The 72089-nt window shown below is 39.7% G+C and overlaps 1 protein-coding gene and 1 long non-coding RNA gene across 2 annotated transcripts; one reads left to right on the plus strand and one right to left on the minus strand.

Moving 5' to 3' along the window:
• The first annotated feature begins 11181 nt into the window (after nucleotides 1-11181).
• LOC122134906 lies at nucleotides 11182-44587 on the plus strand. The gene is made up of 4 exons (XR_006153203.1): nucleotides 11182-11484; nucleotides 14291-14532; nucleotides 14691-14795; nucleotides 44157-44587. It is a non-coding gene; the product is annotated as an uncharacterized LOC122134906 (long non-coding RNA).
• Nucleotides 39477-41098, minus strand: LOC122134902 (CD276 antigen homolog). Its single transcript, XM_042712005.1, has 4 exons — nucleotides 40944-41098; nucleotides 40110-40150; nucleotides 39695-40021; nucleotides 39477-39582 (listed from the first exon to the last, which is right to left on the minus strand). The coding sequence occupies exons 1-4, from the start codon at nucleotides 40952-40954 to the stop codon at nucleotides 39509-39511; spliced, it is 453 nt and encodes a 150-aa protein (XP_042567939.1). The 5' UTR covers nucleotides 40955-41098; the 3' UTR covers nucleotides 39477-39508.
• Nucleotides 44588-72089: the final 27502 nt, after the last annotated feature.

Below are 72089 nucleotides of genomic sequence, written 5' to 3' on the forward strand. Positions count from 1 at the left end.
ACCGCTGAACTTGGGGGGACGCCAGGTGAACTGAATCGCATAGTATCGCGTATGGTCCACAGGAGCCAGCGAGACGGGCTGGGTAGCGCTGACCAGGCGCTTAGAAGCCGTACAAGCGGGACCAGCGGAACCACAGCTATTAGGTGTAGGCCGCAGCGAGGTGGAACACAGGGACCCAACTCGGGCGGCTTGTGAGCAGGCCTGAGTGTGGTGCGAGTGTGGGGTGCAGAGCTCACCTGGTTCCACGGGTTGGCAGAGGGTGCGTGAGTAGGGCCTTTGTTGACGCTCTCGAACTGCCTGCTGCTGCCATCTGGCGAAGGAGGAGGATGAGTGAGGTCCCGGTGTTTGGCCGTCCGCAACTCTACGTGCCCTCCTGGGACCCAGAGACAGAGAGAAAACCGCTCTCTCGTCGAGATTTCCAGATTCCCTCCCCTGGCCCTCCTCCAGGGGGGAGGGAGAGGTGCGTTCACCATCCCCCAGAAAGTGGCTACCTCTCTCTGGGCCACCTGTCCCGGGGCCTCTTGCTCTTTCCGCTCACCGCCAGGTTTGACGGGGGCCAGGACGGGTGGGGCCTGTGCCTACGCCCAGCTCTACGGCGCCACTTGCTGGAGGCTGCTGCGGATGCGGTGCGGGAGCGGGTGGACGCACCGCCCTCGGCGACGAGCAGGCTGGGGCGTTGCAACCGGCGGACGGGTGGAGCAGCAGCTGCCCGCCAGGCAGAAGGTTGGACCGCCTCAGTCTGCTCCCGTGCAGCCGAGAACTGCTTGGCCAGGTTCTCGACCACGTCACCGAAGAGGCCGGTCTGGGACACAGGCATTAAGGAACTGATCTTTGTCGGTGTACCTCATTTCAACCAGACTCAGCCAGAGATGGTGCTCCTGGACCACACGACCCTGAGAATGCACGGTGACCTTCGTCGCTCGGAGCGCAAGGCCAGTGGCGGTTTCTGAGTTCTTTCAGAAGTTCTGGATCGTGACCACCCTCATGCAGGTCCTTCCAGTGCCTTGGCCTGGTGCACCTGCAGTAACGCCACAGCATGTAAGGCAGAAGCAGCTACCCCCGCAAGCCATATAGGCACCGCCGGTTAGACCAGACGAATGCCTATAGGCCCGGGAAGGAGCAGCGGGTCCGGGTCTCCACGCCAGCAGGAGGCAGACTTAGGACACACTTGCATCGCTACCGTCCGCTCCACTGGGGGAAATCACCGAATACCCCTTCGCTGCACTGCCATCGAGGGTGGTGAGGGAGGAGGAGCCCACCAGCCAGTTTCTGGCAGTAAAAGGTGCCATCCACGACCTGGTGAGCTCGTCATGCACTTCCGGGAAGAAAGGCACCAGGGTGGGGCGCTGAAAACCAGCGCGCGCCACCTTGAGAAAACCAATCATCCTGCCTCGAGGGCTCGGGACGCGGTGGAGATTTCCACTCGAGCCCTACCCTCTCGGCGGCCCGGGAAAGCATAGCTGTCATCTCCGGATCCAATTCAGGCTCTGCCACCGTCCCAGAGGGCAGCAGCACAGCTGAATCTTCATCTGACAGCTCTCCCTCTGATGCTGAGATCGACATCTGGTCAGGGGGAGGCCCACTGGTACGCTCTTTGAAGAGGGCCCAGAGCGTTCCGTGGGTTACTCCTCTGGATCGGAGATGCAAGAGGAGTGATGGTCCCCAGAGGGTTGGTTCCCTGCGGGGTTTGCCACCACTATAATCCTCAAACCGCCCGTGCTACTGCTGGAAATGGTTTTCGTCTGTCGGGCCGCCAGAACGAGCCCCAGATCGCAGCAGTGGCAGCAGGACTCCGCCCCCCTATTTGAAGGAAGCGGAGCCTGGTTCGCAGCTCCGAGATGGTCATCTTCCCGCCGAGAGAAGATGACTCATCCACGAAAGCTACCTCAGCGTGTATATATATATATATTCAACAAACAAAAAGAAATTAAACTTAAATCAAACTTTCAAACGACAACTTCTAGCACCCTGGGCAGGTGATGTACGCAGGCAAAAAATGAAATCATATTCAAACTGGATTCAGGGTTGTGGCTGGTTTATTTGTTCCAACTGAGCAAACAATACAGCATCTCTCGCGCTGGTAAAACCATATGCCCATCACCCAGGTGCTACAGGCCATCTCCTACTTCCTACCTATATTTACCTTTACCTGTGCCCACTACTGCCCTCAGGTGTCTAAATCAAATATTGTAGTTTTTAAACTAACCAAAAATAAAGACTAAACATATAAATAAAAACAATTAACTAAACAAACAAACAAAAGAATATTACCAAATATAGATTTACTAATATAATCAAAATCATAATATTAAACAAATTAATTAACAAATTAGAACTACTGAAAGCAAACTAATGTAGCTCCAACACTTAATATAATCAAATCATAATATTAAACAAATTAATTAACAAATTAGAACTACTGAAAGCAAACTAATACTATATCAGGCACAGATGTCTTGCCGCACCTGCAAGCAAAAGAGAAAGAAAGAGAATAATAGAGTCAGACAGAGAGAAAGAGAGAGAGTCAGTTCATGTGATCACACTGCCCGCCTCCAACAACAGGCACAACTCTCTAAGATGCTGGTCTTCGTTTGGAGGCGACAGAGCGCACAACCCCATTCACATCTGATCTGACATCCGAAACTTTCCCCATCATCCAAGATCCTCTTGAAGCTGTAGCATCTGCCACAAAGAACAACATCTCCAGGTGTAAGGTTTCTTCTTAGTGCGGTCCATTTTTGTCTCTGTTTGCATCAATGGCAGGTACTCAGAAATCCATCTCTTCCAGAAGAGTTTCCGCCATATACTGTATCTGCTTCCATCTTTTTCTGACATACAAATCATTTCTGTCAAACAATCCTGGTGGCATAATTGGTTTACCTTTCAACAACAGAATGTGATTCGGTGTCAAAGCTTCCAGGTCATTTGAAATCATCTGAGGCCCTTGTAATAGGCCTATCATTCATATATTGCTTCAACTTCGCAAAAAATAGTATGGAGTGCTTCATCGTCCAGGGTCCGCTGTTTAAGGACTGAGGTAAGAACACTCTTCACTGAGCGAATCAAGCGCTCCCAAACACCACCCTGATGGAAGCTGATGGAGTTTTAAATCTCCATTCTATACCATCCTGAAGAAAGGCTCTTTGAATTTTACCATGATTCAGAGCAGTCAGACTCTCCTTGAGCTCACGGCTGGCTCCAACAAAGTTAGTTCCATTATCAGACCTGAGAGTTGAAACTGGGCCTCGTCTGCAGATGAACCTTCTCACTGAATTTATACAGGAGTCTGTATCCAAGTTGTATGCTACTTCCAAGTGTACAGCACGACTGGTCATGCAGGTGAAGAGCACTCTGTATCTTTTGAGAAGACCTCTACCTCTTTTAACTTCAATGGGCCCAAAATAATCGATGCCAACATGAGTGAAAGGGGCTTCATCAGGCAACACTCTTTCAGCAGGTAAGTCCGCCATTTTTTGTTCAAGGAGTCTTCCTCTGTTGCGTCTGCAAACAACACAATCTGATATGACCTTTTCTGGCAGCAGAGTTTGCATTTATAATCAAATACTTCCGCATTAAACTGGACAACATATAATTTTCTTCCAGCATGACCTATCTGCCGATGAATATGGCGCAGAATTAGTGTTGATACATGCAACTCTTTTGCCAGAATAACAGGACGCTTGGATTCCACTGGCAGTGAGGCTTTGCTTAACCGACCACCCACTCTGAGAATCTCACCATCCATCACTGGGTCCAATCTGTACAGTGGACTGTCCTTGGATATGGATTTTATACCACTCTGCAGGGAGGTAATTTCATCCTTAAACCGTTGATGTTGTACATACCGGATGATTGACAGCTCTGCCCTGGTCACATCTTGAGGTGTCAGACTCTGTCTTTTGAGCGTAGCCTTAAAGCTCTGCATTTGGCTTTCCACCTGTTGATGACAGTCTGTAATGTCCATACTGAGGTCAGCAGAGGCATAAAGCTCCTTTCTCCTATGTTCCAATAACACAAGAGTATCCTTGATCTTAAGAAGCCAAGCTAGCTACAGCCACCTGCAATCTCTTCCAAGATGAAAAGTAATGAATCAGGTGGCTCATAGCATTGTCTGTATCTTTAACAACAGCATTCACTGTCAAATCCCTTTTGATCTCAGGGTCAGGAATCACCCGAAGATCTACCTCTAATTTAGGCTACCCATCCTTGGACTTATAAAGGAAATCAGGTCCCATCAACCATCTCCTTTTATTAAGGAGATCTTCTGCCCTCATTCCTCTTGACGCTTCATCTGCTGGGTTTTCCTTTGTCCCCACATATCTCCACTGATCAACATCAGTTGCCTCTCTGATGACTGCAATTCTGTTAGCCACAAAGGTATAGAATCGCCGGCTTTCATTTGATATATATTTAAGGACTGTTGTGCTGTCAGTCCAGAAAACTGACTTCTCCAGCCTAAGTTGCAACTCCTTCTGTAGCATGCGGTCTACTCTAACAGCGAGGACTGCAGCTGTTAGCTCCAGGCGAGGAATTGTTGTCTGCTTCAGCGGAGCAACTCTGGCCTTCCCCATCATAAATGCAAACATGCACTTTATTATCCCTTTCCATTCTTAAGTAAGAGACAGCTCCATACCCAACCTCACTGGCATCAGAGAAGTGGTGAAGCTGTACAGTGACAGGATTGCCAAAGTCATTAGGCTTAATGCAACGATCAATCTTGAACTTTGCCACCTTGTGGAGATCTTCCAACCAACCAGCCCATTGCTTGGCGAGAAACATGGGGAATATCGTCGTCCCATCCCAAAGTTTCTTTTACAGAGTTCCTGCAGTAACAACTTAGCCATCATGCTGAATGGAGCAAGGAAGCCCAATGGGTCATAAAGGGAGCTGACCACCGAAAGAATTCCTCTTCTTGTCTGTGGTTGCTCTTTTGCTGAGGCCTTAAATCCAAATTGGTCAGTCTCAACATACCACTGTAGTCCTAATGTACGTTCAACAGGAAGTTGATCTGTATCCAAATCCAGCTCCATCATGTCTTTTGCTCTGTGGCCTTCACTGACAGAGCGCAACACTGCACGACTATTGCTGACCCACTTTGACAGAGTGAATCCTCCTTTCTGACAAAGTGCAGTTAAATCCTGGATCATTTTCCTAGCTTCCTCTTCTGAGGCCACTGAACGGAGGCAATCATCGACATAAAAATTGTTTTTTCACTGTACTCACAACCTCTGGAGGGAAGTGTTCTGCGTTGTCATCTGCAGTTCTCCTCAAGGCATAATTGGCACAGCTTGGCGATGATGCAGCTCCAAATAGATGTACCTTCATACGGTATTCCTGCGAAACCTGTGCAGTGTCACCACCTGGCCACCAGAGGAAGCGGAGAAAGTTAATGTGCTTATTTGAAAAACATGAACCTGGTGAAACATAGATTGAATATCATATTTAAAATGATGCGCCGCATGTTAGATGGTAAGTCCAGTTCCCTCATATACATTACTTGTTCTGTTAGGTTTGAACATCCTCGGAGAAACAGAGAGAATGCTTGTAATCCTTTTACATCTTCACCTTTAACGGGTGTCCAGTTAAATATTTTTTTCCATGTAAGCAGATGTAATTTTATATTCATCTCCAAATGCTGAGCAAGAAGATTCTTGGCTCTTTGATAGCCTTGATCTGGAGGTATATGTTGACAACTATGCACAAGATCCTTTGGCTGCCCCCTAGTGTACTGTTCAAGGAACTGCAAACAGTCGCTAGGATTATTCGTTTTCTTCTCCACTACATTTTCAAAGGCTCTAATAAAGGATTTATATTGAAGAGGGTCTCCATCAAAAAAAATTGCAGATTTCTTGGAGGAAGAACAGAGGATAAATTTGCTGAACCAACTGTGCCGTGATTTCGTTTTGTTTTTGCATAATGCCCACCATGTCATTTTGGTTGTTAACGCTTTGAGTTTGAGAATTTAATATATGTCCCATTTGACGTCCATTTGCAGTCTGTACTTCTTGATATGGAGCTTCTGGCCCAAATGGCCTTCCATACATTCACTCAGCAAATCCTTGTTTTGGCCTAAAAACTGATGCCGGATCAGGTGCAGCATGAACATCATTTTCAGGTGGGACAAAGACTTTGGCAAGAGGATCTAAACCGATGGATCTTTGAGCTTTGCTCCTCTCCAAATAAGAGTTCATTCCATCAGATCGTCTTGAACCACGCTGTGATGAGTTCACTTCTAAAACCTGAAGCCTTGCAGTTGTAGCTGCCAAGTCTGTTTCAAGCTCCAATTGCTCCTTTTCTCTACGAAGCCTTTCCTCCTGCGCTTCTATATGATGTTTCCTTTTTAAAGCTTCGGAGCGTTTAAGAAGAGCTGCTCTCTCGGCCTCCGCATTAATGCGCGCCGCGGATGTTGCAGAAATCTTTGATATACCAGTGGTGCGCGATTTTACAGAACTTGCTCTTACACTTAAGACGTTAGAAATACTATCTTCAGGTTGTATTCCATCATTAACGCATCCTGCGTCAATATGTTCTTTTGGCTGTGAGTATGGATAACCAGCCTTAGACAGCCACTCCTTCACATCTTCAATAAATGCATGACATGATTTCATCTTCTCCTCAAAGTTTTTAGTTTTAGTGATGAGTATTTCAATCTTCTGGTAGAGGCAATTCCATAAAATGTTTCATGTATATCGAGTGCTTCTTCATAACACTTAATGAGCAAAGCGAGCTGAGTGTTCACTACGTCTGCATTTTCATTTAATTCTATTAGGACACACGGATTTTATCCATAAGCTTTTTAGCCTGGTTAGTTTTTGCAGTGCGTTTTTCTGCCTTTTCCTTTAGAAGTCAATTTAATTGACCGCTTTGATTCTGGCCTCTCCAGATCTGTCATTTTGTTGCAAACTTATAGCCTAATTATTGATAATATCAGTGAATGTTCACAATCGGGCAACAAGGCTAGCAAAAGATGGCAACGTTTATTGAAACAACTTTGTTTTATACAAAACAATCCTCTTCATCCACACAAGCGCACTTTCACTGGCTTTACCTTTTATAAATGTATGCCACCTGATGCGCTGATAATTCAACAAACGCACAGCCAATTAAACTTAAAGCAGTCCAAGTTTTAAGGTCATGTAACTTTTCATGAACCCGTTTTCCCCATACAGCATTTCTAGCAGTACATACCAAACTGGAGATTTCTTAGCTTGGATCGGTCTCTGTCTCATGCCAGCAGATAATCCATGAATGGTGAAAAAAAACAATCCATGATGATTTTCCATCGGGTATCCCAATAATATCCGAAGCGAATTCCAAGGAAAGTTCTTCTTCTTTCTGTAATCAATGGGGTGGGTTTTTTACTTGATGTAGTAGCTGTTTGTCAACAAACAAAAAGAAATTAAACTTAAATCAAACTTACAAACGACAACTTCTAGCACCCTGGGCAGGTGATGTACGCAGGCAAGAAACGAAATCATATTCAAACTGGATTCAGGGTTGTGGCTGGTTTATTTGTTCCAACTGAGCAAACAATACAGCATCTCTCGCGCTGGTAAAAACCATATGCCCATCACCCAGGTGCTACAGGCCACCTTCTACTTCCTACCTATATTTACCTTTACCTGTGCCCACTACTGCCCTCAGGTGTCTAAATCAAATATTGTAGTTACTAAACTAACCAAAAATAAAGACTAAACATAAATAAAAAAAATTAACTAACAAACAAACAAAAGAATATTACCAAATATAGATTACTAATATAAGCAAAATCATAATATTAAACAAATTAATTAACATATTAGAACTACTGAAAGCAAACTAATGTAGCTCCAACATAATATTATAAGAATAATAATATTATTAAAATTATTTATTATATTATTAGTACTGATGGAAGAATAATGCAGAAACACACGGGTGAAACGGCATCCTTATAAGGACGGTCCGTCGTCTTTACAAAGACGCACCCATGAAGCTCTTTTAGAGAAATTTGCTCTTTAGGAAATGCTCTTTTAGTGCTGAGGCGCACAGGGGAATTGGCCGCTTGCAACACAACAGGGGGTAGTGCAGCCTGAAGTGCGCAACCCACTTGACACTGGAACGACCGCCGCTGAAGCGCCATCTCGCCAACACAGAAAGCTTCCGAGAGCATGCTGAACTCATAGTTCACAGCAGACACAGTTGAGCAGAACGATACTAACGCTCGGCTCCGAAGCAAAAAGCTGGTATGCATTGCACCTGCTGCCTTATTATACTCACGCTGTGATCAGCGGCAGCTGGATGCAATAATTGCATGCCAATGTGCATTGGCTCGTTTAGTTTACACTCGAAGTAGATTGGTCTATCGAAGCGATATCCCATTTTCGTCGGTCACCGATTGTGGCGTCGAGAGTGACCGACTGAAAGGGAATCAAGGTTTTACCAGTAGGGTAAAATAGGTGAAGACTGTGCTCTTCAAAAACAAGTTACTTCTTGCTAAGTTGAGCTAAAGTAAGTTAAATAGACTTTTTCTGTTTCTGCAGCTGCTGCTTCATCTGTGTATTTGCTGTGCTGATAAACAAAGGTGAGTACAAAAACTATATATAAGAGTTAAATTCATGCCACAGGTATTAATACCAGACTGTGTGTTTACATTTAAAGTTTACATTTTGTGTGATTTCAGTGTGTCTGCAGGTTACAGTAGAGGGTTTTATTGGTGGTTCTGTTGTCCTACTGTGTTCTTCAGCTCAACATGATCATAAACTTCAAGACATTGATGTGAGCTGGAGACACAATGGCAGCAAAATTGTATTTGATATAATTCCACACAGTAATTCACCAGTGACACAGCATCCATACTACAGAACTGAAACTTTCCCTTAGTGTGGGATCGATAATCATGACGAAGCAGTTGGTAAATGACAGCTTTGCTTTTGCATTAAACATGGAGTCAGAGTATGAGTTTGGTGCTTTCATTGTTGCTACAGCAAAGAAGTGTGAACAAAGGATTTGTTTGAAGAACAGAAAACAGATAGAATGAGTGTGTGTATTTTGTGTGTTTGTGTATTTGTGTTTTTGTGTGTGTGTGTGTGTGTGTGTGTTTCTGTATCTTCCTTATATGCTCTATGTCTACCTAGATGGCATGTGGTAGATGGTACCTCTAAAATGGCATGTGACATGGTCGTTCATCCTGGTGCTGAGTGTTGCCACATCAAGCGCCACTCCTTAATAGTAAATGAAAAAACATCAGATAAAGACGTCAGGTCATACTTCTGATAACTGAAAAAGCAAACAGGATCTATGCATTTAAGAAGCAGTATGAGAAGAATAGACATCAAAAGCGACATCAGTCTACTTAATACAAAAACACAATACAATAATATTATATATATATATATATATATATATATATATATATATATATATATATATATATATATAAACAAAACATACAATACAAAAGGCTCTGCATTTTCATGCATGATATTTCTTGGATGAATAAATTTTAAACTGAAATCAAATATTAATACAACAACAATGAAAAAGAACAGATAAAAGCAAAAAAGTGTGTATATAAAATATTTATACAACAACAAAACAAGCAACATGCAACCAAACCTATTTTCTTGAAGGCAAATTCATGACAAGGCTGTATATGTCACAATACGTCCTGCTGTGGAGGAGACGAAGGAGTGCAGAGATGAAGGGGACCATTTTTACAGACTCAAACCTTTGAGTCTCATTCAGCAAAATGAACGGATCTTTTTTTCGAGTCATTTTGTTCATTTCGTTAATGCAGTATGAGCCCGCAGGAGAATGGATTAGTTTCATCTATTGAGTCTTTCGAATCGTTCGTTCCTTTGTTACGTGACGTGACAGCATTGGATAGAGAAATTAATTTCCTTACAAACGGGTGCATAGTTATTATTATTAATATTATTATCATTATTATCATTACTTCCTACTCTTACAGTTACTTGATGCATTTCTGGGCTCAAATTGCAGCTTTTAATTTCTTACAGTTTATAAATGTGTGAATTTCTGTCATGATGGTTCTTTTCCATAACGCTGAATGTGGTAACAAAGGTAATAAAGAGTTGGTTATTATTATTAAAGTCTCTTTCCGGCTCAGGACTGCATAGGTAAAGACAACAATGTTTATCCAGGAAACATGTTCTACTCACATTCACTTCTAAGTAAATATTCTTCAGCACAAGTCCCAAATGTGCTCTAGCACTTCTACGTCAACATATATCATGTTTTGCCATGTTTTTCAGTAAAAGTGTCTAAACATCCCTAAAACAGGATAAATTCTGAGAAACTGAGAAGCAAAATTATTTAAGATATGAACCCTTGTTTTCAGAGAATAGAAGTCATCAGCAAATCAATTAAGCATTAATAACAAAATATAGTGATGTTTATACTAAAAACTGAAAAAAGTTATTTATGGTAATGACTGCTCTAATATAGTAAGTCTCTTTCTGAGTTGTTTGTTTGGGCCTTTGTTTCTGTTGTGTGGTGCCCTCTACTGGATAAAAACCTGAACCGACCTCTCTGAGATTAACAGTGACACTTGAGACAAACTTAAAAATGTCAAACCAAATGATGTACGTGATACTGTAGATTGACCTTCACAGTAACAGTATCATTCAGTCCAACCTATATAAAATGTATGAAGAAAAATGGCAAGACCCAAAAACAATTAAGCCAGACAAGACTGTGGCCCCTTCCTATTTCTCTTATGTTCAAACCTGCATTAGAGCTTGTGGTGAAATCACACTTCTTTCTTTCCTATTTCTCTTTTTTATTATATATATATATATATATATATATATATATATATATATATATATATATATTCTGCATATGAGTTTTGCCTTATTGAAGTCTTGAGAGTTTTTGTTTGATCTTTTCCTGTAGGCCTACTACACACATGTTTTTAAAACTTATTAACATAAAGGCCAGGAGTCTTATGCATTCTTCTTGGTATTTCAGCCAGAACTGTTCTTATTTGGATATTATTATATATTATTATTATTACCAATATATTGGTATTTTCAAAAACAAGAATGTGCTTCCGTATAAGTGGCACTGTCTTTGAATACCTGTAATAGTTTACATTAGCTGATGTCATGTGGATTCTGCTCCTCCCATCACAACTATGCTCTGTGTTTGCTCATCACCTGCACAGTCTCTCAGACTTCTGGCAGGAGTAAACACATCTTCAGCACAGAGAAGATGAGGAAAGATAGGTCTTTTTGAGGCTAATCTCACTACGAGAAACTTGAAGAACAAGATGCTCCCAAAACAGAATCTTCAAAATGGATTTCCAGTGATGCTTTGCATTTTGTGGTATATCACCTGAGGAAAAGCACGACCTGAAAATGATTACAAATTCAGCCTAAACTTACCATAAAATAAACAATATTTCCTCTTCAAAGTCAACTGAAAAATCAAGAAGGATGTATTCCAGCTTCACCAATCAAGTACAGTTCTTCATCAAAGGTCTGTAAAATATTCAAACTTATAGTTGTATTCTATTTGTTCAAAAGAAAAAAAAAAAAAAAAAACTATAGGCATAAACACTAACCGGGATGACTGGTGGGTGGATTTTGTGAGTAGTGATATTGATAAGTTTATTTTGCTTTGTACAATTAAACAAACGAACAAATTATATTTTAATAGAAAAAATAAACAAATAATTGGGGTGCAAAATTACATAATAAAAAAAAGGTACATAATATACTATAAAACAGAACACTAAATGAAATGGCGCAGTATACACTTCAACTAAATGCAGAGCTTGGAAAAACTCCAAATATGGGTGTTAGAGCAGCATACACTCAGACCACTTTAGTACAAGAATGAGCAAATAAATTAAGATGAAATCTTAATGTGTGTTGGGTTAAAATGTTCATCTTTCTAAACTAAACCCATTTGAACATTTAAATGTCTCAACACGACTAACATCTTCCTTACAGATGCCAAATATACAGTTTAAAAGTTCATTTTGATTTAAAAAATTGAGATGCTTTTTAAGTCAGGCTGTGAATTGTAAAGTGCATCTTAATGCCTCAAATTAAAGTCTTGAATTTCTTTTGAATCTCTTCTACAATGTTGCAATTTTTGTGCTACCCACAAGCCATAGTTACTCTTTTGAGCAACACTTTTTTATTTTTTTTATTTGCTACCTTGTGAAATTAGTGGGACAGAAATGCATGTGTGATCTGTTCCAGTTTGGAGAACATTACTGATGCCATTAGTCATCTTAAACTCAACACATTTCCAAAGCATGGGCTGATAGTTTGTCTTCTGAATTCTACGGATTGTTTTGCTAAAAATCTACTCTTGTCACAGAAAGTAATATGAAAGGTTCACTTCCTCTAACACTTACTCAAGACATTAAGAAAACAAAGTCAATATGTCTTAACAATTACAACATTTAAGCCTTGTGCAAGATGCTATAATAGATACCAAAATCTTTTTTTTTTTTTTTTTTTTTTAAAGGTACACATATTTCTAATGGGGTAGTTGCATATGGTGTCCATGTTAGATTTCCCAGTCTAACAAGTGTGTGCATAGACACTTCCAATTTCACCTGATGCCCGGTGCAGAGAGACAGAGAAAGCCAAAAATATTCTCACATAATATCACTTCACATACTATTTGAACTTATCTATGTTTGTGTCAGGTTAATGAATGAAATAATCAGAAAACTGCAGGACTCATGGTGTAATGCTATCAGAAAATTCCTACTTCCCACTTCTGAAGCCATGATTACCAGCTTGTCACGCTCACATGCTTTGTTGTCAGAAATAATCCAAGATAGCACACATTGTTTAGCCCCAGATCTGGCCCACGTACTGAATGATGGCACTCGGCGCTCTTCTGCTTTCAGTGTTCAGTGTTCATCTGACCTTGACTTTTATATGTTTGTTTTCTCTGGCTGCTGAATCTGTTTATAAAACACGTTTCCAGTAGCAAAAAAGCCAAGACATAATGTGATCAGGTGATGATGGCTAATATTGATTGTAATATAAGCATCATGATCTGATGATTGACTGAATCTAAATCCTAAATACTGATCATAAGTGTGTTCTTCCATTAATTTTGCTCTACCAACCCTGTGATACCGCTGCATGAAAGCCAGTAGTGTTCCACCAATCAAGAATGTAGTATTGTTTTAACAACTATATTATTATACTATATTACATGTTTTAACTACTATATTATTTAGATACCCACAGGCAACAACAAGCAGCAGCATATGAATCTCAACAATGGTGACATCAAGAAAAAACTCAAACCCCAGTTGAAAATCTTTTTGGACCTCTTTTTTAATTAATTAATTATTTTATTTATTTATTCATTTTTGAGATACTGATATCTTAGCGTGTTCCATGACATCATGAGACATTTACAAACAAGCAGCTCCACATTGCTCAGATCTCATTTCTCTGCTAGATCTCGTCTTTGCCATCTAGTGGAAAGTAAAGGATCTTTAAGATAACCGCATTCCTGTGCAGTTACAGTAATAGTCCTGAGGGTTTAAGAAACACAATGATGCAAAATCAAGACATTTTTTCAGCCCCATCATGACTCACATCTCATCTGATCGCGTCATTCTGAAGCCGGAAGGGGACAGTGAGATGTTAATCACAAAAACATCCAGACACAACAACAGTTTGTTTTCGTATTTCATTGAGTTCATATTTTTTAGCATCTGTCAGGTCAGAGTTTTCTCATGTCATAATATTTATTGCACTAAAGAACTATTACATTCAGATCTGTTTAATAAAAACCATAAAAATGAGTGTAAATCAACACAAAGTGTGTCAGATTGACTGATATTCTAAATAAAAATAGAAATGTTTCAGTATAAAACTTTTTTTTTTGTATTAGCTGTACAATAAAAAAAAGTTCTTCCAGCAACATTAATAAAACATTTTGTTAAAGTTATTTGTTCTTTAAAAAGTTTCCGTTTCACAAAATGTTAGCATCGTTCATGGAGCGTTTTATACCTGAAACATTTTACTGTAGTTGGATGTTCAAATGTTACTTGATTCAGAAGTAAAATTCCTATTAAGTTTGAAGAATGGTGAAATAAAATGTTCCCTAATGATCAAATAACCAAGAAAAAGTGCTTTTAAAACATTTAAAAACTGGATATTTGAATTCAGAAAGTTCATCTGATTTAAAACTAGCAACCAAACCTGCATGCTGATACTGTAGCCTATAAACAAACAAGGCTTGTAAGACAATTTCAAGACAAGGCTGTGTGTGTGAAACTTTTGCTTTCTCTCTCTTTTAGTTTCTTTGAGGATGTCTTGGCGATCTGACGACCACAAAACAGACTGTACTTGTCCACTCGCCTTCTCATCTCTGACAGATGCCCTCAGTCTCTATGAGTTCCTCCTCCCATGATAACATCAGGAAATATTACATTTGAGTCTCACGGCAACTGAACAATGTGTCAAGATCAAAACAAGAGAGAGGAACTTTAAGGATTGAGCTCAGCTATACAAAAAAAAAGAAAAAGAGAAAAGAAAACAGGTAATTTCTTGTTGTAGAAAAAACATTTTAATAATTCATTCTTTAAATCTATTTGAAAGGCAAATTTGTGAAAAAGCCAGGATGTATTTCCTTATTCAAATCTCTCTCTCTCTCTCTCTTTCCTCCTCTCTCTCTCTCTTTTCATTTTTTCTCTGTAGGACAGAGTGAGCCAGCAGGGACATATAAGAGAAATGTTTGACTTGAAGAACACGATGTGTTTTCCCAAAGAGGTTTATGGAAGGAAGCTTCAGTCGCATACTCATGTAAGTCTGAGTACATTTACTCATTTATTAAATTTACTGCTCTTCATTTCATCACCTCATTATTGGATCAAACATCACACGCATGCCTGCTAAAAAGAACATCTTAATTTTATTATTAGATATCACACTTAATTATTTAAGTAAACTAGCTCAATACTTTGTGGTCTAACCAATGAAATGGGAAAGAAAAACTAAGCTTTTGTCATATCTGTTTTATTGATTAATTAAAGTCTAGTCATGAACACAGACAGATGGTTTTCAGATACAGTAAGTCAGAAATCATGTTTAATATTAATAAAGGTGAAAATTCAGTAGAAAAGGTCAGAGGTCTTGAATATATTGAAGTAAACATGAGAAAGATAAATGAATATCTTGTGGATAAGCATAGGAGTTTATGATACTCTGTTGAAAAATATGTTTTTCACCCTAATTTCAGAAATATTTATATGCAATATAGTGTATTAAATATGAGAATATGTATTCACACACACACACACACACACAAAAACATATATCACACACACATGGCCTCCACAGACAACACTGCATTGTGAGGCCAGTGTAGGCATGATATGGGCTTGATTAATGCACGGGTTTTGCTCATGGGTTGCATGTTGACTATTTGAATTAGCCCCAGCTAGTTATGTCCTTTATAATCAGGTAAGTTTGATGAATTTCTGAATGAAATTCTATTTGGACAAACATGTTAGACTTCTCAGCAATGAAGATCTAACATAGTCTGTTGCTTGTTTTTGCTTTTGGCTATTGCTTTACTAATTATAACATATTTAGAGATGAGTTTAGAATTGACAGAATAATGATCCAGCATCCAACATATTATAAGGAAAACAAAATATAATAAATAAAATATTAATTTACCTAAAAAATTACACATTTAGTTGAATATTGATCAAAAACTCAAATTAGTCTAAGTGATACATCTGCATGACACTATATAACTTAATTTTTGTGTATGTTTTATATATTTGTTTGTTTGTGAAATAGATTATGAAATAAGATTGACTGTTTCCCCTCAATTGGTACAAATATGTTTTCCTGAGCAGTGCTTGGTTGTTTTCTTACCTTTTTTTTCTTTCCTTTTGTAATTTATTTATTTATTATTTTATCTGGCTTCAGTGGTCGCATTTTGCGTTTTTAGTGAAACCTTTTTTACACTGACTAGTGAGCCAGATCTCATTAATTTAAAAAAGCTTACAAACTGGCCATTGCATTACATTTTTTATATATATATTTTCTTGTTGTTGTTGTAATTTTAAAGGGTTAGTTCACCCAAAAATGACAATTGTGTCATTAATTACACACCCTCATGTCATTCCCAACCCATAAGATGTTTGTTCATCTCCGAAACACAAATTAAGATATGTTTGATGAAATCCGAGAGCTTTCTGACCCTGCTTAGACAGCAACACAACTGAAATGTTCCAAGGCCAATAAAGGTAGTAAGGACATCATTAAAATAGTCCATATGACATCAGTGGTTCAACCATCATTTTATGAAGCTACAAGAATAATTTTTGTGTGCAAAGAAAATAAAAATAACGACTTCATTCAACAATTTCTTCTATTCCGTGTCAGTCTTCAACATGCGTTTACGAGAGTATCACAACTAATGCATGTGAGCCGTCGTTCTGACGTAGAACCTGGATGCACTGTGTCTTGTTTACAATTTTTGATTAAGTTATTTTTCATTGTAAAGAAGGTCTATGCAATTGTTTTTATATTTTGTCAGAGATTTTGGCTTTGAATTTTTTGGCAATTATTTTGATTTGAATAAAAAAACGATAAGCTATTAGAGATGGATGTTCTTTAATCTTTCACTGGTTCTCTGTTGGAAAGATACAGTTTTGTGCTGTTACACAATTGCCACGTGAACACAAGATCTTGAAACACTGAATAAGGAACATGTTTTTGCTGATGCTAAAGAAAATGAGTTTTTCAATACGTTGCTGTCTTTACCACAAGTATTCTTTCTCACGTTAAGTTTGCCAGTATTAAACTGATTTTGTTTTATTCATGTAGCATTACATGTTTATGTTAAAATGTGTATCGATAACATGGGCTGTCTGTACAGTGTGCAAAAAAAAAAAAAAAAAAAAAATACCCTTAAAAATGTGTATAAATCATTGTGGTCAGGGTTCAGATCTGCTATACAGCTCTGAATACTAACACACTAACCCAGGGCCAGCCCGCGCCTTTATGGGCCCCCCTGAGCAGAAATTTTTATTTTGGGGCCCCTCAGTGCTGCCAATACAACTGACTATATTGTCAATGCTTGATTATTCAGACACTATAAATCTAACACACACACGTTATCAGGTTTTCTTTGTTGTAGCTTTGTTGCTTACATCATACCATTGTCTGCATGTTTTTACCCTTTTTACGGTGTTTAATTGTAACAGTAGCAAACCCTCAAGTGTGGTTAGGTGTTGATTCGCAATTTTACATTCAAAGTCTTACAGTACTAAGTGACATACAGTATGTGTACGGAAAAGTAGCTAAATAAGCAGACAATGCATTTACTGTCAACAAATTAACCACTTTAAGGAAATGCAACTGTCTGTCTGTCTGTCAAAAAACAAAACAAAAAAGATCTCACAAAAGGCATCCATATAAATATATTGATCTGGTATTGTTGAAAACTCACCTGCTGTATCATTATTAGCTGTAGCACTGACACTTGGGGCATATCAAACACACACACACACACACACACACACACACACACACACACACACCACACACACACACACACACATAAATTAATAAATAAAATCAAGCTTTCATTTCATGTTCTCTTGGGGGCCCCTAAGCAGCCCCTAAGCAGTCACTTAGTTCGCTTATGCCTTGGGCCGGCTCTTAAGCAGTCACTTAGTTATATTTTGATTTTGTCTTTGTCTGTATCCTTTTACAAAGCATTATCACCATTACTCAGATAATGCCAAACTTACCTCAACAATTTACACAGAAATTGTAACTTAATGTAGAACAAATTTGTAGATGGTGTCTTTGTCCATATCCTTTTCACAAATCGTAAATGTCCATTCTAAAATCCCACAGGAAGTTCAAGAGGGAATGGCTCACAAATGCAAGCCTGTAACTCTAACCCAAGCCTAATCTAACATAAGTAACGCCGAGCATGAAATCTGATTGGTTGATAGGGGTGTTGATTTAGGACCAACAAGGATGTTGACTGAAGAATTATGCTGCCTGGCAAAAAAAAAAAAAAACAATCACCTGTACTGTAAATATCCTTCAGGGAAAATTTTGCAAATGCTCTTTGCCACCTTGTATGACAAATATACAGTATTTTTGCCTTGTTTTCCAGTAAAAAGTCCCTGAGATAATGATATTAAGACATGCTTTTAGAGAATATACTACTTGAATTAAGTAATTAGCAAATAAAATTGTTTTTGTTTTGATCTAGTCTGTGAGGAAGAGGATGATTTATTTATTTATTTTGAGGAAGAGGATGATAGCTGAGTGAGATAAATGAGTGATAGCTCATATCGAACTATGACGAATGACCTGCAGAGGGCAGCAGAGAAGCTCTAGTCTAAAACATACAGTATCAAACAGAGTCTTTCTTTGCATAGGCCATATAATCTACTAGTACCAGTGCAATAAAAAGATAGGTAGCAGAGGACATTTATTGGTCCCATATACTGAAATTACCAGATCCTCCGGTGTTAATGTTATACCCTCTTACAGCAAATACCTTGCATCAGAAATTACTCACAGTATGGAACAGCAGCCCCGCAGGACATTCTAAAGGCATTGGCATTGATACATCACACGGAACGTGTTTTTGCATTGAAAAACGCGAGACGTGACAGTGGAAGTCTAAAAAAGAAAGAAAAAACAAATGCTCTGTCTCTTTTATCAACTTTTCAACTTCTTTTGACTTGAGCGCAGCGTTTTCAGAAAGCCGTGTCATGCTCGAGTCACTGCAGAAGACGCGAGTGCAGTGCGTGAAAAGCGCGTGAAAATATCTTAACTTGGCTTAGTGTTCTAAAACAACAACCAGAGAAAGTCAATTTCCACTTGTAATAAACACTATAGCCTAGGCTACTTCTAAGACAATGGCACCGTAATCAAAGTGGATATTTTTTACTATTAACGTGGTTTTATGGATTAAGACAGTGGTATTAAAAAGATTAAACTCTACTGAAGAGCCCAGAGTATGAACGCAAAGCGAAATGTTTTACATTAAAGGTGCCATGTGTAAAAATTGAGGTAAAAATATCCAAAAAATGACCTACAACGCATCAAAAGAATGAGAAGAAATAAGGGCGATGATGTCATTAAAAAAAGTCAAGTTATAGTGCTGCAGAGATATCAACCTTAATTAGCATTAGCATTACTAGCCACTGCCCGACAGGTGTCGTAATACCAGTTTCGGCCATGGGAGGCGGTATGCGGGCAACATAACCACCAGCCAACCTGCAATACACGAATAACTCGCACGGCTTGTGGGCGTACTTGAACCTGATGTCAATCGTGTGGTAAGTACAGCCCACTACTTCATTTCAGTTCAGGGAAGAGAGCGGAAGGATGGCTGAAGCCCTTGGCAAGAGACACCTACCACCCACCACCCGCTACAGGGAAACAACCGCGCTCGGAATCACAAATCAAATCCGATAAGAAAAGGAGCCGAAACAGAGTAAACATCGGCACTGCTTTCCATCGCTCTGGAGGCAAAACGTCCTCTTAGGCTTCGGCTATGGCTCTAGGGTTGTTGTGAAGGTAGGGGCGGAGCATAGAGACTATGCCGTTTCTCGTTTGTTACTCTAGAGTAGACCAATTCACTTTATTGAGGCATACTGCCCCCATCTGGTATGGAATGTGGAGTATGACTTGATTTTTTTTTTGCCAGACATGACACATGGCACCTTTAAGAGTTTACCTCCCACTGCAAAAAGCGGTAACGTGCAGTTTGTAATGTTAAGAGCTATTTCTTCCTGTTCTTACCCTTAAATTTAATTTTATTTGTGTAACCTAATATATGTATAATGTTAAATAACATTATACCATTTTAAAATTTTGTTTAAAATAAAATGAATTACTTTAGATGTTACCACTTGAAGAACATTTATTAAATTATTATTACGGTTCATGTGACAAACAAAGGAGACAAAAATAAATACTTTGTCATTTATTTATTGAGAAAAATGACCTGGTGTTAAATATTTTGTGAGTGGCAAAAGTATGTGAATCTTTGCTTTCAGTATCTGATAGTATCTGGTGTGACCCCCTTTTGGAGCAATAACTGCAGCAGGTCAGATAATGTTTCTTGTAACTGCTGATCAGTCCTGCACAACATCTTGAAGGAATTTTAGCCCATTCCTTAGTACAGAACCACTTCAACTCTGTGATGTTGGTGGGTTTCGTCCTATGAACTGCTTGCTTCAGGTCCTTCCACAACATTTCAATTGGATTAAGGTCCAGAGTTTGACTCGGCCATTTCAAAACATTAACTTTGTCCTCCTTTAACCATTCTTTGGTAGAACGACTTGTGTGCGCTTGGGGTCGTTGTCTTGCTGTATGACCCACTTTCTCTTGAGATTCAGTTCTTGGACAGATATCCTGACATTTTCCTTCAGAATGTGCTGGTATAATTCTGGACCAGATGCAGCAAAACAGGCCCAAACCATGATACCACCACCACCATGTTTCACAGATGGGATAAGGTTCTTTTTTTTTTTTTTTCCAAACATAATGCTGCTCATTTAAACCAAAATGTTCTATTTTGGTCTCATCCATCCACAAAACATTTCTCCAATATTCCTCTGGTTTGTCCACATGATCTTTAGCAAACTGCAGATGGGCAGCATTGTTCTTTTTGGAGAGCAGTGGCTTTCTTCTTGCAACTCTGCCATGCACACCATAGTTATTCAGTGTTTTTCCTGATGACAGACTCATAAACATTAGCAAATGTGAGAAAGGCCTTCAGTTGCTTAGAAGTTAGTCTGCAGTCCTTTGAACCTAGTGGACTTTTACACATGGTTTTGGTGAACCATTCCTTGTTAGTGTAACAGTAGTCTTGAATTTCCTCTATTTGTACACAATCTGTCTGACTGTGGATTGGTGGAGTCTAAACTCTTTAGAGATCTCATTTGTTTGTGCCATGATACACTTCCAATTTCACCTGTCCAGTTGTTACAATGTAACTTTAAGTTGCTATAACAAAACTTTTTTTTTCATATTGATGTAGCTATATATGTTAGGCATGGGAAGATTCCCCGATTCGCTCAGTGCATCGACATAAAAGGTTAAAGATGCGATGCATCGGTTTTAAGTGTGCATCGGCTACAAGTTGTCATTTATATCGCGATGCATCGTTTGGGATGGGAAGATTCCCCAATTAGCTCGGTGCAGGATGCGCTATACTTTTGTTTAGAAAGTGACCAATAATCTGTGACGAATAATTTACACGTAGACTGATTTTCTCCTTTCTAACTGTTTCTCAAGTGCATTCTCTCATCACTGCTGCTGCATGATTGCATCACAACACCACGGAGACCTGAGGAAGAGTGGGGATTAAAGTCCAAAACCTGACTTGAAATAACCTAACAAATCAATCGGGGCTAAAGCGGTTCCACAAATGACAATTTAAGTTCACACAATCTCACTAATTTGTGCACGTTTATGCTTAAGCAGCTCTTAATGTTGATCATGGATCAACTCGATCCATCATGGCAAACAGCGAATATATATTAAAAAATGGTACATAAACATGCTGTAAGGACGCTGAGGCGGCGTGCAGTGTTTTAATGAAATCCAAAGGTGAATAATAAAAGTGAGGCAGGCAGGGGTACATACACAGATAGGCAGTCCAATCCAGGCAACAAAACAGTGGGCAATCCAAAAGGCAGAAAACAGGGTAACCAGGCAAAGCTCATACACAAGGCAAACAATGGCAATGGGAATAGCGCTTGGTAAGGCAGACAGGCTGGCAATACTTCGCAAAGTAACCATGGCTAAGGCCATGCTTAAATGTCCATCAAACAGGAAATGACAGGTGAAGCAGAGGGAGCGGCACACAGTCAGTACTCGGGCGAGGCGTTACAGAATCCCCCCCCCTACGAGTGACTCCTGGCGCTCTGAGAGGACGTCCCCGTGGTCGCGGTGCTGGACTATCGGGTCTGGCTCGATGAAATTCCTCAATCAATGAAGGATCCAGGATGTCGTGGGCGGTTACCCATGATCTCTCCTCTGGTCTGTATCCCTCCCAGTCCACCAAGTATTGGAGCTGACCCCCTCTCCTCTGGAGTCCAACAACTCCTTTACCGCATATGCCGGGGTTCCATCAATGTCCAGCGGTGGAGGTGGCTCCCGGTTCCTGACGTTGGGGTCAGCATCCGGGTGGAACGGTTTCAGGGGGGAAGACATGGAAGGAGGAAGAGGTACGATAGTTAACGGGAAGCTCAAGTTCATAAGTGACTGCATTAATCTGTCTTAAGATCTTGAATGGGCCTACATACTGTGGGCTGAGCTTCCTGCTAGGCAGCCGTAACTTGAGGTCCCGTGTGGAGAGCCAGACCCTTTGTCCAGGTTGGTAGGGAGGATGTGGGCGACGTCGTCGATTAGCTTGAATCTCCTGATTCCTGAAAGCTCTTTGCAGACGTACATGAGCGCTGTCCCACACCCTCTCGCTACGGCGAATCCAGTCGTCGACTGCAGGTACTAGTGATGGTTCTCCAGACCACGGGAACATGGGGGGTTGGTATCCTAGCACGCATTGGAACGGTGTAAGACCAGTGGATGAATGCCTCAATGAGTTTTGCGCGTACTCTGCCCATGGAAGGAACTCTGACCACTGATGCTGTTCACGTCCACAGTATGAACTGAGGTATCTGCCAATCTCCTGATTCAGCCTCTCCACTTGCCCATTCGATTGCGGGTGGTAACCTGAATTTAAATTGACATTAATGTCCAATTGTTTACAGAATGCTTTCCATACCTGGGACGTGAACTGGGTTCCTCAGTCTGAAACAATGTCTTCGGGGATACCGTAAATCCTGAAGACGTTGTGGAACATCGCTTGAGCAGTATCCATAGCTGTGGGAAGACCTTTCAGAGGTATGAGTCTACAAGCCTTGGAGAAGCGGTCAATAATTACTAGGATTGTGGTAAATCCGTCAGATGGGGGTAGATCGGTGACAAAGTCTACTGATAGGTGTGACCAAGCTCTCTGAGGTATGGGCAATGGTTGTAAAAGACCAGATGGAAGTTCTTTGGGGGGGTTTTGACTGTGCACACACAAAACATGACTTTGTTACATCTTTAACCATAGCTGGCCACCAGAAGGAATTTTGCGTGAGATGTAGTGTGCGAGAGATACCTGGATGCCCGGAACAAAGTGACGTATGGACCCACTGCATGACACGTAGTTGAAGCCTGGAAGGAACATATTGTTTGTTAGCGGGACAACCCTGAGGTGCGGGTTCGTTGCGTTGTTCTCTCTGAATTTCATCCATCAAGTCCCAAGTGACTGGTGCTATGATGATAGACGGTGGCAGGATAGATTCAGGTTGGTGATCTGTCAGTGGATGGTCATGTCTCCTGTAAAGAGCGTCTGCCTTGCTATTTTTACTGCCAGGACGGTAGGTCACGGTGAATTGGAACCTGGTAAAAAACAAGGACCAGCGAGCCTGGCGAGGATTTAGTCTTTTAGCACTCTTGATGTATTCAAGGTTCTTATGATCAGTGATTACCTGGAAGGGGTGAGTGGAAGCCTCCAACCAGTGCCTCCATTCTTCAATGGCCGCCTTCATAGCCAGTAGCTCCTTGTTTCCGACATCATAATTATGCTCAGCGTCCGTGAGTTTTTCTCGAAAAGTAAGCACAGGGGAAAAAGCTTGCCTGGTTGTCCATGGCGTTGGGAGAGCACTGCACCTATTCCACAGTCGGAGGCATCAACTTCCAGCACGAATGGCAAGTTGGGGTCAGGGTGTTTTAGGATTGGTGCAGTGGTAAAGCTGTGCTTGAGGTTAGTGAATGCTTGTATGTCTGGTTATGTGGATTTGTTGTTTGACCTATTAATCTTCAATAGTGATGTCAGAGGTGCTGCTGTGATGCTGTAGTTCCGTATAAAGTGTCGGTAGAAATTGGCAAATCCCAGAAAGCGTTGAAACTCCTTGACTGGGTGGGTTGTGGCCATTCGGTGACTGCCGTGATCTTAGATTTGTCTATCTCCACACCTTGATGGCTGACGTTGTAGCCTAGGAAAGATGTTCGTTGCACGTGGAATTCACATTTCTCTGCCTTGACAGAGTTGATTCTCTAACAGCCTGGTAAGTACCGTTCTGACATGACCCTTGTGTTCCTCTTCTGACTTGGAATAGATCAAGATATCATCTATATAAGCCATCACAAATTTGTTCAAGACGTCTCTGTGAATTTCGTTAATGAAGGACGGGAATACCGCAGGTGCATTGGCCAGCCCATACGACATAACCTGGTATTCATAGTGCCCCCTAGTGGTCAGAAATGCAGTCTTCCATTCATCACCCTCCTTGATTCTAATGAGGTCATAGGCACTTCTCAAATCTAGTTTGGTGTAAATCTTAACTTCTCTGAGCTGTTCAAGTGCTGCAGGAACTAGTGGTAGTGGATAACGAAACTTGACTGTGACATTGTTCAAAACCTCAATAATCAATGCATGAGCGTAGTCCTCCATCCTTCTTCTCCACGAAGAAAAATCCTGCTGCAGCTTGGGGAAGTGGATGGACAGAGCTGAGAGCTTCCTCCATATGCTTCCATAGCTTGACTTTCTGGACGTGACAGTGGACAGACTTTACTTTTGGGTGGCATGGCGTTTGGTAAGAGATCAATGGCGCAATCCCAAGGACGATGAGGTGGCAGTTGAGTGGCTTTGGTTTTGCTGAATACTTCTTGAAGGTCTTGATAATGGGATGGTATGGTGACGGGCTTGCACTCTGGACTTTCGATGCTGGTAGTGAGACAAGGCTTAGAAATGACGTTATTTAGACACTTAGAAAAACAGAATTGTGACCAATGTTTGATCTCACCACTCTGCCAAGAGATGACTGGGTCGTGAACAGATAACCAGGAATATCCAAGGATGATTTCATGGCATGGAGAGTCAATGACATAGAATGTGATGGTTTCTTGGTGAAATAGGCCTACTTGCATCTTCATGGGTTGAGTTATGCCACTTCCAATGGGTTTGTTGTTCACTGCGTTCACCTTGATAGGAGGATCACATTGTAGTACTGGAATGTTGAATGTTGTAACGAGGTCTTGATGAATGAGGTTTAATGCTGAGCCAGAATCAATCAGCACTGTGAATTCAAACAAGTCATTTTCAGTAGTAATCTCGACCATGGTAGTGAGAGATTTAGCGTTGGTAATGGAGATGTGATCAACACTCACCCGTTTGTTGTGAGCGAAGTCTCTCCGGGCCTTGAGTGGACACACTGCGTTGCGGTGGCCTGCACTACCGCAGTAGAAACAAATTCTGAATGACTCGTCTCGATCTCTCTTCAGATGACAGCTTTGTAACTCCTAGTTGCATGGGCTCAGGACTAGCATGATCATTGGCGTGGCTTGATTCAGACATCTGGGTAACTTGAGGGATATGCATGACGCTTGTTGACTTGCTTTGAGGGCATGGGTGAGTACATATGAGATTATCGATCTTGATGGCTAATGTGACATAATCAGAAAAGGAATGATCCTCACCCTTACAAGCGAGCTCTGCCTGTAACTCCATAATCAAACTGCGACGAAACATGGCCTCGAGTGACACGTTGTTCCAACCACTCTGAGCAGCAATCGTTCTAAATTCAATAGGATGTTCAGCGGCAGATTTGCGGCCTTGAGTTAGTTGCATCAAATGAGTGGAAACATCCTTACCCCCTGCAGAGTATTCAAACACATCTCTGAGTTGTTTTACAAATATAGATAGGATGTTTGAAACAGACGGTCAGTTTCCCAAACTGCTGCGGCCCACTCGATCGCTTTGCCCGTTAGCAATGACATGAGGAAGGCACACTTCTATTCATCAGAGTCAAAGCTACTCCCTTGATGCATGAAAAAGATCTCAACTTGGCGAATGAAACCTATACATTGCTCAGCAGAACCATTGAATTTGTCAGGAAGTGCAAAGTTTTACCTTCATGGGCGTAGGTGGTGGCAGCGATCGTAGATACTGAGTGAGGTAGTCATTAGCCGCTTGAGCTTTAGCCAGTTGATCACGGTACTCTTTGAGAACGTCGTTTTGATAATCAAATGCTGCCTGTAGATTCGTAACTTCTGCTGGATTCTTCGGTGGCGTGAGTATTATGTATAAGGACGCTGAGGCGGCATTAGAATCCATGTGCAGTTTTTTAATGAAATCCACAGCAAAGAAATCCAAAACAGCAGACAGTGAATCAGAAACTTGAGGCAGGCAGGGGTACATACACAGATAGGCAGTGCAATCCAGGCTACAAAACAGTGAGCAATCCAAAAGGCAGAAAACAGGGTAACCAGGCAAAGATCATACACAAGGCGGCAAACAATGGGAATGGGAATGGGAATGGGAATGGGAATGGGAATGGGAATGGGAATGGGAATGGGAATGGGAATGGCAATGGGAATAACGCTCGGTAAGGCAGACAGGCTGGCAATACTTCACGAAGTAACCATGGCTAAGGCCATGCTTAAATGTCCACCAAACAGGAAATGACAGGTGAAGCAGAGGGAGCGGCACACAGTCAGTACTTGGGCGAGGGCTCCCTCTGCTGGCGTGGCGTTACTATATCTGTGCTATTTAATGCATTTGAGACATTGTTTTCCTTGCATAACTGACATGTCACAGGTAAGTTTTTCATCTGTAAATGTCAGAAAGTCACACAAACATATACATTTTGCTGTCAGAAGGGGGCGAGGCTTTCTTATAGCAGTTAAAATATAGTCATTTTCTTTATTATTTATTTTCATTTTGAAATTCTAATGATCTGCTGTCTGTTCTGCAAACTATAAAAGTACAGCTGTCATAAAACCAGACAGAAAGGCTGCATGGCTAGAAACTTAAATAAAAAAAAAGAAAGGATGAATGGGTAGAGATTTAAAAAAAAAAAAGAAAAAAAAGAAAAGAGGGGTTAAAATTTTCCCATTAGTCAGTGTTAGAGGAACACAGCTTAGTCTGACAGTTAACCTGCTTTAGAGGTCAGTTTCCCAGAATAAGTTGCCACAGTGACAAAGCTTGATCTAGGCCCATGTTTAAATTTGCTTTATGGAACCAAATCATTTAACAATGGTGTCAAACTAACTGAAATAAGCCTGGCTTATTTGGTAAACTTGTTTTATGAAACAGGCCTCAAGGCATTAAAAGTGATAATTTTTTCTCCATTGCATCGTATTGCATTGAATCGCATTGTGTTGAATCAAATCAAATCAAAGTCAGATCGCACTGCATCGTAACAGGGGTGAATCGTTGTATCATTGGCTATGCATCGAGATGTGTATTGTATTGGCCACAGTCATAAGATACACATCCCTAATATATGTTAATATAATTGTTTGTTCTTTATTTCGTTTTTTTTTTGGTTTTTGGTTAATCGTTAAAATTAATTTTAAGTCTGCATTCCTTATTCCATGATTTATCTAGTCTTGCGTAGCTAGACCTTCAGACTGATGGGAGAAGGTCTGGAATTCATGGCAGCTTTCATTGGCTAAGGCCCGCCCATGAGGCTGTTTGACTGACATGTCAAACAACCAATCACAGTTCGTTTTGTTCAGCATCATGTTTCGCGGGTGTGGAAATGTCACCACTATAACAGACCGGTGTGTAAAACTTGGACATATTTTAAGGATTCTATGCCGTGAACTGGTTCATCCTGATAAATGCTCATCGTCACAGCTGTAAACACGGGGTTTGGCATCACAGCCTCTTTGTTTCCAGGTGGAACGTTAAAGAACATGACACACACGTCTCCCGGAAACCATGTACACTTCAACCATTCAGAGAACGACTTCGAAACTCCTGAAGTGTTTCCAGCTAAATGTGCTGTATGCATCAGACGTTCAGTCAGCGGTCTATGGTAGAGGTCTTCACGGGTCCAAAAATTTGTGCCCGAACCCGAAAGAGACCCGTAATGTACTACAACGAACCGACCCGGACCCATCTATTATTTCAAAAGCTGGACCCGGACCCGTGTAGATCCGAGAAATGCCTACCCGGAACCGACCCGGACCCGTCTATTATTTGAAAGCTGGACCCGAACCCGCCAGGAAGAAACAAACCCGACTGGACCCGATTGTCACATATTCCACCTTAAATTGCTATTACAAGTCAATAAACCTGTTGCGAAAAATACAACTTTTTGTCTTACCTAATTTAAGGAGCCGTAGTCTCTCTTCCTTGTACCTGACTGCCTGTGATGCATTACAATCCTCAGACAAGAAAGTTATCCATGTTATTCCTCTCATCCAAGCTTAATCCACTCATTATTTCAGCTTCAAAAGTCCACTTGATGTCAAGGTGACGGATGACAAATGCAACTGTGCACATGTACATTCTGACTCGAGTTAACTCGCATAATAACTTTGACTGTTTGCCCATTTGAACTATAATAATGACTGGTCGTTCAGTGCCATGGCCGCTGACGTTATTTATTTGCTATCATCTCTGTGCTCTGCTCTGCGTCAAGTCTGAATCTGACCAATAAAACTTTAAGATTAAACGGGTTCATTTATATTATAAAAAAATGGGAGAAAATGTAAAGCGCGGTTTGGTGGTGTCCCTCACTGGTTGCCATAGAAACATGACACGCCTTGAAACTGCACATGCGTGCTAGCTGGATCAACCTAAAATATGCTTTTTAACGCAATTTGAGCGTCATAGAAAACATTCATGTGACAGTTCACCTCAGATTTTGTTGCTGATTTGAAATATATTAAATATGAGTGTTTCAATTCTGCAAGCATTATTATTGTGCGTGCACTTGCATTAACTCTGAGTCTGCGCGCTCTGCTTCTAACGCAGAGAGAGAGAGAGAGATTGCCTTTTTTTCACACTTTTCTTTTCCTAATTTTACAAGTTGCAAGTTACAAAAAACACAAGCAGTGTCTGATCACGGCCGGGTGTTTTCCGAGTCCGATGACTCAGATCGCACGGGTATAACACACAATGTTAAACAGACCCGGGACCCGAAGTAATAGATTCAGACCCGACCCGGACCCGGCTGATCATTTAAAATATAGACCCGAACCCGTACGGGTCCCGGTTCGGGTCCCGGGTCGGGTCCCGGGTCGACGAGTCTCGGGTGCACTGTGAAGACCTCTAGTCTGTGGGCGTGACGTCTGAGGCTGAGACTATTATTTATCTAACTGTGGAACCACACATCACAGCAGTCCGAGGACAGCAGCGCCAAGCCAGCAGTATCAAACTAGAAAGCTCGGGTGGTGCATATCACATATCCCGCCCCAACCACTAACTCAACCTTAATAAATGCCCAACCCCACCCAACCACTCAAATTACCTTCCAATGTTATTTTTTTTCTTGAGTTGAACAGTAAAGACAATTTTTAGCTGAACCTGTGGTCCTTGGTCATTCATAAAAGTCAGCAGTTAGCAGTTTTTGAGAATAAAAAAGGCATGCCAAGGAACAAGAAATTTATTTCAGTGGCTCCTGATGATATATTGAGGTCTTATGAAGCAAAACAAGTAAGAAATGAAATATTAATTACAACATTATTACCTGTAATTCATAGTCTCAGGCAAACAGTCTGGAGTGATGTCTGTTGTGCAAACTAATTCTTTTGTGCTGGTTCTTTTTAATGAACTAGATGAACCAGTTCACCAAATTGGACTGAACTGTCTGAAACAGTTGGTGGCTCAAGCAGCACAGATCTGTAAGTTATTCAATCAAAACGGATTACATAGGTAACCATGGTTCCCTGAGAAGGGGATCCAGACACTGCTTCCTCTAGTAGACACTTTGGGGAACGCGTCAGCATGACTATGTCTGAAGCCATGATTCAAACATGACAATGAAGTTGGCTGATGACAGTCCATGACATCACTACCAGCATGAGCAGTTATAACAGGGCGCCTATAGTACACGTCATCAACTTTTTTGTCTGAAGGAGATGTATTCAGGAAGGCCTGGCACCCGGACACAGTGTCTCATTCCCCTTCTCATGGAACCATGGTTATCTATGTAACTTGAGATGTTCCCCTTTGTATGGGAATTAGCAGTGTGTCCTCTAGTGGACACTTTGGGGAACAGAATACCCACTAGGCCATGCTTAGGGAATGATTGCCTAATTGATTATAGATCTACATGACGGAGAGAAGGGGAAAGATGTGGGAGGATTTTCCTGGATGTTGTCCAGAGCGTTTGCTCTGAATCACCTCCCTTAGATCTCTCCTAGCCTTCCAGGCATCTTGCCTCTTCTGCGACTTACTTCTCTGTGGAGGAGGGGCTTGAGTGGCGATGCTTTTCCTCTGGGCCTGTCTATGATCCTCAGACCGAGACAGACCCAGACCCCAGGAGGTTTAAGGTGCGGCTCTGGAATGGCGTGGTATAAACTTTTTAAAAACTGCCGACCATGCCTTCGCCAGTCTAAACATTTCAACCACTGTCTCAACAGAGGTTCCGAAAAGCTCAGAGGATGATACTGGCACATCAAGTAGGAAATGAATTTCTTTCTGTCTAATGTCAGCCAGATTAATCCACAGATGTCACTCCATAGCCACTATTTCCGCCATTGAACAGCCAATAGTGGCAGTTGTTTGTTTGTTAGCCCAGAGAGCATCAGGGGAAAGACCCTGGCCGTGATCCAGATCCTTTAGCAAGTCAGCATTGTAGGCTTTAAAAGGGGTCATATGATGCGATTTAAAAAAAATTTTCTTTGGAGTGTTACAAGCTCTTGGTGCATAAAGAAGATCTGTAAAGTTGCAAAGACTAAAGTCTCAAAGAAATCCAAAGAAATATTCTTTACCAAAGTTAAGACTCTGAAATGTCTCATTTAAACACGCCCCAACATATCTATGTCAGTATTTGGGAAGATTTGCATAACGCCGCCCAGATGTTCACACAATGAAAGAAGGCATACCTTTTTCTTCATGCAAAGAAGTGCATGAAATTTCTTGGTGTTGCTGTTTGTTTCATTTTGTGGGCGAAACTACTTTGTTTGGCCTTCCAAAAGGAGGAAATACATCAACTTCACACTCACCGTGGACAAAGCTGAGTCCAGCCCGGAGTCGTCACATGTGGTTGCCGCGAGCCCCTGCTGCTCCTTCGTCGAATCCGCCGGCCGTTCCTCGTTATAGACGCTGGCTGCCGCTTACTCAAGCTGCGGGTCATTCCTCACTGTTTGCAAGGAAAGCCTGGCGCTTCTGACTCACGGTATGTAAGTAGGCTTACATATGTAAAGGATTTGTCACTGATGATTCAAACACGAATTTTGAGCAGTGTAGAGTAACACTTGTTGTTTGTCATTTCTCTGATCACAAATGCAGACATGGTTTTATGTTTATGCGGCGCGATATGCAACGCAATGTGTAAAAACATAGCATAAGTCATTATAATCAGTAATTATGTCCCCACTGGATGCAAGAACTGCCTCGTTGTAATGGGTTTTATTGTTTTTAGTCCTGTTTTGCCGGTGTTCTGACCGGGACACACCATAACAGTATATGTTGAGGGGTGTAACATTTCCATCGGAGTGCTCCAGTTCCTCCAACAGTCATTGAACTGAGGAAACCGTTCAGACTTGTATTGAAGAACTGATGAGCCAGTGATATGCACATGCGTGAACTGGACACTTGAATGAAGGGGTGAAATTACAGTTTTTATGGTTTCTCATTTTTTATGTAAAAAGGTGAGCTGATGACAAGTTTATTCACTTTATATGGTTTAGACATGTAAAACATCCACATTTCACATCATATTGGGTGCTGTATTACTATAATTGTGTATACGTTACATCATTGTGTGATTTTGTAAACAAGCTGGTGAATCAGTTATTTGAACCAGAAGCTAATTGTCTGAAAGAACCAGTTCGCAGAAAAGAATCAGATTTATACAGGTAACAATGTTGTAAATAATGTTCAGTTTCTTGCACAGACCAGTCATTTGTAAATCATAAGACCTCAATATATCGACAAGAGCCACAGGTATTAATTTTGTTTAAGACCTCAATATATCGACAAGAGCCACAGGTATTAATTTTGTTCCTCTATCACTTTCACCAAGCACCATGGCTTTCACTAAAAATCGTATTTACTATTCTACTCATGAAAAAAAAAAACAAAAAAAAAAAAAAACTCTTGGATGGCCTGAGGGTGAGTAAATTAACAGCAAGCGTTAATTTATGGGTAAACTATCACTTTAATGATGCTATAATCTCCAGCCTAATACTGGTCTGAGACTGCTGCCTGGTGCTGCCATCCTCAGATTGCTGTGACATATGGATCTGCGTTTCTGCAGCTGGTTATTAGTGGATTCCACAAAGTTATACTGAAGTAACAAATTCAGAAATTTTACTTTTCCGGTTGCCACAATGAAAATTTGGTCACCAGATTATAGAACAGTCACTTGTGCCACTTTTTTTTGTTTTGTTTTGTGATTGTTTAATCAACAAGAATGTAGAAAGCTAAATGTGAGACATAAGTAACTAATAATACACAAGGGGCATTTGTACTTTACAGTACATTACAAACATTACATTTTAAAAATAACAGGTGTGGATTCAACAATAAGGAACAATTGCAACAGAGTTTTAAAATTTACCCAAATTATAAGTTAAACTAAACTATTTAAATTAAATATTATCATTTTTTTTTACATTTTTTTTTACACACTGTTAGTTATGATCCTTAGATTTGATTGGTCCTCAGCACTGGGAAATTTCACTCTTCGTATCACCCTACTTGTCTGTGTTTTCAGCAATAGGCTTTCAGTTGTTCATGTTTGGTGCACTTTTCCCCAAAAAGCTTTGTTTCAGCACTTCTAGTATAACATTTGTGTAAAATCATTTATTTCATTTCAATAATTTCAAGATTAACCCTAGATCCATGTGTTTGTTGGACCATCACAGCAATAAAAACTTCAGCTTAAGTGTTGTGAATGTGGTTTTACATGCGTTTACACTTTGCAAGTGCTAAATGGGCAATGTGTGGGTCTAGTAAACAAACAAAGCCGACATACTTTCCATTTGAGGTTTAGACAACTGTGAGAACTTCATAAACATAAAGGTATTGCAAAAACACTGCACACTCGTTTCACAGTTAAACCTCCAGTGCAGACAAAGGTGAGAATCGTTGGTTGTCAAGTGCCAAAGACAGTGGAACATGTTTCTGGTTTTGGTTTAGCACTTTAGTTTAGTTTAGGTGAAAATAACAATGCATAGTGATTTTTTTTTTTTTTCTTTACTTAACAAATTGCATAGTAGGCTATGTATTAATATATATACAAAACTAAAAAATGCATACATATTTAAACATAACACAAATAAATATATTTATCATAATGAAGCAACTTCAAACCCTTTTTCATAAATGTCTGGTTGGCAAGTTGTCATATGTGTTTTAAATTTTTTATTTATTTATTTATATGTGATTTATGTAAAACTAATTGTAATTATGTATTGTAAAACTAATGTTCTTCCATCTAGAAAAAAATTCTGCCACTCATTTGCAAACACATTTTTTTTTATTTTTGAATACCAAAATATACTTACAGATGTCTTGTCAATATAAAGCATTAAGAAAAGCCTAACAGACAGACTTCACACTTACATTTTGTAAAAAAAAAAGAAAAGAAAAAAAAAATTGTTGAGTTCAAGAAAAGTATTGACTAGTATTGACTATATATATATATATATATATATATATATATATATATATATATATATATATATATATATATATTATATATATATATATATATACACACATATATACATGTATCTGCATCTACAACCACTCACTAAAGTTTCAAGACAGCTATTTCAGTCCTATAGACCAGCTAGTTTATGTTGCCACCGACCGACCTCGAAATTTTCTTACGAGAACCACAAAATACAAAGGCAGGTATGTATTTTCATGTATAAAACATCCATACAGTATTTATACAGTAAAAAAAAGTGTCTACTTAATGGAAAGGAAATATATTTTCCAGGTAATATTTGTAACACATTATTAGAGTTCCATCTGAGTAATTGTGATTAAAGACTTCCAACCAGTCTTTAAAAAGCAGAATGAAATATTAATATCAAATCTAGTCAAGTTTAACTTATTTATTTTAAATTCGTAATTCAGTATTTTTTTTATTATTATTATTATTTTTTTTTTTGGTTCTGAACTTTCCTAAGAGTTTCAGAGCTGAACATCAAGAAAAAGTGATCAAAATAAGTACAAGTATATATAAGTATATAAGTATATCAGTCATACTCATGTGTTCATGATTTCGGCAGGTTTAGAGCAGCATAGGTGCTGTTGATTTGGCTGGACCGAATATTTCTACGCAGCTTGGAAAAGTCCACCGTGGCATACTGAAAGAGCAATATTAGTATTTTCAGTTGCAGTTGAACAAATATGAATCAAAATGAAGTCTTATAGAACACTATTATACAGGTCAGCAAGAATCCTCACTAATTATCAAGACAGAAATTAATTTTAGTAATAAGAATGGATTCGCATTTTCTTACATGTAATTGGTCCTGATGTGGTTCTATAACTTGCATCTGCTGTAGATCAGTGTTGACTTGTGACTGTTCTGCAGACCTTCTGTTTCCAACAACAAAAACTTTTACTAGTCCTAAAAATGGAACAGTGTTTCAGATTCAATATTTGTATTTAGCACATAAATGGCACAATAACAATAAAAAAAATCAAAAGCCGAAATGAAGAATTTTTACTTATTTAATTAAATTGACCTGCCTGTAGAGAAAATCATGATATAAATATTTTAACAGATGGCTGAAAATATCTCACCGATCAGCACAATGAGCAAAAACCCGTTCATCAGAGCAGATATGATTATAATAATCTCCCATTGGTTCTGATTCTGATCAATAATCTCCTCCACTGTATGATTGTGACACTCAGTTAGACGAGTTGATTCTGTAATAAAAATGTTCACAGTCTGTTACTGTAAAAAAAAATGTTACGGTTAGTGCAGTGGCTACAGATTTGTAGCACTGAAAATATTGATCATATATGTAATTTATGAATATATATATATATATATATATATATATATATATATATATATATATACATATTTTTTTTTTTAATAACTAGTGATTATTAAGTATTTAAGCACTGATCAGTGATATGTTTTGATCACTGAATGAATAAAAACGAACTCACCGTTGAAGTATATTCTGGTGCTGTTGCTGAGTTTTGGAGGTGTGCGTGTGTTCATACAGTAATAAACTCCTAATTCATCAGCAGTCACATTATTAATAACCAGACGATGTTTAAACTGCACTGAATATTTGTTTCTGAATGTTTTATTAAAGTAAAACTGTGATATTGGTGCTGTGAATGATCGTAGAATCACTGTCGGAGGATCTGGTGTTTTCAGTAAAATCCAATAAACCTCATTTTCATCAAGATCACAGTTTATGGTCACATTTGATCCCAGATCAGTCAGTAGATCTGAAACTGCAGCTTTAATACAGATTAATATATCTATAAAATAAAAATAAATAAGATTACCCATTAAAAACCCCTTTGACACATTACATCAAACTATTAAAATTGTAAATAGCATGTAATAAACTCACAGAGCTGAAGCAGAATGATCTTCATGTTGTTGCTGTGATTAAAAAACTCGTGAAATCTGCTTTCCTCCACACAACATTGCAGATGAATCTACTGCAGCTATACAGCAAAGACAGGAAGACAAAAAAAACCTTCCCACATCAAGCAGAGAAAGTCAAATCAAATTTGCTCTGACCACAACACTTAATTCCCCCTCACCATCATCACTTCAAGTTAAGCTCATTTGATATTTGATCACATTACAGTTTTACTGTCACTTTTTCTGATCCCCATTCCACACCTTTTTCATTCAGATCACAATTTAAATTCTCATCTACTTGCTCAACGTTCACATCATCTTATCACTTATGCACATCATACAAGCAATTGCCTGTTCTTTTGAACAAATTCCCAATGCTTTGTAACATGCTTGCAACTATTCATTTGCTGCACTGTAATTTCCAATACAGTTATGCCTAATGTCATGTCCTATCATCTACATTGGTCGTGTGTGTTAGGATGGTGCTGTCTCATGCTGCATGTTTTGTCTTTTATTGAGAGCACATGGCGGGAGTTCTTTGTCCCCATTCCATCTGCTTATGTGTTGTGTTTTGTTTTGAGTATGGATTTTGGTCTTGTTCATTGTGAGCACATGGTCTGGGGGTTTGTTCTCTCCATGTGGTCTTGTCTAGTCTCATGTGATTTTTTTTGTTGAGTGCCTGGCTTGTGTTTGTGTTCATTAGCTGTGTGCTCTTGTACTGTTATGGTTGTTGTCAATATAGGGGCTCTAAAGGACACTAGATTTAATCTTAACGTCTGAATAGCCACATGCAGTCATGGGTACATTCCACACCAAACATACAAGCCAACCTAGTTATCGAAAATCTTTGTCTGCATTTTAATAATACTGACCTATCACTTTTTGCTATTGCTTTGACCACTAGGTATCAGTATTTAGACAGAGGCAGGGCTGTGGTGGCGGATATTAAACAAAATCAGCCAAAACAGATGAACATACAAATGAATGAAGACAGAGTTATATGCAAACTAATATATATATATTTGTGCTTTTGTGGTTTTAGCTCATATATATATATATATATATATATATATATATATATATATATATATATATATATATATATATATATATATATATATACACACATACAGGTGCTTCTCATAAAATTAGAATAGCATCAAAAAGTGATATATTTCAAATGTTTATTTCTTTTAATTTTGATGATTATAACTGACAACTAAGGAAAATCCCAAATTCAGTATCTCAGAAAATTAGAATATAAATTAAGACCAATACAAAGAAAGGATTTTTAGAAATCTTGGCCAACTGAAAAGTATTAACATGAAAAGTATGAGCATGTACAGCACTCGCTCCTTTTGCCTGAATTACTGCAGCAAGGCGGCGTGGCATGGAGTCGATCAGTCTGTGGCACTGCTCAGGTGTTATGAGAGCACAGGTTGCTCTGATAGTGGCCTTCAGCTCCTCTGCATTCTTGGGTCTGGCATATCGCATCGTTCTCTTCATAATACCCCATAGATTTTCTATGGGGTTAAGGTCAGGCGAGTTTGCTGGCCAATTAAGAACAGGGATACCATGGTCCTTAAACCAGGTACTGGTAGCTTTGGCACTGTGTGCAGGTGCATTGTGGTGTTGGGAGTTTGATTGTGAATTTAGATAAAGTTGGTCAGCAGCAGGAAGCATGAAGTGCTCTAAAACTTCCTGGTATACGGCTGCGTTGACCTTGGACCTCAGAAAATCACAGTGGACCAACACCAGCAGATGAAATGGCACCCCAAACCATCACTGACTGTGGAAACTTTACACTGGACCTCAAGAAATATGGATTGTGTGCCTCTCCTCTCTTCCTGCAGACTCTGGGACCCTGATATCCAAAGGAAATGCAAAATTTACTTTCATCAGAGAACATAACTTTGGACCACTCAGCAGCAGTCCAGTCCTTTTTGAAGCGAGACGGTTCTGATGCTGTCTGTTGTTCAAGAGTGGCTTGACACAAGGAATCCGACAGCTGAAACCCATGTCTTGCATATGTCTTTGTGTTGTGGTTCTTGAAGCACTGACTCCAGCTGCAGTCCACTCTTTGTGAATCTCCCCCACATTTTTGAATGGGTTTTTTGTTTCACAATCCTCTCCAGGGTGCGGTTATCCCTATTGCTTGTACACTTTTTTCTACCACATCTTTTCCTTCCCTTCGCCTCTCTATTAATGTGCTTAGACACAGAACTCTGTGAACATCCAGCCTCTTTTGCAATGACCTTTTGTGTCTTGCCCTCCCTTGTGCAAGGTGTCAATGGTCATCTTTTGGACAACTGTCAGAACTAGAATGAGAGACCATTTAAAGGCCTTTGCAGGTGTTTTGAGTTAATTAGCTGATTAGAGTGTGGCACCAGGTGTCTTGAATATTGAACCTTTTCACAATATTCAAATTTTCTGAGATACTGAATTTGGGATTTTCCTTAGTTGTCAGTTATAATCATCAAAATTAAAAGAAATAAACATTTGAAATATATCAGTCTGTGTGTAATGAATGAATATAATATACAAGTTTCACTATATATATATATATATATATATATATATATATATATATATATATATATATATATATATATATATGTATATGTATATATATATATATATATATATATATATATATATATATATATATCTATATATATATATAATTAAAATATTAATTTTACTAAATATTAATCTCTAAATTATGCACCAGACAGTCTGAAAACAAGATCTTTCTCAATTGAGCCCAGATGTGACAAAAAAATGTAAACACAATTATTTTTTAAAATGTATTTATTTATTTTAGGGAAAAAAAGCGACCTATATTTATTTAATTTAATTCCTTGTGGGGAGGGTTGTTTTTTGTGTGTGTGTGTGTGTGTGTGTGTATATATATATATATATATATATACACATACACATATATACATACACACACTTCTGGCAATGTCTTGAGTTTAAGAATATTAATGGCTTCACTAACCCTGCCCAAATAAAGAGGCTTCCTCTTTGCATATTTTTACATTCTCATGAAACTCTTAACATGCATTTTTTAATGGATAAACATAATATACATTGTAGTTCTCACCCTGTTAAACTGTAGTACAGCAGATCAAGTAAATAATTACACTCTTTCTGACATCAGTCTGCAGAGCCATATAGCAAATATGTATAGATAATTTACCCTGAGCACACTGTGTCAACAAATGATTAAATTAGCTAATGTGTAATCAGGAATTAATGAATTTGATTCTAACATTAACAAACATAAAAATGCATACATAATACAAAACACATTTATTCTGGCAAACACAACATGAAGAAGAGCACTCGTGGTACAGAATTGTTAAGGCCTCTTATTGACAGGATTGACAGCAAAAAAAATGTTCCTTATATAGTGTTTAAAGATCTCAGTGTTATCCATTAAGAACAAACAGTGCTCATTGATTTCTGTCAACAAGAGTATAACAATACAGAACAGTGTAATACTTGATTCACACTGCACCTGAGTGTGGCATGAGCTGCAGCAGAAAATATGATTATTCATGACGCGCCTTTCATGCTTTCAAAATGAACTCTTATTTGTTAACATGGGTGCCACAAAAAAACTTGCTGATCAGAGGTCGCTGACACTGGAGAGGCAAACAGGCCTTACCAGTATTCTGCACAAGAGAGAAACAATGAAAGCTGTACTACAAATTCAGCTAAAGGTAACATTTAACTTGCAATATAGTCATAAAATGAGAGAAAGCGAGTCTGTTAAAATTTTTAAAATTTCATTTTGACATGGTTCCTTCTATAAGGAAGCTTGAGATCTTTTTCTCCTGCGAAACATGACATAGGCTGTTATAGACACAACAGTTAATTCAAGTAATACAGTAAATACAGTAAAAACACAGATCAATATCTTTATCCACCCTGGCAGTGTTTTTGGTCCTTCGGTTTCTTGTTCTGTGTTTTGTTTCCTTTTTCTTCTGTTGATTCTGCAAAAAAAAAAAAAAAAAAAAAAAAAAATATTGCCATTATTGCACTGTGATAATAATGGGTTGTTTTTCATTTAAAGCTTCAAATATAAATTTTTTTGTTTTTGCGCACCATTGATGATCAGCTGTATGGTACAAAGTTCATCTGTGTGTGTGATGAAGCAGCTGAACTGTCCTGCATCAGTGTGATTAAGATTGATGAGTTTGATGGAGAAGTTTCCTCTCTCATACTCCTCAGGGAAAGTTTCAGCTCTGTTCTTGTACTGTGGGTCCTGTCGCTCTACTGAACCTTTACCTTTAATTAAATTATAAATAGTCTCACTGTCTTTGTTTCTCCAAAGCACATTAATATCTTGAAGTTTATGATCATGTTTATCTGAAGAGCACGGCAGGACAACAGAGCCGCCAATAAATCCCTCTACTGTGACCTGCAGACACACTGAAATCACACAAACTTTAATTGTAAACAATCAGGCATTTACACATGATACATGAATTTATCATTCAATTTTAATTTAGGTGCTCACCTTTGTTAATCAGCACTAGAAATGCACAGATGGAGCAGCAACTGCAGAAACAGAAGGAAAAAAAGTTCCTTTAACTTCCTTAATCTCAACCAGTAGATCATGATATTGGCAACAAACTTGTTTGAGATAAGCAGAACTGATCACTAAAGATTACTGTGATGTCAATACGCTTGCAAAAGCATGATGTGAAGTGACTTCCAATAATAACACACATCAGCTTAAACCAATAAGTTTTTATAGAACACCATAACTTCTTTATTATTAAACAAAAGCACCAATTCTTAACTAAATTATCAAAATTTACAAATGACAACTAAATTTACAATTTCATTTAATAATATACTGGATGTTGCATAATTATCCTGTAGATTGTGTAGAAACTGTAAATATGATTAGCAGTAAATGTTGTTGTTCATAAGAAAGCATCTTCATCCATCTTCCCATACTGATAAAATCTTTAATATCTTAAAAGCACTGCAAGACTCGGTCAATCAAATTACTATCAAATAAAAACAAATGCACATGCACCAGGATACAATGGCAAAACATTCTAATGCTAATGCTAACTCAGAATAATAGTTTCAGCTATTTCTCTGGGTATTGACCTGTAACGCGGTAACTTAGTTAATCAAATCGTGCTCAATGTATTAATTGTGTTGACGGGTTGTTTATTTATGCTAGTTTAAGTGATAATAAAACGAACCAGGCCGAATGCATATACAAGCGCAAACCTGATCAGGTTTTGCTTGTATCGCAGCAGATCTGAAGTGAAATGTGTGGGAAGTACGGATCGTTTTGTGAAAACAGAATTTAATGAAGGAATCACGAACATACCCGAAGATCATGATGCCCCGATATATTCCATATATATTTTACATCATATAACGAAATAAAACTTTGTCCAAAATGAAAACTGAAATTTCGAACTCCGAACACGTTTCCGGGTTTTCTGTAACGGAAGTTGTCATAGAACCACGGGGTAAAAAAAAAAAAAAATCTGTTGCAGCGAACGGGAAACTACAGCAAATATTATTTGTTCCCACCGTTTGCTTCAACAACAACAAAAATCACGATTGCGTGTTCATGAGTTTCCAGAAAAAAAAAAAAAAAAAATAAAAAATTAGCGAAAGAGATGGATAAGGAAAAGGTCAAATGTATAAGTATTAGAAACCAGTGGGTCAGGCTGGTTAACAGGTTATTTTTAGACCCTGCTGGTGGATGCTGGAACTGCACTATCCGACCTCAAAAAATAAAATAAAATAAAATAAAATAAAAATAAAATAAAATAAAATAAAATAAAATAAAAAAAAAAAAAATTCCCACAGAAGTAGGCTGTTTTCTGATTAAATAAAAAGTCGTTTAGAGCTCTTTGTCGGAAATCTCGCAGGAGTGTTAACTATTTGTTTATTTATTTATTTTTGTATTTTCACGGCAAGGTAATGTAACACAAAGTAAAATGTTATAACATAAGGAAAAGTTGATCTCTTTGGTCAAGACATTCTTTAATTAGATCTAAAAAAAAATGTATTATGAAAATTTTTTATTATTATTTAAAAAAAAAAAAAAACATTTTTCGAACTGAATTTAAATGTTTTCCTCTTTATTTTTTCATCGGCTGTGAAAACGTGACATTTTAAAGCAAAAAATAAAAGGCTCACACAGTTGCTAATTCTCTCAAGATTCAGTAACTGACACTATGGGGAAACTCCTCTCTTTGAGAAATACTCAAGCGGGAAGTACATCTGGCCAATTATGTTCAAGCGTGTAATATAGATGCATTCTGAACTACTATAGGCGTACTGAATGGTATTTTCTCCTCAAAGTCAGCTGCTGTCTTCACACAAAAACTTCATCACTCACCTCTTCAACTCTATGTTCGACTCAACGTCCCACCAGGCAAATCTCTAGATCCATTTAAGCCTCTCGCAGAAAACCTGAGCAGCTGTGAGACCCAAGACTTCTTGGCAAAATGCAACCCTTTCTGAAGCAGCAAGGCCCTCGTCCGAGTGGCAAGCTGACACGCTGCAGTTCATTCGCAGTCCATCCCACTGACTTCTTTCATATACAGCACTCTCACTGAAGATAGCTTATACATGCTGTCTACTTCAGGTTGCTTACATGCAGAATGATTGTAAGGTTATTCTTAAACCCAAGTAGGGTTAAGTTCCAAAGGTGCTCTCAACACTTTTTAGAGTCCAGGTCATAACTTTGTTGGATTTTTCCCCCTGAAGGATTGAACATGGAGAATTCAGAAGTTTATCAGATGTTCTGCCCCATGCATGAACTATGCTTTTGAGCGATTCTGCCAAGTTCAGATCGGATGAGCTGCTTTTTGTCCTTCAATAGCCACTCAAAAGGACTGCCAGTACCTAAGCAAAGACTGTCCCATTGGAACACGGATTTGATATCTCTGTCATACAGCTCTCATGGCTAGGAATGCCCTATTGGGGTTGGAGCCCACTCCACCAGAGCTATGGCCTCCTCATGGACTTGGGCACATGGACTGTCTATTCAAGATCTTCACTGAAAATCTTTGCTAGATCTTGAACTTGCACCACATGTATTGTCTGTGCATGAAGAGTCGAATCCAGCTAAATCTGTTGCTCAGCATTCATCTTTAAACTGTTGTGGCCCTACTGAGATGGAGGTGTTCAACAACATTGTATAAGATGGCTGACTAAATGATTGGCACCAGAGATTTAGAGGAAATATTTCACTAGAAGAGGAGAGGAGGAGAGGAGAGAAAATAGGGGGAAAGGATGAGAGAGACAAACAAAGGGCCTCATTCATGAAACACAAGTAAAATGAGTTTTTGTGTAAATCATTTGTGAAGCCGTTCTGATGTAAGCTTTAGAATTCATGAAAATGTTTGTATTTTCAAAATGTTAGTTGGTACAAAATAAATAAATGTACACCTGCTCCCTACCACGAGGTAAATGGTGCGTAAAACGTGACAATCTGATGACACTGAATTTTAATGGCCAGTACTTTTTTTGTTTGTTTTGTTTGTTGTTTGTGTCTTGTTGCTAAGAGATGAAAACTGTTCAAATTTGGGTAAAACCAAAGAAACGAACGCGCTCATCACTGTCATTTTTTTACCCAGCCATCTAATCAATGGATGAGGGGCGGGTCAAATACCACGTCGATGTTCATTGCTAATTGTATAATGTCTGTGGGACAATTGATAATTTATTTTTATTGGACAAGCCATCCTATCAATGGGACAAATGCTAAAAAATGAGATACTAGTAATATGTTACTGCTGTGGATATTCCAAATCATGGCAACCAAAACGTCTCAGCTGGAAAAACTCTACGCCACCAAGGCATTCTCAAAGACTATCCTAGCAACCAAATCGTCTCAGCTGGAAATCCGCAGTGTCACCAAAGAGTTCTCAAGCAAATCCTAGCAACCAAATCGTTATATATTGTTAGGCTTATGGCCTATTAAAATTATTTTATTATTATTATTTTTTTTTTTTTTTTGCATTTATTCAATGTACTGGACACAAACCTAAGAAAGAAGTCCATATTGTTCCACTGCATTCCTCGGACACGCAACATACATAGTTGTAATTCATGGGCGGGGATTTTGCTAATTTAGAATGAGTGTCCAGCATCCTGATATTGAGTGTCACCAGAGTAACATCAGTTGACACGCCACTTGCAAACTAGATGACACATATCTATGTATTTGAGAACCATATGATCACTATGAGAACAGGCTTCAATGTCATTACGTCCATTTAATACAGAAACACAATACAACAATAATAATAATCCATACAAAATGCTCTTATTTATGTGCCAGGTATTTGTTGGATTAATAATATGTTAAACTGAAGACAAATATTTGCATGATAACAATGAAAAATAATATATTTACAGCTAATGTGTGCCAAAGAGTTCAATTTGATTAATATAAACCACAAAGGAAACACACAAAACCAGACCTATATGCTGATATGACTATAATACAATATGAATGAAATTTGAATGGCGAAATTTATGTGAGGCTGTATGTTTGACCTTTGTTTCTCTCTTTCAGGTCGAAATGATGGCATCACTGGAAGTTCTGCATTCTTTGTGTACTTGACACTGATGATAAACTATACAATGTATTGACACACAATCACAGCAGGGATGTGAGAGTTCAGAAAATGACATTGTTAAATGTGTGACTCTATAAAAATTGTGGCAAGATGCAAGGAGAAATGCTATGTGTAGACTAAGAAAATATTAGGTACAAAGGTGTACCTTTTGAAAAGGTACCGCCCCAGTGACAGCTTTTTTTCTGAGAGTGTATGATTAGATCTGTGATAAAACCAAACAGAAATACAAAAAAACAATATTTTGCCTTGCTTTGAGTGTTCTTTTTGTTTGTCTTCCGTGCTTCTTCAGAACACTTTTACCACCAATCATATTAACTATCAATCAAATCAAATCAGGGTAATTATAGTTATTTATCTTTAATCAAGAGCCTTTCAGAATAAAAACATCCACAACTCTTCATTGAAAATAATATATATTGGCATGTATAGAGTTATTTTAGTAAACACATCAAGTTTAGGTTTTGCATCTGTGTTAATGCACATTAAATCAGATATTTTCCACTGTCTTCTTTAGTTGTGACACAAAACATGAACTATCATGAATGACCTACTCATATGCTCATATCTCATTTGAGTTTTTAAACCTTTGAGTGTAGCTTCAATAATTTAAATGATTAATTTACTATTCATTTAGTTTTAGATTTTATTACGTTTAATCTTATGATTGTGTAGTATTCACAAGTTAGAGATCAGAGGGAATGTCTTCATTTTCAGATTTCACTGAATGATGTTTTGAAGCAGTTTGTTACAATAAAACTGTGAATTTTGATATCAAGTCCAACACTGTGACGAAGTGAGAGAGGTTCAGTTTGGCTGAATTTAATATATTGGCAATAGACTTTGTCTAAAAGCACACAGAAACAGATTTTATCAGAAAGTGTCCAGAATATCACAACACAGATGCTGCACAATCTATATGTTAAATGAAAATGAGCAGAATAATTGTTCTAGTTCTATACTTTTATTGTACAATGCTGATTTAGTACAAGAATTAATAAATACATCAAAATGCTGTGTGAGTTCAGCTCTATTATTAAAGCACTACACAGAATGAGTAGATGTGTCTTTATCTTTAACCTTTAACAGATTTGCATCATCTACATGACTTCATTTACATTTTCTGTGATTCTGTCTCAAATGCAAATCCTCTTCTGGGTTTTATGAAAACAAACTGAACAGATCTTATCACCAGTAAAGTCCCAAATGTGCTCCTGTATGCACTGTCCTGAACTCTTCCCTTTGCCACCCAAACAGCATTTTTATGTTCTAAAAAAATATCAAACATAACATATCCTTAAAACAAGATACATTTTTTCTGAGAAAGATAAGACTTGTTTTATCTTTTAGAATTTTCTTGCATCAGTATGCAAAATATACAAAGTATTTATGTACAAAAGTAGAAAAGGATTATAATATTCAATATCCAGACATTGTCTTTATGAATGTTTGTATATTGTGTTTGTGTACTGTTGTACTGCAGTATTTCAGGGCTTTTGAATAACCCAGTTTCACAGATTGAGACAGTATCTGTATCTCCCACTGAGAGATGTTGCTGACAATGCGGTCAACCTAGTCTACTTCTTCCTTGTGTGTAGAAAACTGCTGAATTTGAAACAGAACTTTGCTAAAATGATCACAATGTCCCACAGACATGGTAATGGGCTCTTTACATGCACTGGGGCTCTTTGAGGGCCCAAATAGGCTTTTGATGACTCATAGGGCCAATTTTGGCACCTGAAATATCATGAACACTTGATTGGGCTCTTCTCACATCCTGGTGTTGAGAGTTTTCCTATGAAGCAACACTCATTACTAGTAAATGAAACACATCAGATAATGGCAAGACGACCAAGTTTTATCAGCTTGATTGTTAACAACACTTTTTTTTTCTAATCCCGCTTCTGCATTCTCATATCAACTTGACTTACCTTTTCACCCACTGCCCCCTAGAGCCTATATGCAAGAACTCCATAACATATATAACTCTCATTATAAATCTATATTCAAACAACTTGAATATTATAGCATCAAGTCACAAAGAAAGAAAATAAGAATATGCATCAAATGCTTCTTGTCCATATGCTACAAAACACTGTACAAAATGCTATAATAGCTTATACAATACATTAGAATATGTCAAAAAAAGAGCAATGCAGGTTTTTGCAGTCCTTCAGTTGAGGCCTAATGGTTTGAGAGTCAATTGAAAACCATCTGAAAAGACTAGCTAGACCAACAAGTTGGCCCAGGCTTTTAGTGCTTATACTGGTGCTGGTTGGTGGACTTGCTCGACCAGCATTATCTTTCACGTGATGCTGATTGATCAAGGAAATGTTGATTAAATCCTAATGGACCTAGTTGCATGAATCATGAATGACCTGCAGAGGGCAGCAGAGGAGCTCTGATTCAAACAGAGCATGTGTCTAAACTGTAATGAAAAATGAGCAGCATCCATATGCAGAGTTTAATAATCTATATCTAATGCGCAGAAGCAGCTATTGTGCTTAATATTACAACCTTGTGTCAGTGTCATATACATTTTATACAAAGCATCTATAAATGAAGGGGAAATTGTAGCTCTGACATAAATTGTGCTGATTATACTGTATTTCTTACATACACATAATGTTTATCTCACACAAAAGAGTTGAGGTTTCTTTTAAATGTCTATGTGTTTTAACCCACAGTAACAGATGTTTGCTTGGTCCCACCAAGAGTCGAGAGTCAAGGGGCATTTATTTATCATTTGCATAGTTAAGGCTGAGGAACACTGGGCACTGAAATGCTTGTGACGAGGCTCAGACAAACATAAAATGCAAGATAAGCTTTGAGTAAGTATAAACAAAATATTTTGACAGCTGTTTTACGATATACATTTTAAATGACATGAATAATCAGGGATGCAAATTAATAAACAACATAAACATAGCATATTTGTATCACCATAATATACATAGTATTATTATATACTTGAAACCTTTAACCTGTTTGATGTTTAATATCTGCTTGATAAACAATTAATGCAACTGCCCTTGGTTTTAAAGCTACTGTGACCCAGAAATGCACATATATAGATCAGGGAAATCAAATCATATTTTGGGATCTCAGTATATAAACCCTACCTACACCTCCCTGTTTGCTTCATCACAGTATAGATTATATTCAGTCAGAAAATGTGAATGATTTCTGAGCAGCACTTTGGATCTAAATAAATCACACGATTAAATAATTCCCGTAAAACCACTTTTTGATTTTTCACTGAACAAGAACATACAGAGACAAGAGACCAGACCCAAGACTGACAGACACAGGGTTTTATTCAAAAACTTAACTCAGTGAAGATCAGCTTTGAATATGTAACACAGAAACAGCAGCTGACAGGCTGAATATTCAGAGGCTGAATTGTTTAAATGAAAAAAAAAAAAATTATCAATCCAGAAATATACATGAAAAAAGAAGTTATATATAACATGTAAAAATTATTTAAACAGTCCATTAGCTGTTGCACATTCACAAAAATATAAACCTCAATATCAAGGACAAAGTTGCTTTACATGTTGTCTAATGGTCTGATATTAAATATGTATAGATGCACAAACATTAAGCATCATGTCATGAAGTACAACAGTCTTTATACTGCAATGCTGCTGTTTCCATGTGAGGTATGAGAACTGAGTTACAATAACATATAAAGGTTATAGAAAACCTCTACTCTAGACAAAGGTGACAGACGCTGTTTGTGAGCAAAGTGAGCAAATAGTGGAACATATTTCTGGTTTTAGTTAAGCACTTCAGTTAATCCGTAACCGTTTTTTTTTTTTTTTTTTTTTTTTTTCTGTATACAAAATTACATACAACACAAATTGATTAAAACTTCCGAAACAGTTAACAAAGTAAAGTAATATGAAAGAAAATTAAATGCATATTCAGAATAACTATTCATATTATTATATAATCGTAGAAAATTGTTTATATGATATTATGCAGGTATTATAAAAGATCTGATATTATATGATATTATATAGAAATTGTTGATTTCTGCACCTGAACACCTACAAACCTGAAAAATTAAAACATTGTTTAATTTGTATCTTTGATCTATTTAATCAACTTGTGCCATTGCTTGAAATATGCATATTTGTTTTTTTTTATTTATTTATTTATTTTTTTTTTACTTATAATGTTCACTTGTCTTTAATAATGTTTAAACTTTGGGTAACACTTTATAATAACTTTCATTAATAAATAATTAACAAACATTATGTAATGCTTAACAGATCATTTGTTAATATATATAAACATATCTATAACGTGAAATAATGTGCTTGTTAAGGTTTGTTAATATATTTATTAAACATTACCTAATAATTTACATTTAATGCACATTAAAATGCTTACAAATGTCATTAAACTTCTAATTCATATGTTCATGCACATCTTGAAAATCTACAAATGATTTTGACAGATGTTACAATGATTGAAAGCTTTTGTTAATGCATGACAGCTTTGCTGCTATTGAGGTGTGATAGTCTATGGGTTAGGCTCAGGTTTGGTTGTAGGGGTAGGTTTAAGGGTAGGGTTTTGATAAATGATAAATGGAGCATTTATAAACATTTACAAATGATGAATAGTCTCAACTGTAGATTGGGTAATGCACAAACATGAACAAATGATTAATACATGATTAGTAAATATGTGAAAATAGGGTGAAATGGTCATTTTTGACACTTTTTGCCATCAAAATGACTGCTCATAAAGGTACTAATGATTAGTGAATGTTTAAAATCATTTACAATTGATGAATAGTTTCCACTTTAGATTGGGTACTGCAAAAATATTAATAAATAAATAATACATGATTTAAGATGTGCAAATAGTAGAAGTCTACACAACAAACAAAGACCAAATATACGACCTTTACAGACTGTGATTGAGTTAATGAATATATTAACATGAATAATTTGTAAAGTGCTGAAAATGACTAATTAAGCTATATTTTCACAACATACTGTATGAGAACTGAAGTTTAATGACATTGTAAGAATTCATGTACATTAACAAATAAACTTGTAATAATTGTATAATTTCTGCTAAAACTTTTGTAGATTTTTAAAACGCATTGAAAGTTTAATGACTTTCATAAACATTAACTAATAATCTGTTAAGCATTATATGTTTGTTAATGATTTATTAATGACGTTTTTAATCTTCGGTAAACCATGTCAAAATAGTTTGAAGATTAAAAAAAAAAATGCATGATCATATAAATTGAAAGTCTAATGACATTTGTAAGCATTTCTATTTACATTAAATAATGATCTGTTAGTCATTTGGTAATGTTTAATAAGTTCATTAGTTAACATTAACTGGCACATTATCTCATATTTCTAGATATGTGATTACATATTAAGTAATGATAGCGTAATATTACTGTATATAATGTTTGTTAATGATTTATTAATGAAACTTATTATAAAGTGCTACCGATCTTTGTATTTGTTAGGCTAAGCATTTTTGTATTGCATTGTTCTTGTATTGAAATTTGAATCTAAAAATTGCAAAATTTAATTGGTATTTAAAAAGTTGGTGTCTGTTTATTACAATTCAAGGTCAAAAACAATGAAAACAAAAACTTTTTTTTTTGTGCTAGGGCTGAATACCAAAAAAAAAAAAAAAAAAATCTGAATACACAATTATATAAAACAAAAATATTCTAACTATTTAATATTACAAGGTCTAGCAGTCTTTGACCTCTTTTCAGTTAATTTATTGTTACATGCAAAAACATTTTTTGTAAGAAAGTCTTCACGTTTTATGTCTATGTTCTAAATGGAGAAGTGGAGAAGTGTGACAACTAGCCCCAGTTCTCCCCAATACTCTTGATATTACAGAATAAATCTTCAGGAAAATTCACATCATATCTAAGAACATGTTATATAATCACGCACAGATGCTGCTGACTCGATGACTATTTTTTATAGTGAAGTCCACCGCGGCGTACTGAAAGAGCAATGAGAAGAACTATTAGCATTTCAGCCGCAGTTAAACCAAAATTAATCTAAACAAACGTCTACTATAGTTTGTTGAACTTATAGAAGTTAAAACCTTCAGTATTCCTAAATAATTATAAAAAATAATAGTACTTAATTTTATTCATGATTTTAAGATTTTAAATAATTTCACATATTTACCTTGTGATGGTTTTGCGTGTCGAGGCTGATACGTAACTTTTGTCTGCAGATCAGCATCATAAACATGTTTTTCCCATCCGTTCTGTTTTTTCAGCAAAAACTAAATAAACTTCAAGATTCAATATTTTAATATTCAGATTCAATATTTTTAAACTGTAACAATATATATGGACAGACATACATTCCAAAAGTCAAAAAGACTAAGTAATGAAAAACATTTTTTTTTTTATCTCCTTACTGCAGAAAAGTATCATATTGATATTGTCACTAACAGCACCACTAGTGTTTAATTTGCTAATTTATTTTTTTCTTCAAGAAATATAACTCACCGATCAGCAGAATGAGCAGAAGTCCGTTCATCAGAGCAGATATGATGATAATAATCTGTAGTTTGATTCTGATCAATAAACTCCTCAGCACTGTATGATTGTGATGCTCAGTCAGATGAGTTTCTGTAATGAAAGTTTCCACGGTTTGTTACTGTCAGTCTTTTTACTGGAGCTCAGTGACGATGATGATTTGCAGAATAGATAATTTATTCATCTTTATGTGGAGCGACCAATGAGAGGCCTTTTTTCTAATAAAACTGTAGTGAAAAATAACAAATATAAATAATCACACTGATTTTCACAATGTTTTAATTTCTACATGAGTAAAAGAACTCACCATTCAAGTGCAGTCTGGTGCTGTTGCTGAGTTTTGGAGGTGTGCGTGTGTTCATACAGTAATAAACTCCTAATTCATCAGCAGACACATTATTAATAACAAGACGATGTTTAAACTGCACTGAATATTTGTTTCTGAATGTTTTATTAAAGTAAAACTGTGATATTGGTGCTGTGAATGATCGTAGAATCACTGTCGGAGGATCTGCCTGTTTTCAGTAAAATCCAATAAACCTCATTTTCATCAAGATCACAGTTTATGATCACATTTGATCCCAGATCAGTCAGTAGATCTGAAACTGATCTGAAAATCTATCATTAAATTAAACAATTTATGATAAAGTTTTGAGTTTGCAAAGCTGGTGAATGTATGTTAAAAATATTCATAATATGTAACTTACAGATCTGAAGCTGTATGATCTTCATGTTGTCTTGATCACTTAAAATCTGGTTCCCTCCACACTACATGTGTGAAGAAGACACGAAAGAAATGATGAAGAGGAAGTCTTTGACCACATTGTACACACTTTATCACTTCAAGATCCATGACCTCAAAAACGAAGGGGCCTCATCACTTCATTAAACATGTATGAAAGAAGATTTCTGGTAAAAATTAACAAAATTATAAAAGTATATACAACAAGTGAGTCATAATATTGCACATTATTCAATCTGAGTAAAGTGATTGTCTATAGTACTGCACATTGACATGAAACAGTAAGTATATACAAAAAGTACAAATTGAAATAGAATAAGTGCCAATAGTGATTAGTGACCAGATATTTTATTGCACCTTGACATGCCACATTTAGTGCATTTGTTAAAGTCCTGTAAAATAAAGTGACCATGTGATCATATTGCACATTGACATTCTGTTGGCTAGAAAAGTCCTCGGTGTAGGCTACTGAAAGTGCAATGAGAAAAATAATCAGCATTTTAGCTGCAGTTAAACCCACATGAACCAAAATAAAGGGTTGGGGAATGTTACTTTTAAAATGCATTTCACTACAGATTGCAAAATGCATGCTTTAAAAAATCATTTGTAACTTTTTTTAACTCTCTCTCTTTTTTTTTTTTTTTTTAATTACACAAGTTTTGCAACTTGAGAGAAAGATAAAAGTTTCTAAGCAAAAAAAAAGCCTCCACTGGATTTCAGAGATTTAAAAGCATTTGAAACGAACATGGAGATAAATTTTGATGTATTTTGACATCATTAGCTACATTCGCTCTGATAAAATTATCACCTGTAACCACAGATACACAAGTTTGCCTCAGACTGTTCATCTACACTGACCAATAATTACCAAAATAATAGGCCCTGCTAGAGGGCCTTTAATCAAGTGATCTTTTATGTTGCTGAATCTTTGAATGTGGTATGTACGTGTGATGTTGAGGTGAAGAACTAATGTGAAAAACAGAGATGTAACACCTGAACAAATCAGACACATTATTATTTGTTATATTTCACAAATAATGCAACAGACCCCATTTGCCCTTCTCCCATGGATGAGTGATTGTATGTTTGTTTGTTTAGACTACTTATGTGTTAGTGTTTAGTTAATAAAAACATTTGTGCACATATTACATGAGTTTAAGATTCTGTCACTGCTTGTGTATAATGTCCCTTCAACAATCAGTTCTTGTTACATGCGCTAATGCATTAGTACAGTAAAAAATAAATTTTTCTATGGCCACAAAAAATATAATTTCTTAAAGTTGATATTAAATTACACTGACAGTTCGCTACTACTGGCAGCTGATATAAATAACTGTAATTAATTATAATTAATTGCAATTATTTATATACATTTCCCTTTTAAACTAATTTGCTACAGAGAGAATCACTAAAAGTAACAGCTGCCACCCAGTGGTGAGACCAGAACTGTCTCTGCTGGACCATGGTGACATAAAGTGTCATAAACTACCACTTGTAGCCTCCTGAGGGAATCAGAAGCCCCAGAGACCACAGGATGAAGATGGTGTCTGTATCTTTAACTTTCAATAGGCACAGCAAATTATGCATTTGCACTTTTCAGTGACCATTTTGTCTTGTTTAACCTTGCAGTTTACACTCTGTCTTTAAAGCACATTCACAACTCCTTAACTGCAGTTAAAGTAAACATTTTGAACAAGTTGTCTGATTCATCAAGCACTTAAAAGCATACTCATGTAATACTTGTAAACCTTATGTCTAAACCTAAATTTGGATTTTTAAAAACACAAAATTCAGATCTGAGGCATGCCTGTATGTAATCTATGTTGAATAAAACATATGAATGTATTTTCAATGTTAACTGCACACCTTTTTTTTACTCCTAAATTGTAAATTTTTATTAAAAAAAAAAACAAAAAACTTAACTATCTGAGGGTACCAGTGACTTGGAAATGCTGATTCTCTTCGTTGTTTCAAGAATACAAACTGAAGAGCCCTTTTGACATTTACATATTCCTTGGAATATGGGAAAGTCACAAATGTGTTCTTGTAGGCATCGACCTGTTCTCCTTCCTTTCCTTTCTTACCTCAGGCCAAGTTGTGTTTTTTGCATTTTGTAAATTGTCTTTATTTTGTTGACAGGGAGCAGCGATTCAGAATATTGTAAACATATGGTGTTGGGCTCCTTTGTAGCACCATTTAACAAATATTTTTAACTAAAATTCCAGTTTCTCTCCAGGTCACAATTAAGGATGCGTCTGGAAGCTCTGCATTCTTGTCCTGCTCTTTTTATGATAAGAAACTGAAGACAATGACTGACAATGACAATGATTATTGAGACAATGGAAGCAGGAATATATAACACATCTTTCAGAAAACTGAGGCTCAAGATCCAGAATACAGTCATACAGTCACAGATCAATTTTTGTCAAATCTTTTATTGATGAACAAAATTTCACACATGACAGAGAGACATTTTCGATATGACTTATGGTGAAGATTGAGTATAATTTCAAGAGTTTATGTGAAAAGCCAACCGGTCTTTCAGGAGTTTTATAAAGCTGAGCGGATGTGGCAGAAGACGAAACTTGAAATTCACTATAGCATCTATAAAGCCAGTCTTCATGCTTTCAATGTGGAACTAGCCACAGCTAGACAGACCTTCTTCTCAAACCTTAGAAACAATAACTCGTACAACACTCATAATCTTTTTGCTACTGTTGAGAGACTGACAAAACCCCCAAGTCAGATTCCCAGTGAAAATGCTCTCCGACAGCAAATCCAATGAGTTTGCTTCCTTCTTTTCTGAGAAGATCAATAATATCAGAAAGGTGATTGGAACATCTTAAAGATATGCAGAGGTCAGACAGATACGACCACAATTTCAAAAAGAAGTTACAATGTCTTTTTTTGAAGCAATCCTATACAGAAATCTGATATATGGCAATATATGTAAAACACATATTGTCCATGTATGTGTCAAGCCCATGGACTGTTTTGTGTTTTGTTTTCCTCCCCCACATGCTCCGTGTCCTAGTGTTTCCCCATGTGCCCCCCATTATCCAGTTTCTCCGTTGTCTATTAATTTCAGGTGTTTCAAATTCACACCCCAGCATATGAAGCATCATGAAAGACCTCTTACAGAACTTAACATTTCACTTACAATTAACATTTTTATTAAAAATTTCAGAGTAATAATGAGGTTTTGAATGTGTAGGTTTCATAAATTTAAACCGTTTAGAGTAGTCTTGTTTAAAGGAATTTAAGGAAATCAATTGAAGTCAATAGGGCCTACTGGTAATATTCAAATACAATTTCTCAAATATTGATAAAAATATATATTCTTGCATCAAACTGGTTTTTGCTGTAGTTCTTGTATAACATTTAAATTCAGAGGAATTTCTCAATATTTAAATGAAAAAAAGTGTTTCAAAGTTGTTAACATTAAAAATTTGCCACATTCACTAAAAAAGAGATGTTGCTCATTAATAAATAAACTGAAGTCAAAATGATATTGTAAATCACTTTTGATTGTAAATCCCATTTTTTCATCTTTGACCTAGAGGAACGCAGCTGCTCAAAACTTCAGCATTTTTAAACAATATTTCATGAATATTTTAAACCTTGTACATGTGCAAATCTGCAAAAATCAAGAGAAATGAAATAAAAAAAATATGAATTTCTATTTGCTTTTAAACCGTAAATGCTTTTCACCAAGCAGTTTTTCCAAATTTTCAAGTTCTACTTTTTTTCTTCTTAGCTCCATGTCTCAGGGCTGATTCATTCAAAAGCCTGCATGGCACTCTCCATTCAGTCAACATCTTGCTAAATGTCTGTTGGAACTCAGCCAAAGATCATTGAATTTGCACACTTCCCTTTCATAGGTCACTTCGATGCTGCGTGCCGTCACCGTATGGGAACACCTTTCGGTGTGACGAATGTCTGAAGCCCTATACCATCCCGCAATTTTATTGGCCAAATAGCGCTTGGCACGCCGCCTTACGCAGCGTACGCATGGTATACCTGAGTGCCCGCACGCTATATTTCGCTAGATTTTCATTTGTCCTTCAGGAAAGCGAATCATCTGTGCCCTAAGGAAACCATCTCAGGTTCTCAGCGTTTTTTTCTTTGAGCAGTGTTCAACTCCTCTTCGCAGAAACGATGAGTCAATGTAAGGTAAGAGCCATATAACGGGTTTATCATGGGGAGGCACTCATGAGAGGTTCGTTTAGCAGCCTCTCTACATGTTCTCTCTGTGATAGCCTGCGGCTACAGTTCTGCGCTCGGAAGTGTATTTTCTCTAGGTCGCCCCGCGTCTCACCCCCGCGGTTACGTGTCTTCTGCGGTCGCCGAGGCGCCTCCACACCAAGAGGTTTCGAGGTCCTGGAAGCAGCCTAATCAGCGCGCGTCACGACGCCATGGGTTTCGCCATCATTGCTGACATGGCGGACCGCGGTATATACAGCGATGCTGCCGGTGGACGAACTCTCTTGCGAACGTATCGCGCCGAACTCGGCCGCGGCCTAAAATCTCACCCCCTCCTCGAAGGCGTGTCGAGTCACGTCTAATTCGGCAAATTTACTTCACTTCATGGCAGTTCTAACGAGAAAGATATCACACCGAGGCTGTGAAAAAAGCTGCGGGGGGCAACAGATTTGGCGCTAAGCTACCAAACATACTGCCCAAGCAGTGAAACCATTTCTATATTGGGGATGTTAGCGCCACCTTGGCTAATCTCGCCGGACATTACAGAAAAACCTGAGTTGGACGGCAAAAAACGCCTCTTTCGTCCTCAATCTCCTTACAGCAGTTCCTGATACTTCTGCTGTTCGTCAGGGACTGTTGCCTCCACTAGAGAGCGCTGTAGGACTGCTAATGCACATCCACCCCTCTCACTGCAGTCCGCCATGCTCCTAACATTGACTGTCTCGCAGCAAAGCAACCTCGAGCATCATTGGATCGAGCTATCACTTGAGTGCCCACGCTGCCCCCCTCAGACACTCGAATGTGTAGGTGGTGTCACAATCCAGAGCCTTCAGAGTTTGCAGCACGGACGTGTGGCACAACCCCTTGCTCGCTGAGTCTGTTCTGACAAAGACGCAGCCCGATCTGTTTATGCATCGGCAATCACACAGCTGCACTCCGCGTTCAGTCCGCTAGCAGTCGCTCCGGGGCCCCAATGGTTATCTTGTTGGATTAAATCCGATCCGTGGAACGGTTCAGGATTATGAGCACACCACGAAGCCCGCAACCCACGAGCTTGACGCGATGCGCTTCCCTGGCCTGTTCGTCACGGGGACTGTGCACCATTCCACGGGAGAGCGCTGTTGCGACCACTAATGCTACACATCCGAAAACCCTCTCACTGCAGTCCCCACGCTCTACCACATTGACTGTCTCGCGCAGCAAAGGGCACACTCGAGCCTCATTGGATCGAGCTATCACCTTGAGCGTCGCCCCTCAGACACTCTGCACAATCCAGCCCCTCATTGTAGTATGAGGGACGGCACAGACCTTGACAAGGATCCTGACTACAGACGGCCACGGTGTCCCGTTTATGACGGTTCCCACACCCACAGTGCTGCCGTAAGCACGTCCTTAGTGGTGGTGGCCTGATGTTTAATTTTGTTTGGATTTAATCCTGCCATGGATCGCTTCAGGATTAGACACAAGGAAACGTAGTGACTTTGTGCACATGCGCTTTCCTTGCTTACGGATGCTGTGAGCTGTTTCATGTGCTCGGGACATTAATGTATGTGGGAAACTCTTGCAGGCGGAGGCTTGGAAACCCCCCCAACCTTTTTTTTTTAAAACGTTTTTCCTGGCCGCAGGGTAGCGCTTACCCGGCATTTTCCACTATGTGGTGTTACGCACAATTCGTCACGATAGCACCTAATGCAGTTGTCAGACACACACATGCCCGCCCACTTTTTTGCACGTGGGGGGGGCAAATCTTTCCCATGGTTGTTGTTAAACCAAAGGAACCATCGTGGACATGCTGGCGGCAGGAGCATCTCTGCTGGGAATAGGTGCTCAAAGTACCAAACCCCTCTCCGATGGAGTCAGATTTTTACAGAGCCACTATTTTGTGATAGTAGTAAACAAACAAAAGTGGGCAATTTAGCGGCTAGTTTAAAACACTCTGACCATCAGGTATGAGCACGACGAAAGCTGCCAGATGTTAACAGTTAAAGTCATATTCCATCTGTCCTCAGATTCAACCAAGGGAAGTTGGTTGTGCAGCACGACTCGATCGTGAGGGAGGCATATTGTTCATATTCAGATCATCAAGCGACACAGGAAGTCGTTCCCCAGATTACGGCACGTCTAGTAGGAGGGGCAAGCAGAGATCATCACGACCGTGTTCTTCACGCTGGCGGCTATCGGCCGCCTTGGCTCATCGAGTATTTTCAAATGCATGGAAATGCATGGACCAGTCTCGGCCCTTGTGTGGCTCCAGGGGCGTTCGCGTGTATTTAATTACCTGGATGATTGGCTGGAGTAGCACAATCGCAGACTCAAGCACACTCCCATTGGGATCTTGTGTGACATCCATCTACGAACACGCGAGCCCGCCTTACGTGCTCTTGGCCTTAGTGGTTCACAAAATTATCCACAGAAACCGTCTTGTGTAGTTTGATAATTCCCTCATAAGAGAGCTGATACCGTCTGGAAATAGACTTGGACGCTCGCTGCAGATGACAACCAGGGACTATATATCAACCCGCCGCGTTCAGTCCTCTCACATTTATGCACCGCGCCATTTCATAGCGGTCGCTCAGTTACTGTGAGTTATGTGCCTCATACTTTTGGGTCTTAGATAGCAGCATCCCTAAGCTGTAGCATCCCAGCGACCTTCGCGCGTAGCCTGACCTTTACCGAAGGACTATCTTCCGACGTGGAGCATTTGTTCAGTGGTTAGTGGTTCTACCGTTTGCACATCAATCTGAAAATATTCTTCGGAGACCAACACATTTCACCCCGCTGTTGTTCCCCAATTCCCCCACAGTGACCACGGAGGCTGGTGTTATGTCGAATAAAAACCCTGGAGGGTCAGATAAATTGCCGTCAACTGGAGTTCAGCTGGGGATTCGTGGCTTCTCGCGTCGGAGACTGTCAAGAACGACGACCGGGCTTTGACCATTTGGGGCACGTTTGTCAAAGGACGTCCAGCTCACCAGCCTGGAACGGCGACACACGCGGCTGGCGAATATAAACAGGTTGGAATTGCGGCAGTTTTTATAGTAGGCTCTCGCAGTATTTTTCTTGAAATCTGGCTGATCGGGCCGTCCATGTTACTACTCAGGTCAGACAACATGGCGTTTGTGTCGTATCTGGACATCAGCACGGAGGATCCGCCTCACCCCACCCTGTGCAGGGCTGGCGAGGATAATTCTTCTTTGGTCTCAGAACAGATTTCTGTCGATCCGAGTCGGTTCATGTCCCCGGGCACATTGACCTTCCCGGAGACGATTTGTTATCCAGACAGAGCCTGGCGCAAGGGGAATGGATGTTGCATGCCCCCCAAACTGTTATCCTTACATGGCAAGTATTTGGAGAAGTGAAAAGGGGACTTATTCTTGTCGAGCACGACTACGCAGGTCCGCTATGGTTCTCCTATGCCCTCCCGCATCGCTCCCTAGGCATGGATGCTTTAGCTCAACGATTTAGTGCCCAGGACCAGCTTATTCTTTTTCCTCCAATTCGACTCACATTCCAGCAGTGCTATCCAGAATTTGGCTGGAGCAGTGTAGAGGCCCACTACCCGCGTGTGGGTTGCGGAGCTGGTCAAGCTGTAGCAGGCTCGCCGTGGAGATTCCCCTCACGACAGGACTTACCTATCGCAAGCAACGAGGGATGACTTGCAACCCAAGGCCAGATCTATGGAAGCGGTTTTGGCATGGCCTCTGAGCGTAGTGTGAGGTTTAATGTGTCCCGGTTTTTCAGTTGGAACCACTGTAGACTATAATGAAGTCTAGGGCTTTTCCTACGAGACGCTTTATGCTTGAAGAATGGAACGTTTACGACCTGGGGGATGTGAAATTCATAATTTAGATCCAGTTTACTGCCTCCCCGTTGCTTCAGTACTGGAGTGTTTCGTCAAGACTGGTTTTCTGATGAAGTAGTACACCATCCACTCTTTTAGTTTACGTGGCCAGCCATCTTCAGCTAACCACGCTATATATAGATGGTTAAGTCCTGGGCCATCAGCCGCTGGTTCCTGTTGCTTCCTTACAGATTTTGTGGTCACGGCTATGCCTTTTCCCGCCATGCACGAGTTCCTTCATGGAAATTTATTCCTTGTGTTGCACAGGTCTATCGAGAACATCCTTTTTGAGCCCTTGAAATATAAATAAATAAATAAATCCTTACTTTAAAGACAGTGCTTCTTGTGGCTTTATCCTCCGCTCATTAGAGTTGGGGATTTGCAGGCTCTTTCTGTTTGGGCCCTCGTTGCCTGGACTATTCACCCAGGGTTTGTGAAAGTACTGCTGCGAACCGGAGGCCTAATTACCCGTCCCTAAGGTCGCCTCGAACCCCTTTCACTTTAAACAAGTGGTCTCTGGAAGCGTTACTCCCTGCCGGATGTGGGGCTAGGAGATCTGAGTCTTTGCCCTGTCAGAGTGCTGAAGACGTTCATGTTGATCGAACAGCCTCCAATGGCGTGAGTCCGACCAGCTGTTTGTCCTGTTTATGACACAGAAATAAGGCTGTGCTGTTCACAAAGCAGCGCATGTCCCCATTGGTTGGTGGAGGACTATTATTCTTTAGCCTATGAGGCGGCGCAGGACTCGCTTCCGCCCTTATTATGAGAGCTCATTCCACGAAAAAACAGTGGTTGCAAACATCGAAATCATTGTCTCAGTGGGGATCTTTAGTAAGGTAGATATGATCGTGATGTGCTGGCGGCGAGGATGGTCCTCTCCGAGCACTTTTGTCAATGTTTAAAGTCTGGATGTGAAGGATGGCTCCTGGCTTCCCGGTTTCTATCCGCTTGAAGCAGATTGCTTTCAAATTGGATCCCAACTATCATGGTAACTCATGCGTTATGGTATAGGGTTCCCGATAACTGTGACGTCACCGCAGCATCGATTGACCTATGAAAGGGAACATCTCGGTTACCGTAAGTGGGAACCCCTTTTCCCTGAATAGGGAACGAGATGCCTGCGGTCCCCGAGCCCGTTCCTTACCTTGAGATCATTACTTCAGTTCATGAAATCTGAGCGAAATAGCGCGCTGCACTCAGGTATAACATGCGTACGCATGCGTAAGGTGGTGCCAAGCGCTATTTGCGCCCAATAAAATGGGCGGATGGGTATAAGTGCTTCAGACATTCGTCACACCGAAAGGTGTTTCCCCATACAGTTGACGTCACCGCAGCATCTCGTGTCCCTATTCAGGGAACCGTGGTTACATACGTAACCGAGATGTTTCCTGTCATTATGCCCGTTAATTAGCACTGCTTCTCCATAGGTTCATGTAGGGCTGCAACTTAAAAGAGGCTGCCAGCGGGATTGGGATACCAGGGGAGCGCAAATCTCATGGTGAGGCGGGGCGGCCTTTAACCTTTACTGCGGACGGGAATGGGCTGTCCAAAAAATGTAAACGTAGTTCCAGCCAACCCGCCAGGTCACAGAGTTTGGCCTATATATAGAGATGCTGGAGACACATATGGTTACAGCAGTGTTTGGTTGTTACACCGATTTGCTTGCCCACCGCGGACAACCACCTCTACTTTCATAACAATCAGGCCCTACCGCCCTTTAGCTGGAAAAATGTAAAGCTACACTTGTCACAGTTTCGAAAATAGACCCCAAAGCGCAAGTCTGGTTAATGATTTATTGAAATTAAAGAGAATTAACACTAAAGTGCCAAACACAGGCTGGCTGCCGATCCATGGTCATCTTGGTGAACCCAGAACAGGTAAAACGATAATCCAGACTAGAAACCAGGCAGATGGCCGAGCAGGTAGCGTCAGGTCATGCGCGTAGGTATAAGACAAGCGCATGCTCCACCAGCAGTAAACCGCAGCACAGAGAAAGCAGACTCAGAAAGCCTGCTCGTAACTCATCTGAAACATCGATGCGGTGCTCACTGACAGGACAAGTCTTAGTAGCAATAAAACTCATGCGTCATTACCAGACCTGAATGAACAAACAATAAACCGAACAAGAGGGGAAAAGAACTTAGGTCTAATAGCCAGAAAATCAGGGCAAAAGGGAAACAGGGTGAGAAGAGCAGGAGAAGTTCAGCTGTGCAAGAGCTCATGAGAGAGCGCGAGAAATAACAAGCGAGAATAAAACGAGACTCCTTACATACCCCCTCCCTAACGGCGCCCCTGGGCGCCCCCGAATGGTGACTGACCGGGATTGGAGGAATCCCGATAAGCGAACGGGCAGCACATCCCTTTCCGGTAGCCATCTTCTCTCCTCTGGGCCGTATCCCTCACCCAATATCGACAAGATACTGATGACACCCCTGTTCCTCCCCTGGGGTCGACATCCGCACCTTTAACCTTAACCCTCTGGAGCCTAAGGGTACAAATTTTTTGGGGCCTGGAGAAGTTTTTGTCATGACCTGACATTGTGTTTTTTTTTTTTCAGTTCTTATCAATATCTAAATGGCTAAAGTCTCATCTCACTGTAATCACACGCGGGCTATTAGAATTATGTGAGCAGCAGCATGTAATGTAAGCCTGATTGTGTTTTTTGAGAAAAAAAAATGTTATGCGTGGTTAGTGAAAAACTACAATGTTAAATCACTTGAATAGGCACTAAAGACCATCAGACCCAATTGGTTCCCGGGACGTTGAGAACTGGAGCTTGTAGCCTAAGAATTTTTTTTTTTTTTCTAATGATGTGAAATCATCTTGTTTACTCCACTTACAGAAAAAATAATATTGATTTAAATTTTCTAAGACACTTTTTGTTGGTAAAAGTCATATGCTAGTAGGCGTCAACTATCATGAAGTCACCCTGAATGACAAAGGCCTGCATAATGAGCGCCTAATAGCCATTCAGTCAGCTGTGTCACTGAGAGGTTGATGGCGTTACACGAAAGATGTGAGGCAACAAAAAATAATGTATATAATTTGTATGTTTGTATTTTTTAGGAATATATTTACATTATCCCACAACCAATAATTTAATATTCACTTGTGAGTGCAGTTAAAAGCAGTTTATTAGAACAACATTTCAAAGCTGACTTTCAACTGAATTTTTTTTGCATCATTATCTCCATCACACAATCCTTTAGAAATCCTTTAAAAACAATCTTATTTTCTACCATAAAAAAAAAAAAAAAAAAAAAAAAAAAATTTCATGTTTTTTAGGGGGGATTAATTTGAAATAACCGATTGTTTTTACATTTGTTACAGTTACATTTATATTATTTACATCAAGCTTTTTGAATGGTAGATAGTGTATATTGTTATTGAAACTTCATAATATGTCCACGTTGATTATACATTTAGTCAGGGAATAATATTTTGGAAAAAAGTCTTTGGAAAAGTTCCCTAATTAGTAAAATGTTTTACACGTTCTGTGAAAACTAGTTACAAGCAGTGCCGGGCAGCCATTTGGGTGCCCACGCAACAAATGCTTGGCGGTGCCCCCCTTCAAGTCCTCCTTGGACAGCGTTCCACTTGCTGAAGTCAGCAGCACTCCATATTTTTCTTTGACTTGATTCATGGTCTCAAACCTCTCCTGTGACATTAAAGCAGAGCGAGTCCACAACCCAATTGAAAAATTTGACTTCAAGCTTTGTAAGGGCATCATTGAGGGGCTCTCAACAGCTTCGTATGCAAAGTGCCTGTTTTTGTGCTCCTTAGCCTTTTCTCTAAGCTCTGTTTCTATAGTTCAGGGCCTCCAAGTTCTTGGCATTTGACACCGCCTCATTAAACCAGATTGTCTGTATTTTGAGAGGGGTTTTTTGTTGATTTTGGTAACTGGCAATGAGCCTGACAAGGCATACAGCTGCAGGAACTGGGACTGCAGTAGCTTTTTTCACCGGTTTGTAATGGTAGTAGTTCACGACAAAACAACACAAACAGAGCAAATCACAAAATGAAATGAGGCGACTTCCTCAGCGAAGAGCTTGAGCCTCCACTTGCCCTGGATCTTAACAATGCCTCCTTGCCTCAAGAGAAGCATTCTCTCACGTCCTATTGTTTGATTTCGGACAGCTGTTACACCTGGAAGCCACTCCTCCCCTCTAACTCACTCCAAGATTTAGAGTGAAGTTTTAACATGTTTTGTTAACATGGACCATCGCTGGGCTGGCACCGGAGAAGAAATTGAACAGCTTCTGCAAATACCCAAGTAGCCAGTGGCATCTTGTGGAGGACTTGTCAGCAATCAGTTAGGACAAGATTCATAGTGTGAGCTCCACAGGGACAAACAAGTGCTCTTGGGTTCAACTGTAGGCAGTTCTAGCCTGACACCTTGCGTGCTTCCTCTCAGGTTGGTCTCCATTGTCATAGTCCTGTCCCGACAATTTTCAAAGGAATGCCAAGGCTCCTTCATTTCGCAAGGAAACATTGGACCGGTTAAGGCCAGTAGTTTGCTCCACATCAATATATCCGAGAAAGTATCTTTAATGTCCTGGTTGCAGTTGGAAACAGACAATGCGCGCCTATGACCTGACATCTGTTCCCTGCTGACTCACATCTGGAGTATACAGTCAAGAATGATTAGAGAAATATTTTGGCCAAATGGATTTGTCTCCCAAAACAATGGTGCGTAGTGTCTCTGAAAAGAGATGATCTGAATATAGTTCGTTTTGTATCTCGATGGCTGAGGTAATGTGGGTGGGAACTGTCCATCTTTTATTCTGGCCAAAAATGAATTTGCCATTACAGGGTCAGATGTTGCCATACGCTCAACTTCCTTCAAGAAGTTTGCCATTGGCTGGCTCAAAAAGACCGTCATAAGGAGCCTCTAAAAGACAAATTTTCTTGAGGCCAGTGAGAGAGTGATTGACAGCAAGCGTTTTGAGAATCTCGTCGGCACCTTTGCCCTTTCCCCTCTGCCGCCAGTAGTGTCAACTCCTGCTGATCTATTGCCATGTGCCTTCTTTAGTACCTTGTGTCCATTCGCTCCACTTGAGGCATGCACTGTGTGTGATCTTGCTACACTCATGACCCCTCAAAATAAACTGAGTGTGAAAATGATAGTTAACCAATCACTGTGGTGCCCCTGCAGTCAGCTTTATATCTTTTGTGCTAAAAAGCTTTGCATGGCAAAGCAGAACACAGCAGCATTGTTCTGTGGAAGAGTTACACTACCCAGAACGCTCCTAGTTCAAAAAAACTTTTCTCTAAAACCATATAGGACAGACCTTTGAAACTGGAGTCTTTTTTTAGTATGAAAGCTCTTCCATCCTGTCCCTTAGGGAAATTAAAATCAGAGCTGACTTTAAAAGGCCCTCTCCGCACAATTTCCACACGATCAGCAATTCTAAAATGTGATCTAGACGCATAGGAGCGCGGATCAGTTGGAGGGGGCACATATGGCTCTGCAGTATCACTTGGCCCCTCAGATGGCCCCTCAGTGACAGGACTCACTCTGCCTTGAGAAGCGGATGCAGTTGTGTGCTGACTTGTATCTGTATCTGGGCTAGGTGCTGTTGCAGAGTCTGATCTGGTTGGTGGCTGGTGTTGTTGGCTACAACTGCTGGTTGATGGTTCTTCCTCCTGGCCTTGAGTTGCTCCTTGCATGTATTTTAGCATTGACCCTGCATTCAGAAATACAAGACAAAATATTCAGGGATTCTACTGAAATGCATTTTTGATTGAACCATCAACCATCCATACAAAAAAGATTCACACCATTAGTCTTTTTATACAGGGCCTCTTTTTACTGAAACATTTAAAATTCAAAACTCTATTTTACCTTTAAAAGAGGTCTGATGAGGCACAATATAATAATTCTGTACATAATTTGTAGGGCTGGGAAAAGATTAAATTTAAAATTCAAAACTCTATTTTACTTTTAAAAGACTGAATATATGTTGTGTGTACATTGTGTATACTTATTTAAGTTCTCAAAACTACGATAGGTACCTTTTCAGTATAATTTGTATAATTTATTTTGTATGGATATAGATTTAATATACACAACTAATTAGACACAGTACACACACATAGATCATGTAGACTACAAACTTTTATTTTGGATGCGACTTAATCCGAGATTAATCTTTTCCCAGCCCGACATAATTTGACAACTCTGTGATAGTGAAAATATACCAACACTGAATTGTGGTTTTTTTTTTGTTTTCTAAATTGCAGTTTCCCCACAAAGATTTCGCCCTGGGCCGATACCTCTTGAAAATGACACGCATGCCATCGTACAACAACGAAAAAATCTTCTATCGCAAGGGTCTAATTTGGCAAAATCACATCACGGTTCAGTTGCAGGGTTTTTGCTAAAAGTTCAGACTGATGCAGATAGACATTGTAGTTGAAGCTCGGAAATTACAATATGGAACCGTTCTGCGCGACTAATAGCTATATGCACACGTTGACACATCTGTAACGTAGCGTACGGAAAATTAGCTTTATTTGGTCATTCATAATATGTCCGATGAGGACCCCAACGATTGACCTTCCTTTCGCTTCTCAACCAAACTGCAATCTTTACCAAGCCAAGTTTTCACATTTCCCCGTACCGCCGTTAAAATAAAGACTCAACCTGCAGGGCTAAAAGCCCCTGGTCTTTTGCCCTACTAGCGACTCCGACGCGCCGAACACGCCGGGTGCAACCTGACATGCATACTACACGCACGGGCTAGCAAAACTAACACATTTTTATTTAAACACCAAATTGTCTTACTGCTGCACGCCGACCGCTCGAGCATCAATTCCCCGCTAGCTACTTACTTTTTTCTTTTTTTCCGCCCCCGACTCTTTGTGCCTTTGTCGAGGCACTAGTGTCTGAGGGTCGTTCCCGGTGTCTGGCCAAATGTAATGACATGTGAAATTGAGGCATAATCGAAACAGACCACTGGGAGGTGGTGAGAGGGTGGGGCACCAGATGTGTGACTGGCGGCACACAGTGGATTCACCTTTTTTTCGTACGATCTAATTTGGTCTTGGGTGTTGGCCGCCTAATACTTTGTATTGTATTGCTTTTGTATAGTAACCAATGCTATTTAGAAATATTTTATTTGTTATTTATACCTAGTAGCCTATTGTGATGGTTTGTACTTTCAACGAACTCAAATTCTATATTGTTCAATTTACTTCAACATGCGTAGGTCGCCGGTGCCCCCCAAGCAATTTGGTGCCCTACGCGCAGTGCGTGATGGTGGTCGTGGGTGCGGAGCGCCGTGGACCCTTTATGGAAAGTACAAGTCTATAATACAATAAAAAAAAGACTTACACTCAACTGTGTGATGAATCTCTGCTGCGATAAAGTGCTGTCATTCTTTTTTTCTTGAGGAAATCCAAATATCTCCAAGTATCCTCAACCAAAATCACATCTTTGTGGAATGTGAAATTATAGTCTTATTCCATCCTCCAGTCGCCGAAGCAAACAGTTAAATAAAAAAAACTGGTGACAGACAGTCTCGCTGTCGTCTCGATCTTCTGTTGTGTGGGCCGTATTCAAGCCGCTCGCAACTTCAGTGAACCATCTTAGAATCTCAAATATCGACGCTCGGCGCCGGGGGCGTTGTTGTTTGGCATGTGATAAGATAATGAAGGGAAGACGTGAAAAAAACACCACATCGCGGTGTTCTCTCATATGGATTACTTTATCACAAAGAATATTTGTGTTCGTACACAGCACCTTTGGTTTTAGTTTAAAAGTTAGACCATGTCAGGACTTCTCTATAGAAATATCACATCTCTCATGTCTTTGTGTTGGAGTATTCACAGAGTTTACAGTTCTTTAATGACGGCGTTTGTAAATGAAGAGTCAGCGCAGACAAATGACTGCAGGCAGACGCCCCTTTGTTTTGTTAATTCTTTATTTTTATAAAGGCACAAAGTATTTGTTGTTATTAAGATCTGTATACAAAAATAGATGTAACCCTTTACAGATTCGATTGATGTTGGTAGCTCTCTATCTGTACGAATCAACAACTGACAGTGGTAAGTTTAAGTTCTTTTTCTGGGGTTATCCAGAAGAAAATGGCCCTCACAAACGCGTATACCGCGTTATCGCTCGAAGTCCAGAGGGTTCAAGGACAGAGGGGTGTTAGCATCAAGGGAGAGAGGGGCGGGGGGGGGGGGGGGGGGGGGGGGGGGGGGGGGGGGGGGGGGGGGGGGGGGATGGGAGCAGGCGGAGACTAGCGCAGGTTTAATATCCTGAAGACATGTAAAAACAGGTGGACACACTTTGAGAGAATTGAGGCAACCTGGGCCTTGACGGGCCCGCTGGACTGACTGACCGTAGTGATGACATAAGGTCCAATGAAACGGAATGCCAGGATTTCGGAGGCGGGTTCCTGAAGGGGTTAAATTACGGTGGTGGAAAGTCCATAACGTCTTGCCCACACACATACCGGGGAGCCCTCTGGACCGGCGACCGGTTGTCGACACGGCAAGTAACCGGTGGTCCCTGGCCCGGCACAGAGACTTACCTCACAACACCCCTCCAAGTTGCGATGCAAGCGCCGTATTAAAGTCGCGTGGACCGAGTGGGACGGCAACCTCTGGTTCCTGAGAGGGAAACAGAGTGGTGGCTGGTAGTGTCCCAGACAACACCGAGAAATCAGGGAAAGACAGGTCAGACTGCACGATGAACGTGTCAGAGAATTTTGAGCATACGCCTTCCCGATGTCACTGATTTGTTCCCAACACACAACCAGGACGGTGGGTTATACAAACCCTTAAGACAAGACTGTCGCAGTAGCCCCAATCTGTCTGCAGATTCCCCTCCAAAAGTTGAGAGACAAACGCTGTCCGAAACAACATCAAAGGAAGCCGTGGGACTGATTCTAAAGACAGTGGTTGCCGTGACAACCGGCTTGGTGCCCGTGCATTTCTCTTATAGCCGACGGAATCTTGGGCAGTGAGACGACATTGAACTGCCTTAGAAAACCTGAGTCAACCACCATGAGCCTCACCAAGATAGTGTGTAGTGCGTCTTGGGTCGTCACGGAAACCATTGACACAAGTGTCTGGGGCAGCCACGACTTTTCAGTCAAAATGAGTGCAAAAACGGCGTTTTTTTTTTTGTGAAATTGGTGTTTTCCAGTTTTTTGTTGCAGAATTTTTCTAGAGACACGAAGAAGCTCCTCCGTGTTTGAGGATAGCAAGTGATGGGTATATTAACCAAAAAGCGTACATTGTGGGGTTGAAACTCGGTCTTGTTGTTTCGGAGATTCTAGCACGCAGTAGGGGCGTGTCATTGTCTGTATGGTGTATTTCCATACTGGATAAGCCGGCTTCATTTTGTTTCTCTTTTGTTTTGCCCCCGCCCTCCAAGGGAAGCGTGGCTAATTATTATGCAAGCGCTCTGGCCGGCGAAAATGTTTTGAAGTACTTCTTCGACAAGCCGGATGCTTATGAACAAGCGCTCACATTATGTACAACATACGGCTTGGATTCCTTTAGTCCGCGGAAAAAGAGTGGCAGGACATGCAAAATTATTGGACATTTAGAGGCAAACAGAACGCACAGTGCAAACTTCGGAGATGGTAACATCCACAAAGAAGACCCCGACAAAGAGAAAGGTGGCCCAAACGACTTATTTCATTGGAGGCAACGAGATCTGCAAGAATACTTTTTTCTGTTTCTTATGGGGTGAGTTTCCATAAACAGCAAAGTTTGTCATTTGTGTTAAAAAACTAAAATGATGGCCAATTTTAAAGGAGTGTCTTTGCAACGTTATCTACAATGCACAAGTTCAAATAGAGTTTTGTGACCAAAAAGGTTATTATAAAAAGATAAAACTCACATATTTCACCTCTAAATCATTTTTATAAAAGTCAAAAAAAGATAAATTACTGACATTTTACAATGCACATTATCCCTTTATTATTAATAGTATGCTGTCCGATTTTTCCCGTTGCGTCTGTTGCTTGTGTATATGCAACCATGCAGCTTTAACGGGGGTATGAGCTTATCTAAATGAGATGTAAATGAGCCCCTATGTCACTCCCCAGCAGGTGAGAACAGGGTGAGAACTGCACAATCTTAGAGGCATTTTCTCCCTTTTGTAGCTTTTTTTTAAAGGCCTACCTTCAAATGGCCATAACTTGGCTCCAAATATGATCAGATTTCCATGTGTTACACATCGTTGAAAAGCTTGAGACTACACTTTCAGAATATGTGAATAACCTCAAAATGCCCCAGAACCGACTTGTGTCCCTACTTTCCGTGATTGGTCACAGTATTTGCCGCTGGAGGGGGCAAGCCCCGTGACGAAGTGCCAGGGCAATATGGGACCAAGGCCGGGAGGAATAGAGAGAGGGTGAAGCAGACCCATCGGGAGGCGAATTACTGGACTTCTGCTGGGCACAGACAGAGCATGAAGCAACAAACCGGTGTACCTCACGTTCCATGGCAGGCCACCAGAATCGCTGGCGGACACCTGCCAAAGTACGACCCACCCCCGGATGAGCGGCCAATTTCAATGAATGACTCCAACGAAGGACAGCCAGACGATGGGTGTTTGTGACGAATGGCTTCCATTCGGGGGGACTTAGTGGAACGACAGTGTGAGAAAGAGCTTTTCGCACCAGCTGTTCCACCCCCCAGGTGACGGACCCAACCACACATCCTTCTGGTAGGACGGTCTCTGTGGTGGGGTGACCCTCGGAGGAGGAGAACTGGCGAGAAAGAGCGTCAGGCTTAATGTTCTTTGGACCTGGGACAGTAAAGAGATAGTGTGAAAATTGAAACGCCCCAAAAAAAAGAGCCCAGCGAGCCTGTCTAGAGTTAAGCCTCTTGGCAGAGCGGACATACTCTAGATTACGATGAGCAGATCCAGACAAATAAATGGGCTGGAGGATCCCTTCAGCCATGGGCCCACTCCTCCAGGGCCAGTCGAATGGCTGGCTTTAGAAGTTCCTGGTTACCCACATCAAATTATGCTCCACAGACGAGAGTCGATGCGAGGTAAAAATGCGCATGGGTGAACCTTCTGATCAAGGGTGGAGCATGTGAGTAGAACCGCTCCCCACCCTGACATCAATGCATCCACCTCGACGATAAACTGATTCTTAGGATCAGGCGAAATCAGAATGGGAGCGGATGTGAACAATCTATTAAGATGCTCAAATGCACATTGAGCCGCCTCGGACCAGGTAAAACAAGAGTTTACTGGATGTCGTGAGCGCAGTCAAAGGGGCGGCCAACCTGACTGACTGAAATTTCTAATAAACCGGTGATAAAAGTTCGCAAACCCCCAAAAAAACGCTGAAGCGCCAAGCGAGAAGAATACGGACCAGGCCAGTCAGTGACCACCTGAACTTTTGGAGGGGGGTCCCAGCGTTAATGCCCTTCCACAGACACGACCGAACCAAGGAAAGTAACTGAACTGGACATGAAAAACGCGCGCATTTCTCGGTCTTTTAACATGGAGGCGATTCTCTAATAACCGCTGTAATACATGACACACATGTTGGGTGTGTACCTGGAGAGATGGGGAGAAAAATTAGGATATCATCCAGGTACACAAAGACGAAAATTTTGAGCATGTCTCTCAATACATCGTTTTACGTGCGCTTGAAAAATGGCTGGGGCGTTTACCAGCCCCGAACGGTTATAAAACCCGATACTGCAAAGTGCCCCAACAGAGTATTAAACCGCCGTCGCTTCCACTCATCCCCCTCCCTTGATGCGCACTAAGTGGTACGCGTAGGTACGGAGATCTAACCTTCATGACAAATCCTTGCCCCCTGCAGGATCTCTCGAAGGCCGATGACATCAGTGGTAAAGGGTAACGGTTCTTAATAGTGATGTCATTCAGCCCACGATAATCGATGCAGGGGCAAAAAGAGCCCTCTTTCTTTTTCACAAAGAAAAAAATCCCGCACTGGCGGGGGAGGAGGAGGGACGATGGTCCCTGGCCATGAGCGAAGTATCTGGTGTAGAAGTCAAGGGACTATCTCAAGCGGCCGGGCGTCTCAAGCGTACCTTTCCACGTTCAGTGCAGATAAACCCCGGCGAATACAAACGCCACGGGTAGTAGTGGATGGGTGCCAGGAAGAAGGTTGATACTACAATCATAAGGATGATGGGGGGGAAGGGAGAAGCAGCCCATGGAATGACTCAACACTACTCGCAGATCGTGATATTCCTCCGGAAACCCCAGATAAATTAATCGACGCGCCTCCTGAAAAAACAGACAAAGAGAAACAGAGGGAACAGCAGAGACAAGACAATTGGTATGACAAGACAAGCTCCCAGAAAACAATAGAATTATCAGACCAGTTAATTTGTGGATTGTGCTTAGTTAACCATGGATGTCCTAGGACAATGGGGGCCATAGGTGACTGAAACACAAGAAATGAAATTGTCTCTTTGTGGTTGCCAGACGTAGTGAAGACTCACCAGGAGCGGTGGCCAGGTGTATATTCGAAAGAACGCGGCCATCCAGGGGCGAGGCTGTGGAGTATCCCATTAATTCT

This window comes from Cyprinus carpio, chromosome A22, assembly GCF_018340385.1.
Source record: "Cyprinus carpio isolate SPL01 chromosome A22, ASM1834038v1, whole genome shotgun sequence".
Lineage (NCBI taxonomy): Eukaryota > Metazoa > Chordata > Actinopteri > Cypriniformes > Cyprinidae > Cyprinus > Cyprinus carpio.

Excerpts from the sequence above, each read along its gene's own strand:
- LOC122134902 (XM_042712005.1), bottom strand. Across the intron at positions 40,022-40,109 it reads TCTAGTGCTGATTAACAAAG|TGTGTCTGCAGGTCACAGTA; the intron begins GTGAGCACCTAA and ends GTGTGATTTCAG. Across the intron at positions 39,583-39,694 it reads CATACAGCTGATCATCAATG|AATCAACAGAAGAAAAAGGA; the intron begins GTGCGCAAAAAC and ends TTTTTTTTGCAG.